At 43.0% G+C, this 72,089-nt stretch overlaps 2 protein-coding genes and 1 long non-coding RNA gene across 3 annotated transcripts; 2 read left to right on the top strand and 1 right to left on the bottom strand.

The window, feature by feature from the left end:
- The first annotated feature begins 3,635 nt into the window (after positions 1 to 3,635).
- On the top strand, positions 3,636 to 8,052 carry aqp3b (aquaporin 3b). The gene is made up of 6 exons (XM_064940968.1): positions 3,636 to 3,837; positions 5,691 to 5,817; positions 6,568 to 6,705; positions 6,931 to 7,049; positions 7,220 to 7,437; positions 7,542 to 8,052. Exons 1-6 carry the CDS (start codon positions 3,730 to 3,732, stop codon positions 7,732 to 7,734), a joined length of 903 nt encoding a protein of 300 aa, XP_064797040.1. The 5' UTR covers positions 3,636 to 3,729; the 3' UTR covers positions 7,735 to 8,052.
- A 26,194-nt stretch (positions 8,053 to 34,246) lies between these two features.
- Positions 34,247 to 38,091, bottom strand: LOC135516896 (uncharacterized protein C2orf81 homolog). The gene is made up of 4 exons (XM_064940967.1): positions 37,980 to 38,091; positions 37,302 to 37,566; positions 35,467 to 35,676; positions 34,247 to 35,351 (listed from the first exon to the last, which is right to left on the bottom strand). Exons 2-4 carry the CDS (start codon positions 37,548 to 37,550, stop codon positions 34,344 to 34,346), a joined length of 1,467 nt encoding a protein of 488 aa, XP_064797039.1. The 5' UTR covers positions 37,551 to 37,566; positions 37,980 to 38,091; the 3' UTR covers positions 34,247 to 34,343.
- A 511-nt stretch (positions 38,092 to 38,602) lies between these two features.
- LOC135516895 (uncharacterized) lies at positions 38,603 to 53,019 on the top strand. The gene is made up of 2 exons (XR_010451976.1): positions 38,603 to 38,687; positions 51,146 to 53,019. It is a non-coding gene; the product is annotated as an uncharacterized LOC135516895 (long non-coding RNA).
- The last annotated feature ends 19,070 nt before the right edge of the window (positions 53,020 to 72,089 follow it).

Raw genomic sequence — 72,089 nt, 5'->3', positions numbered from 1 at the left:
AAATGTGGAAAAAGTCAAGGGGTCTGATTACTTTCCGAATGCTCTGTATTTCTGTTTTACCATTTTGAAATTAAAGCAAATTATGTATCTATGTATCTACTCCCTCCATTTGAATAAGTCATAAGTATTTGGGCAAATTTAGTTATAGTGTATTAAAGTGGTCAAAAGTTTAGTATTTGGTCCCATATTCCTAGCATGCATATATCAAACTTGTGATTCTAGAAACTCGTTGGATGCATTTTCAGTTTTTTTTTGTTATTATTTTTGTTATTATTTTTGTTTTTTTTGCAATAGGAACTCAATGGTGAATGATGAGTGGGGTAATTTTCTTTCTATGTGAATAGATAAGATGTTTCTGAACACATTTAAATAAATCCTGATAATGCCATGATTCTGAAACAATTATGAATGAATCATAAATAAGGATAAGTGAGAAGGCAAAAAAATAAACTAACCTCTCACCATTGCAATAACAGGGGAGATAAGCATTTTTTCTGGGGGGTGTACAGGTGTAGGATGTCAATTTGATCAATCTGTTCTTTCTAAGAATTTTCCTGTGTCGCTGGAAATGCAGATGAGATTGGTGATTTACATAAATTCACTGAACCCACACTAACACACGTTATATTAATATTAATTGGCCTAATTTTGGCCAGATAATAGCCTAACCACCGATCAAGAAACATTATGGACTAAATGTCAAATTTAGTTCTTACACCTGTACGATCGTTGTGCCTCTGTACAGAGGCTCACTTATCATTCTTCACGATTCATCCCTAATAATCCATAATCATGGTAGTATCCACATTAATGGAGAAGTGTTCAGAAACATCTTCTATTCTTACTTTCGATAAAAGTGACTTCAACATGACATTTGTCAGACGTTCTTATCCATAGCAATTTACAGGAACAATTAGGGTTAAGTGACTTGCTCAAGACAACATCGACAGATTTTTTACCTATTCGTCTTGGGGCTGCTGCCCTATGTAGATAGATATGAAACACTGGTCACTTTAATAATGGAACACTGGTCACTTTCATCATAAAACAGTATTCTATTCAAGGCAATTCTATTAAACTATTGCTGTACATATACTATTCTATCCCACGTATTCTACAGATACACTACATGTTGTATCCACATACTTTCCATAATGTCTATACATCCGTCACATACACTGAACAAAAATCTAAGCTCAACATGTAAAGTGTTGGTCCCATGTTTCATGAGCTGAAATGAAAGATCCCAGAAATGTTCCATATGCACAAAACAGTTTTTTCTCTGAATTTTGTGCACAGATCTGTTTACTTCCTTGTTAGTGCGCATTTCTCCTTTGCCAAGATAATCCATCCACCTGACAGGTGTGGAATATCAGGAAGATTATTCAACTTCTTCAGGCTAGGGTCTATTTGTCTCAATTCCCGCCTGACTGACGTGCCCAAATAAACTGCCTGTTGCTCAGGCCCTGACGCCAGGATATGCATATAATTAATACCATTGGAAAGAAAACATTCTGAACTTGGTAGAAATCTTAAAATAATGTAGGAGACTATAACACAATAGATGTGGTAGGAGAAAATCTAAAGAAAAACCAAACAACATTTTTTTTTTTTGCGTGCCCATGCTTTTCCAATGGAAAAAAATACATCTAGCTCCCAGTATGCAATTCCTATGGCTTCTACTGGGTATCAGTAGTCTTTGTTCAAGGTTTCAGGCTTGTTTCTTCCAAAACGAGTAAGAAATATGAGTTTTACCACAGGGACACAGACTTGGAAATTTGTGTCACGCGCGACGAAGAGGACACGCACCTGCTAATATCATTTTCCTATTAAACATACTTCTTTCCGTATGAAATATTATAGTTTAATTACATTTTAGGGTATCTGAGGTTTATATAGAAACATTTTGACTTGTTTTAACAAAGTTTAGCAGTAGCTTTTTGGATTCCTTTCTCTGCATGTTGAACGAGTGGATTACTCAAATTGATGGTGCCAACTAAACAGACTTTTTGGGATATAAAGAAGGATTTTATCTAACAAAACGACACTACATGTTGTAGCCAGGACCCTTTGGATGACAAATCAGAGGAATATTTTTAAAAAGTAAGTGAATATTTAATCGCTATTTGTGAATTTATGAAACCTGTGCCGATGGAAAAACATTTTGAGGTGGGGAGCGGTCCTCAAACAATCGCATGGCATGCTTTCGCTGTAAAGTCTATTGTAAACCGGACAGTGCAGTTTGATAATTTTTATGATTATTTATTTTAATTGAGCGCCCTCCAGTTACATCGAAGTTGTCCCGTTAGTGGGACACCTTGCCTTTTTTAAGCAGCATGAACATTACACAGGTGCACCTTGTGCTGGGGACAATAAAAGGCCACTCTAAAATGTGCAGTTTTGTCACACAACACAATGCCACAGATGTCTGAATTTTTGAGGGAGTGTGCAATTGGCATGCCGATTGCAGGAATGTCCACCAGAGCTGTTGCCAGAGAATTGAATGTTCATTTCTCTTCCATACAATGTCGTTTTAGAGAATTTGGCAGTACGTCCAACCGGCCTCACAACCTCAGAGCACATCTATGGTGTCATGTGGGCGAGCGGTTTGCTGATGTTAACTTTGTGAACATAGTGCACCATGGTTTTGGTGAAGTTATGGTTTGGACAATGAACACAATTGCATTTTATCGATGGCAATTTGAATGCACAGAGATACCGTGACAAGATCCTGAGGCCCATTGTCGTGCCATTTATCCGCCGCCATCACCTCATGTTTGAGCATGAAAATGCACGGCTCCATGTCGCAAGGATCTGTACACAATTCCTGGAAGCTGAAAATGTTCCAGTCCTTCCACGGCCTGCATACTCACCAGACATGTCACCCATTGAGCATGTTTGAGCAGTACTGGATCGATGTGTCGTAACCATACCCCTACCTTTTTTTAAAGGTATTAATGACAACAGACGCTCATCTGTATTCTCAGTCATGTGAAATCCATAGATTAGGGCCTAATGAATTTATTTCAATTGAATGATTTCCTTCTATGAACTGTAACTCAGTAAAATCTTAGAAATTATTGCATGTTGCGTATATATTTTTGTTCATTATTTATTTATACTCCAGACTCTGACATTGCTCATCCTAATATTTATACATTTCCTAATTCCACAATTTTTTCTTTTAGATTTGTGTGTATTGTTTTGTATTGTTAGATATTACTGCACTGTTGGAACTAGGAACATTCCGCTACATTTGCAACAACATCTGCTAAATATGGGAATTTAAGTACCCTGCGTAAAACAGTTTTAGTGATTTAGGGTGAACACATGGAGTAGAGCTTGAACCAACTACCTGCTGTGCCGTGAAGGTGCAGACCTCTTTGTAGAGGCTGTAGTTTTGCTTGCATTCAAGGAGGCGACAAGTTTGACAAAGTTTCAAAACACCAAGTAGTTGTAGTATTAATCCATCTGAATTCAAGTGAGGAAAAGGTATTAACAAAACAGGGGAGGTAAATAAAAATGAAGAGGAAAAAAGATATGGGTGGAGATGTGGAGGTGGGCGTTCAGAATCAAGGAGAGACATGTTTAAAAAAAATCTCAACGAGGGAGGGATCCTTCTCTGAGTGCTTAAAGAGTCGACACACGGTCCTCCTTGACACACACTCCAAGTCAACCCCACTTCTCCGCAACTGACCCTGTTTTCACTGGACGACCCACAGCTGCATCATGGGAAAACAGAAGGCGCTTATGGACAAGCTCGCAAGGACCTTTCAGGTCCGTCACATGCTGCTACGCGAGGCTCTGGCAGAATGCCTGGGAACCCTGATACTGGTGGTGAGTAGAGACTGTTCTACATTACTACAATAGTATTACCTATGTATGTAAAACCCTATTAAAGTGAGTGGGGGAATGTGAATTGGAAACACAGTACCATACTATTATTATCTATCGCTTGTCTGTATGAAAAGAATGTCTTCAAAAATATGGATGAAGCATGTAATTAAGCAAAGTGATGGTTAATTAAGCATCTAATATTCTCTGATGACTTAATTGCTTGTTTTCTAATTAATTTCACATTGAACTTTTGTGGAATTTCATCTTAATCTAAATGTGTTTTGAGCTTGGGTGTGAATGTAAAAGGATAGCTCTTCCCACATTGTTAGCATTGGCTATACAAGCAGAACTGACACTGTGAATTATATTATTAGCTTGTTAATATTATTTTATTATTACATTTTAATTAACCTCTCAAGTCTACATGAAAAACCTACACTGTAAATAAATATCTTTTCCTTTAAATTGATACATTTAAAGAACTTCAAATTGTTTTCCATACAGCAAGGTAATTTATTCTGAGGAAAAGAGAGATTATCACATAATTGTTCATGCTTCCTTGGAGATATTACATTCCATATTTACATGAATTCACTTAATCTCTCTGTAAAATACACAAATTGATTAAACTGTTAAATTATCTATAATTCCTTCATGAACATTTTCACCTGAATACCTGCTTTAGGTAAAACTCAAAACCTAGCCTTCGAGACAAATCTACGGAATAGAATAGAACCTTGCCCACTAAGGTGAAAAGTCATCCACGTAGGTAAGGCCCTGGCATCCCTGTTGGTATTCCTCTAAATCCAAATAAAACACATGAGGTTAACACACAAACAGCTACCTGGGGTCAGCTGTTTCCAATATTTACCCCCATACAGAACAATAACAGTAGCTGGAGGGAAGATACAAACTGAGAGGGGGCGGTTTTGCCATCTGGTATTTTTCTTGCCTGCAGCGTGAGAGGTGTAACTGATGTCTGATCCACTGTTTGGCCACACTACTGAGTGAAGACTTATGCCTCCCTGGCAAACATAACTCCCTTGGCCCTGACTGCCTGAAGGCAGGTCTTCTCTGCTCTAAGGAAGGCTCCACGGGTAGATTTTATAGATAGGATACTCTATAGGCAGCATAACCCACCCACCACAACACACTGTTGATTAAATGCATATAGAAAGATGATATATTTCCAAGGAAACTCATATATGTATGTTTCTGTATGATCCACCGTGCTGCTTTGTTGAAAAAACGTCCACCACTAGAACCCCTGGGCTCCGTAGCCCACCCTTATCAATACACACATGGCCTCTCGGGTCATTGGAAGCCACACCTCAGTCAAGATCAGTAGGCAAAATGGCCACATGCATGGCACAGCAAGCGGATACTCAGGTCAAGCTGTTAAAGGCATTGATCGTCTTGGGTGACCTGAGCTAAAGTCCAAAAAACATATTTGAAATGGTACTAGACCACCGCTCGACCACAGGCATTTTTTGGATCCTGAGTGCACAAAGAACTCAGCTGATTGAAAAACTATTTTGGCCTGACAACAAGTTGACTAAAGCGGAAACAGACTGGACTGGTACAGGCTATTCTCCATCCATCCTCCATTCTCACAGATCTACACATACAGGCAGTCTACACAGATAGCTACAGACTGTCAGTCTGTATGTGATATGCATGCCATAGTAAACTTGTTGATGACCCTTATATATACTGTATTTAGGGGATTTGTATAATGTTAAAACATGTATTCGACAAGACATAACACAACAACAACACTACAATGTTCACGTGCGTTTGGTGACCCATGCACAGTGTTTCTCCTTTAACCTGTCTCGCTCCCTTCTCTGTAGATGTTTGGCTGTGGTGCGGTGGCCCAGCTGGTGCTTAGTGGTGGCTCCCATGGAATGTTCCTCACCGTCAACTTTGCCTTTGGCTTCGCTGCTACACTGGGCATCTTGGTCAGCGGACAGATCTCAGGTGAGGGGGTCATTACTGTCTGAGAGTAGCGAGTCTATTGGGAGTCATCGGTTGCCTATTGTGACATACACATTATACCTAAGGTAAACTGAAACTAATATAAAGTGCAATATTTACCCTTGTCGATGTTTTTATTTTAGGTAAAACAGTCAGAGGGAAAGAGAGAGAGAGAGAAAGAGAGAGAAAGGGTGAGAGAGCGAGCGAGAGAGAGAGCGCAGTAGAAAACAGTAGACATCAGAGAAGCTCACAGAGACAAGAAGTACGATGCTGGCTTGCCCCTTGAATTTTAAAGCCATTGGGTCCATGATTGAAAGGAAAGTGTGAAATCGCAAATTGCGTTATTACTTTATTCACTATACAAGGATTAATCTGTCTAAGCAAAGGAACATAGATTTCCACAGTTCACTTGTGCCCACGTTTTTCAATGCCTAATACACATGGCAGCCTTGAAAATAAAATTCATCTCTCCAATTTACTGTCACAGAGACCTCCCGTCCTAACAGGCATTTACTGAGTCTACCTACTATTGCGGCAGATAAAATCTTTTCTCTGAATGAAAAAAAGGACTAAGAGAATTATCTTTAGTCTTGATAGGCTCTAGTTGTTTTCCCTCACTAATTTTCTCTCACTCAGAGACTTGATTTTAAGAGAGATGGTCTTGGGTGTTTTTTACTCAGAGAAAATTAAATGGAATAGAATAAAATTGACAAATGGTGAATTCACCATTTTCCAAATTGTTCTTTGTCACAGGAGGCCACCTGAACCCAACGGTGACCTTCGCCCTCTGTCTATTGGGGAGAGAACCTTGGAGGAAATTCCCTGTGTTTTTCTTGTTCCAGACTATAGGGGCCTTCCTGGGAGCTGGGATCATATTTGGCATGTATTTTGGTTAGTAGGATTCTGATCATTTATATTTTCAGAAATGTACAAACAGCAACAACAATAGTTTTTCCAGTGGCCATATTTCACCAAAAACATTCTCAAGACTGTCAAAGTTTAGACTGTCTGAAAATAACTGTTATTTTCTCCCTAAGGGAGTTTCAAGGTTCTACAGCTACTGTAGATGATACCACACACACTGTGATCTCTTATATCTTGCCGTGGTTTCTCCAGATGCGTTGTGGGACTACGGCCAAGGAACACTGATCGTTGTGGGGGAGAATGCCACTGCTGGGATCTTTGCCACATATCCCTCCAAACATCTCACTCTGGTTAATGGATTCTTTGATCAGGTACATTCACACTATTAGTATACTATAGTATATTAGTATTCTGTATTAGGACAGCCTCAGAATCACAAGTATGGAGGGATATGGAATATTATCCTGTATAAAACTGTTGTACATAACAACATGCACATTCCTGCAACAACCATGTAAAACTGAGCTTGGCTGTGTTACAGATTATAGGCACAGCAGCTCTGATCGTGTGTATCCTGGCCATCGTGGACCCCTACAACAACCCCATCCCCAGGGGCCTGGAGGCCTTCACGGTGGGGTTTGTGGTGCTGGTCATCGGCCTGTCAATGGGCTTCAACTCGGGCTACGCTGTCAACCCTGCCAGGGACCTGGGCCCACGCATCTTTACTGCCCTGGCTGGCTGGGGTGGTGAGGTCTTCACGTGAGTTTTGGATTTTTCTCATGTTTTTCTTTTTCTGTATAATAACTCTGCTTTCCCTGTTCTCCATAAACATACAACCTTGTCTCTGTCTTGGTCTCCCACAGGGCTAATGCCTACTGGTTCTTTGTGCCAATCTTTGCCCCCTTCATTGGTGCAGTGTTGGGGGTGATGGTGTACCAGCTTATGGTGGGGTACCATGTGGAGGGAGAAGCACGAGAGAAGAAGGAAGAGGAGGAGAAGGAGGAGCAAGATGAAAGGCTCAAATTGTCCAGCCTAACTACCAAGGACAATGCATGAGTTCATGAATATTCTTACCGTGACCCATTTTAAACACTCTTTATGTAAATAATATATATGTGTGTGTAGTACACTCTTAGAAAAAATGGTTTCAAAAAAGTTATTTGACTGTCCCCATAGGATAACCCTTTTGGGTTCCATGTAGAACCCTCTGCGGAAAAGGTTCTACATGGAACCCAGAAGGGTTCTTCCAAAGGTTCTCCTATGGGGACAACAACTTTCTTTTCTAAGAGTGTATCTTTTTATAGATTTTATATCTTGGCTTGATTACAAACACATATCCTTGTGGGTATTATTAAAGTATAACTTCTCAATCAATCAATCATTCATCATTTCCCACCAGGTTCAACCTCGGGAGACAGTAAGGATCGATCAAAACAGTTTGTCAACTGTACACACACACTGTAGCTGCAGCTCCAGTATGTCTGTCACTTTCAACATCAGACACTCCTTCAAATCTAGAAAATAACAAAACAAAAACAGTCTTCCTTTATGCCACCTTGCTGACAAAACTGCTATAGTGATGCTTTGGCACAAATAAACAGGAAAACAAAAAGCTCAATGCTGAAGAAGTATCACCTCACATACATTTGAAATGTGGTGCTTTGTTGAATTTGTGTCAGGATCCAGGAGATTACATTGCATCTAGATTTTACTAAGTTTTGCCCTTACAGTAAGGATTCTGGTTCTACTGAATTTGCCATGCTATAAACATAGAACTTTAATCTAAACTATCCTTATATCTACATGTATATTTTACACATTCATTTTACACATATAGCTCAGACACTGCCACTAACCAAGCAATAGAGTCTGTTGTACACGCACTAACATTACAGGGGCGCTGCAGCATTACCAGTATGATCCTATCCATTTAAAATGTGAGTGAGATCTTTCAAAGAGCTATGCTGAACAGTTTACTGAAATGACAACAAAAAAAGATTACTGAAATCAATCTAACTTTGGACCGCTTTACGGTACACTGTGAGAAAAAGAACATGATTGACTGCTTCAGGTAAACCTTCAATAGCCAGGTAAATGTCAAACAAACAAACTAAATATTTGTTTACCTCTAAATACAGTTCCAAAATCTTGAATTGTTTGCCTCTTTACATTTGCTAGTACTAAATTCTGGGTAACCTACTTGAACACAGCAGTGATATTTCTATATTGTAACCACAGCCTATGCCATATGACACTGTCATGTCGATTGGTTTTCAATACATTTCGTCAGGCATAAGTCCGCTGTGGTCTGCTAGCATGATTTGCTGATAGAGTGTGAAAAGAGGGTAAAAGAGGATATGGTGGATAAGATGCAGGCAGGTGAACTGTAGGACTATATTTTGTGCTCGTCTTGAGGACAGGGAGGGTCAAGAGGAGTTCCTCTGATCTGTTCTTTATTAAAGAGCTCTACTGCCTAGTGCCTGCTTACTCTACTATCGTTGGCTCACATTAACAGAGTGGTTAAGGGAAGACACATGAGATCAATATATCACATTTATTCTCGTACGAAACCAAGCATTGGCCAACAGTATAACAAATACTGCTCTTAAAAACCTCTCTGGGGGAGGCGGGGCGCTTGCGTCCCACATGGCCAATAGCCAGGGAAAATGCAGGGTGCCAAATTCAAATACATTTCTATAAAAATCTAACTTTCCTTAAATTACACATCCAAGAGAGCAAATTAAAGATACACTCGTTGTGAATCCAGCCAACATATCAGATTTTATAAAGCTTTTCGGCGAAAGCATAAGATGCTATTCTTTGATGATGGCACAACAGTAAACAATGAGAGTAGCACATTTCAACTCTGCAGGCGCGACACAAAACGCAGAAATTAAATATAAATCATGCCTTACCTTTGACGAGGTTCTTTTGTTGGCACTCCTACATGTCCCATAAACATCACAAATGGTCCTTTTGTTCGATTAATTCCGTCGGTATATATCTAAAATGTCAATTTATTTGGCGTGTTTGATCCAGAAAAACATTGCTTCCAACTTACGCAACATCGCTACAAGATGTCTCAAAAGATAGCTGTAATCTTTGCCAAAACATTTCAAACTACTTTAGTAATACAGGTATTTCTAAACGTATAGGTTTTTCTAAACGTATATAATCGATCAAATGAAGACGGGATGATCTGTGTTCAATACAGGAGCAAAACAAACTGACGCTGGTTACGCGCCTCTATCAAAAGGTACACATGAAGTGACATTCTGAGCTATGGTACTTCTTCATTACACAAAGGAAAAACCTCAACCAATTTCTACAAACTGGTGACATCCAGTGGAAGCGGTCGGAACTGCAGGAAAGACAGTGACTTAAAAAAGAAAATCTGAATGGTTTGTCCTCGGGGGTGTCACCTGCTAAATATTTATGTTATTTTACCAGGTAAGTTGAATGAGAACAAGTTCTCATTTGCAGCGACAACCTGGGGAATAGTTACAGGGGACAGGACAGCGGAGTCAATCACCACCTTCAGGAGACACCTGAAACCCCACCTCTTCAAGGAATACCTAGGATAGGATAAGTAAACCTTCTCACCACCCCCCCCCCCACCACCCCCCCTTAATGATTTAGATGCACTATTGTAAAGTGGCTGTTCCACTGGATGTCAGAAGGTGAATTCACCAATTTGTAAGTCGCTCTGGATAAGAGCGTCTGCTAAATGACTTAAATGTAATGTAAATGTAAATGAGCAGGATTGATGAGCCAATTGTAAACTGGGGATTATTAGGTGATGGTTTGAGGGGCAGATTGGGAATTTAGGCAGGACACCCCCTACTCTTACAGTAAGTGCCATGGGATCTTTAATGACCTCAGAGAGTCAGGACACCCGCTTAACATCCCATCCAAATGACAGCACCCTACATAGGGCAGAGTCCTCAATCACTGCCCTGGGGCATTAGACCAGGGGAAAGAGTGCCTCCTTATGTCCCTCCAACACCACTTCCAGCAGCATCTGGTCTCCCATCCAGGAACTGACCAGGACAAACCCTGTTTAGTTTCAGAAGCAAGCCAGCAGTGGTATGCAGGGTGGTATGCTGCTGTTGTGGTAAGTTCTGTTATACACACAGACATGATTCAAACAGTTTTAGAAACTTCAGAGTTTTTTATCCAATACTAATAATAATATGCATATATCAGGATCTGGGACATAGTATGAGGCAGTTCAGTTTGGGCACGCTATTTATCCAAAAGTGAAAATGCTGCCCCCAACCCCAAACAGGTTAATATGTTACCAGGTCTGTTCAAGTTCTGTTCATTCCTTCAATATGAAACAGCAGTGGAAGCTGGCAGACAGAAAATACCTAAAGTGTTAAAATATGTGGTAATTTTCTAAGCTGAGGATATGGTGTTCTCCTAAGGTGTTGCATAAGAGAGAAAAAACAAATCAACAGACATCATGAAGGAAAAATCCAATAAATCAGAGAATAAACACTAATGCACAGCAGAGTTTTCTGAGACTGTTTGTCAACAGTACACACATACACACACATACAAACACACACATTGACAAACACTGTAGCTGCAGCTTCAGTATGTGTGTCACTTTCAACATCAGAAATCCCTTCAAATCTAGAAAATAACAAAACAAAAACACTCTTCCTTTATGCTGCCTTGTTGACAAAATGCTATAGCGGTGCTTTGGCACAGAAAAAAAGGAAAACAAAATGCTATAGCGATGCTTTGGCACAGATAAAAAGGAAAACAAAATGCTCAAAGCTGAAGAAGTATCACCTCTCACGCATTTCAAATGTGGTGCTTTGTTGAATTTGTGACAGCATCCAAGAGACGATAGGACACCAAGATAAAGCCATCAAAGGAAGTTGAGCACCAGTATACAGTTGGACTATTTTTACTATGATTTGCCCTAATAGTTAAGATTCTATACTGAACAAAAATATAAACACAACATGTAAAGTGTTCGTCCCATGTTTTATGAGCTGAAATAAAAGATCCCCGTAATTTTCCATATGCACAAAAAGCTTATTTCTCTCAAATTTTGTGCATACACGTTTTTGCATTCCTGATAGTGAGCCTTTTTCATTTGACAAGATAATTCACAAACCTGATAAGTGTGGTATATCAAGAAGCTGATTAAACAGCATGATCATTACACAGGTGCACCTTGTGCTGGGGACAATAAAATGCCCATCTAAAAGGTGCAGTTTTGTCACACAACACAATGCAACACATGTCACAAGTTTTGAGGAAGTGCAATTGGCATGCCGACTGCAGGAATGTCAACCACAGCGGTTGCCAGAGATTTGAATGCTAATTTCTCTACTATATGCCGCCTCCAACACCATTTTAGTACGTCCAACCGGCCTCACAAACGCAGACCACGTGTAACCATGTCAGCCCAGGCCCTCCACTTCCAGATTCTTCACCTGCGGGATCATCTGAGACTAGCCAACCAAACAGCTGATGAAACTGTGGGTTTGCACAACTAAATAATTTCTGCACAAACTGTCAGAAACAGTCTTAGGGAAGCTCATCTGTGTGCTCGTCATCCTCACCAGTGTCTTGACCTGACTGCAGTTCGGGGTAGGAACGGACTTCAGTGGGCAAATGCTTACCTCCGATGGCCACTGGCACGCTGGAAAGTGTACTTTTCACGGATCAATCCCAGGTTCAACTGTACCAGGCAGAGGCATGGCTTTGTGTGGACAAGCGGTTTGCTGATGTCAACTTTGTGAACAGAGTGCCCAAAGCTGATGGTGGGGTTATGGTATGGGAAAGAATAAGCTATGGACAATGAACACAATTGCATTTTATTGTTGGCAATTTGAATGCACAGAGATAACGTGACAAGATCCTGAGGCCCATTGTCATGCCATTCATCCGCCGCCAATCAACTCACGGTAGAGCATGACAATGCACAGCCCCATGTTGCAAGGATCTATACACAATTCCTGGAAGCTGAAAATGTCCCAGTTCTTCCATGGCCTGCATACTCACCAGACATGTCACCCATTGAGCATGTATGGGATGCTCTCGATCGACGTGTACGACAGTGTGTTCCAGTTCCCGCCAATATCTAGAAACTTTGCCATCGAAGAAGAGTGGGACAATATTCCACAGGCCACAATCAACAGCCTGATCAACTCTATTCGAAGGAGATGTGTTGTGCTGCATGAGGCAAATGGTGGTCACACCAGATACTAACTGGTTTTCTGATCCATACACACCCCTATCTTTTTATTACGGTATATGTGACCAACATATGCATATCTGTATTCCCAGTCACGTGAAATCCATAGATTAGGGCCTAATGAACTGTACCTCAATAAAATCTTTGAAATGGTTGCATGTTGCCTTTATATTTTTGTTCAGTGTAGTTCTACTGAATTCTATGAACAAATAACTATAATCTAAACTATCCTAATATCGACAAGTATGTTTTCCACATTCATTTCACACAAACAGTGCCTTCAGAAACTATTCAGATGTCTTGACCTTTTCCACATTTTGTTACGTTACAGCCTTATTCTAAAATTGATTTTTTTTTACTCATCAATTTACACAAAATACCCAATGTGATGAAAAAAATAATAATGGTTTTAGAAATTTTAGCAAATTTATGAAAAATAAAAAACAGAAATACCTTATTTACATAAGAATTCAGACCTTTTGCTATGAGACTCGAAATTGAGCTCAGGTGCATCCTGCTTCCACTGATCATCCTTGTGATGTATCTACAACTTGATTGATACAACTTGAGTCCATCTGTGGTAAATTCAATTGATTGGACATGATTTGGAAAGGCACACACCTGTCTATACAAGGTCCCACAGTTGACAGTGCATGTCAGAGCAAAAACCAAGCCAGGAGGTCGAAAGAATTGTCCGTAGAGCCCCGAAACATAATTGTGTCAAGGTAAAGATCTGGGGAAGGGTACCAAAAAATGTCTGCAACATTGAAGGTCCCCAAGAACACAGTGGCCTCCATTATTCTTAAATCATTATTCTTAAATGGAAGCTGATCGCAAGAACCTGGTGGTCACTCTAACAGAGCTCTAGAAATCTTCTGTGGAGATGGGAGAACCTTCCAGAAGGACAACTATCTCTGCAGCACTCCACCAATCAGGCCTTTATGGTAGAGTGGCCAGACGGAAGCCACTCCTCAGTAAACGGCACACGATAGCCCGCTTGGAGTTTGCCAAAAGGCACCTAAAGACTCTCAGACCATAAGAAACAAGATTCTCTGGTCTGATGAAACCAAGATTGATCTCTTTCGCCTGAATGCCAAGCGTCACATCTGGAGGAAACCTGGTACCATCCCTACGGTGAAGCATGGTGGTGGCAGCATGCTGTGGGGGTGTTTTTCAGCAGAAAGGACTGGGAGACTAGTCAGAATCGAGGAAAAGATGAACGGAACAAAGTACAGAGAGATCCTTGATGAAAATCTGCTACAGAGCGCTCAGGACCTCAGACTGGGGTGAATATACACCTTCCAACAGGACAACGACCCAAAGCACAAAGCCATGACAACGCAAGACTGCCTTTGGGAAAAGTCTCTGAATGTCCTTGAGTGGCCCAGCCAGAGCCGGGACTTCAAATCAAATCAAATTTTATTTGTCACATACACATGGTTAGCAGATGTTAATGCGAGTGTAGCGAAATGCTTGTGCTTCCAGTTCCGACAATGCAGTAATAACCAACAAGTAATCTAACTAACAATTCCAAAACTAATATCTTATACACAGTGTAAGGGGATAAAGAATATGTACATAAAGATATGACTGAGTGATGGTGCAGAGCAGCATAGGCAAGATACAGTAGATGGTATCGAGTACAGTATATACATATGAGATGAGTATGTAAACAAAGTGGCATAGTTAAAGTGGCTAGTGATACATGTATTACATAAGGATGCAGTAGATGATAGAGTACAGTATATACGTGTACATATGAGATGAATAATGTAGGGTATGTAAACATTATATTAGGTAGCATTGTTTAAAGTGACTAGTGATATATTTTACATCCTTTCCCATCAATTCCCATTATTGAAGTGGCTGGAATTGAGTCAGTGTGTTGGCAGCAGCCACTCAATGTTAGTGGTTGCTGTTTAACAGTCTGATGGCCTTGAGATAAAAGCTGTTTTTCAGTCTCTCGGTCCCAGCTTTGATGCACCTGTACTGACCTCGCCTTCTGGATGATAGCGGGGTGAACAGGCAGTGGCTCGGGTGGGTGTTGTCCTTGATGATCTTTATGGCCTTCCTGTAACATCGGGTGGTGTAGGTGTCCTGGAGGGCAGGTAGTTTGCCCCCGGTGATACGTTGTGCAGACCTCACTACCCTCTGGAGAGCCTTACAGTTGTGGGCGGAGCAGTTGCCATACCAGGCGGTGATACAGCCCGCCAGAATGCTCTCGATTGTGCATCTGTAGAAGTTTGTGAGTGTTTTTGGTGACAAGACGAATTTCTTCAGCCTCCTGAGGTTGAAGAGGTGCTGCTGCGCCTTCTTCACGATGCTGTCTGTGTGAGTGGACCAATTTAGTTTGTCTGTGATGTGTATGCCGAGGAACTTAAAACTTACTACCCTCTCCACTACTGTTCCATCGATGTGGATAGGGGGGTGTTCCCTCTGCTGTTTCCTGAAGTCCACAATCATCTCCTTAGTTTTGTTGACGTTGAGTGTGAGGTTATTTTCCCGACACCACACTCCGAGGGCCCTCACCTCCTCCCTGTAGGCTGTCTCGTCGTTGTTGGTAATCAAACCTACCACTGTTGTGTCGTCCGCAAACTTGATGATTGAGTTGGAGTCATGCGTTGCCGCGCAGTCGTGGGTGAACAGGGAGTACAGGAGAGGGCTCAGAACGCACCCTTGTGGGGCCCCAGTGTTGAGGATCAGCGGGGTGGAGATGTTGTTGCCTACCCTCACCACCTGGGGGCGGCCCGTCAGGAAGTCCAGTACCCAGTTGCACAGGGCGGGGCCGAGACCCAGGGTCTCGAGCTTGATGACGAGCTTGGAGGGTACTATGGTGTTAAATGCCGAGCTGTAGTCGATGAACAGCATTCTCACATAGGTATTCCTCTTGTCCAGATGGGTTAGGGCAGTGTGCAGTGTGGTTGAGATTGCGTCGTCTGTGGACCTACGGGGCGGTAGTCGTTTAGCTCAGTTACCTTAGCTTTCTTGGGAACAGGAACAATGGTGGCCCTCTTGAAGCATGTGGGAACAGCAGACTGGTAAAGGGATTTATTGAATATGTCCGTAAACACACCAGCTGGCCTGCGCATGCTCTGAGGGCGCGGCTGGGGATGCCGTCTGGGCCTGCAGCCTTGCGAGGGTTAACACGTTTAAATGTTTTACTCACCTCGGCTGCAGTGAAGGAGAGACCGCATGTTTCCGTTGCAGGCCGTGTCAGTGGCACTGTATTGTCCTCAAAGCGGGCAAAAAAGTTATTTAGTCTGCCTGGGAGCAAGACATCCTGGTCCATGACTGAGCTGGATTTCATCTTGTAGTCCGTGATTGACTGTAGACCCTGCCACATACCTCTTGTGTCTGAGCCGTTGAATTGAGATTCTACTTTGTCTCTATACTGACGCTTAGCTTGTTTGATAGCCTTACGGAGGGAATAGCTGCACTGTTTGTATTCAGTCATGTTACCAGTCACCTTGCCCTGATTAAAAGCAGTGGTTCGCGCTTTCAGTTTCACGCGAATGCTGCCATCAATCCACGGTTTCTGGTTAGGGAATGTTTTAATTGTTGCTATGGGAACGACATCTTCAACGCACGTTCTAATGAACTCGCACACCGAATCAGCGTATTCGTCAATGTTGTTGCCTGAGGCAATACGAAACATGTCCCAGTCCACGTGATGGAAGCAGTCTTGGAGTGTGGAATCAGCTTGGTCGGACCAGCGTTGGACAGACCTCAGCGTGGGAGCTTCTTGTTTTAGTTTCTGTCTGTAGGCAGGGATCAGCAAAGTGGAGTCGTGGTCAGCTTTTCCGAAAGGGGGGCGGGGCAGGGCCTTATATGCGTCGCGGAAGTTAGAATAACAGTGATCCAAGGTTTTGCCAGCCCTGGTGGCGCAATCGATATGCTGATACATTTTAGGGAGTCTTGTTTTCAGATTAGCCTTGTTAAAATCCCCAGCAACAATGAATGCAGCCTCAGGATGTATGGATTCCAGTTTGCAAAGAGTCAAATAAAGTTAGTTCAGAGCCATCGATGTGTCTGCTTGGGGGGGAATATATACGGCTGTGATTATAATCGAAGAGAATTCTCTTGGTAGATAATGCGGTCTACATTTGATTGTGAGGAATTCTAAATCAGGTGAATAGAAGGATTTGAGTTCCTGTATGTTTCTGTGATCACACCACGTCTCGTTAGCCATAAGGCATACGCCCCCGCCCCTCTTCTTACCAGAAAGGTGTTTGTTTCTGTCGGCGCGATGTGTGGAGAAACCCGCTGGCTGCACCGCATCCGAGAGCGTCTCTCCAGTGAGCCATGTTTCCGTGAAGCAAAGAACGTTACAGTCTCTGATGTCCCTCTGGAATGCTACCCTTGCTCGGATTTCATCAACCTTGTTGTCAAGAGACTGGACATTGGTGAGAAGAATGCCAGGAAGTGGGGCACGATGTGCCCGTCTCCGTAGTCTGACCAGAAGACCGCCTCGTTTCCCTCTTTTACGAAGTCGTTTTTTTGGGTCGCCGGCTGGGATCCATTCCGTTGTCCTGGTTGAAAGGCAGAACACAGGATCCGCTTCGCGAAAGTCATTCTTGGTCGTACTGATGGTGAGTTGACGCTGATCTTAGTAGTTCTTCTCGACTGTATGTAATGAAACCTAAGATGACCTGGGGTACTAATGTAAGAAATAACACGTAAAAAAAACAAAAAACTGCATAGTTTCCTAGGAACGCGAAGCGAGGCGGCCATCTCTGTCGGCGCCGGAAGTTCCACTTGAACCCGATCTAACATCTCTGGAAAGACCTGAAAAATAGCAGTGCAGCGACACTCCCCATCCAACCTGACAGAGCTTGAGAGGATCTGCAGAGAATGGGAGAAACTCCCCAAATACAGGTGTGCCAAGCTTGTTGTGTCATACCCAGGAAGACTCCAGGCTGTAATCGCTGCAAAAGATGCTTCAACAAAGTACTGGGTAAAGAGTCTTATGAGAATGTGATATTTCAGTAGTTTGTTTTATATAAAATTTGTTAATTGGTCAACAGTATAACAAATACTGCTCTTCATCTGTTACCAGATCGGTTCAAAAACCTGTTTTTGCTTTGTCATTATTGGTTATTGTGTGTAGATTGAGGATGGGGATTTAATACATTTTTGAATAAGGCTGTAACGTAACAAAATGTGGAAAAAGTCAAGGGGTCTGAATACTTTCCGAAGTATTGCTCAGACATTGACACTAACAAAGCCATACAGTCTTTAGTACACACACTAATATTACAGGGGCGCTGCAGCATTGCCAGTATGATTCTATCATTATAAAATGTGAGTGAGATCTTTCAAAGAGCTATGCTGAACATTTACTAAAATCTTCACCACCATTTTCATGGTCTTTCTCTCAGCTCCGCAGACTCACAGGTAGTGTGCTAGGTTTTTCCACATGTTATCTTCTACCAGATGTGTATCATACTGTATGTGCCTTTGTTTCTGGGACCTGAGCCAAACCTAACTTTGGACAGCTTTACGGTACACTGTGAGAAAAAGAACCAATATGATTGACTGCTTCAGGTAAACCTTCAATAGCCTGATTTAAAAAGGTCAACGTGTTCGTGGTAAATGTCCAACAAACAAACTAAAAATAGTTGACTTACTATTTGTTTCCCACTAAATACAGATACAAAACCTTGAATTGTTTGCCTCTTTACATTTGCTAGTACCAACTTCTGGAGTATCCTTCTTGAACAAAGCAGAAATGATTCTATATCGTAACCACAGCCTATATCATATGGCACTGACATGTCGATTGGTTTTCAATACATTTCGTCAGGCATACAGTGGGGAGAACAAGTATTTGATACACTGCCGATTTTGCAGGTTTTCCTACTTACAAAGCATGTAGAGGTCTGTAATTTTCTATCATAGGTACACTTCAACCGTGAGACACGGAATCTAAAACTAAAATCCAAAAGATCACATTGTATGATTTTTAAGTAATTCATTTGCATTTTATTGCATGACATAAGTATTTGATACATCAGAAAAGCAGAACTTAATATTTGGTACAGAAACCTTTGTTTGCAATTACAGAGATCATACGTTTCCTGTAGTTCTTGACCACTGTAAGTCCGCTGTGGTCTGCTTGCATGATTTGCTGATAGTGTGAAAAGAGGGTAAAAGAGGATATGGTGGATAAGATGTAGGCAGGTGAACTGTAGGGCGACATTTCACTCTCATCTTGAGGACAGGGAGGGTAAGCAGGAATTCCTGTGATCTGTTCTTTACTAAAAAAGCTGCTTACTCTACTACCATTGGCTCATGTTAACAGAGTGGTTAAAGGAAAACACATGAGATCAATACACACACAGCTATTTTCATAAGAAACCAAGCATTGGTCAACAGTATAACAAGTTCTGTTCATTCCTTCAATATGAAACAGCAGTGGAAGCTGGCAGACAGAAAATATCAGAAGTGTGAAGATATGTGGTAATTTTCTAAACTGAGGATATGGTGTTCTCCTACGGTGTTGCGTAAGAGAGTAAAGTGAAAACAACAGACATCATGGAGGCGAAATCCCATAAATTGAAGAATGGACACTAATGTACAGCAGAGTTTGCAGAGACAGTTTGTCAACGTTGTACACACACACACACACACACATATATACACACACAGTGTATCTGCAGCTTCAGTATGTGTGTCACTTTCAACATCAGAAATTCCTTAAAATCTAGAAAATAACAAAACAAAAACAGTCTCCCTTTATGCCACCTTGCTGACAAAACCGCTATAGTGATGCTTTGGCACAGATAAACAGGAAAACAAAAGGCTCAAAGCTGAAGAAGTATCACCTCTCACTCATTTGAAATGGGGTGCTTTGTTGAAATTGTGTCAGGATCCAAGAGACGATAGGACACCTAGATAAAACAATCAAAGGAAGTTGAGCACCAGTATACAGTTTGACTGTTTTTACCATGTTTTGCCGTTAAAGTTAGAATTCTAGTTCTACTGAATTCTATTAACATACAACTATAATCTAAACTATCCTTATATCTACATGTATATTTTACACATATAGCTCAGACCCAGACTATCCAAGCCAACCAGTCTGTAGTACACACATTAACATTACAGGGGCTCTGCAGCATTATCTGTATAATCCTACCATTTTAAAATATGAGTGAGATCTTTCAAAGAGCTATGCTGAACATATTACTACAATCTTCACTACCACTTTCATGTTATTTCCCTCAGCTCCACAGACTCACAGGTGGTGTGCTAGGTTTTTCTACCTGTTAACTTCTATCAGATGTGTATCACATGTGCTTGTGTTTCTGGGACCTAAGCCAAATCTAACTTTGGACCGCTTTACGGTACACTGTGAGAAAAAGAACCAAGATGGTTGACTGCTTCAGGTAAACTTTCAATAGCCTGATTAAAAAGGTCAACGTGTTCGTGGTAAATGTTCAACAAACAAACTAAATATAGGTGACTGACTATTTGTTTACCTCCAAATACAGATCCAAAACCTTGTTTGCTTCTTTACATATGTTAGTCGCATATTTTGGGGTATCCTAATGGTTCTATATCGTAACCACAGCCTCTATACCATATCACACAGTCATGTCTATTGGTTTTCAATACATTTCGTCAGGCATAAGTCTGCTGTGGTCTGCTTGCCTGATTTGCTGATAGAGTGTGAAAAGAGGGTAAAAGAGGATATGGTGGATAAGATGCAGGCAGGTGAACTGTAGGACTATATTTTGTGCTCGTCTTGAGGACATGGAGGGTCAAGAGGAGTTCCTCTGATCTGTTCTTTATTAAAGAGCTCTACTGCCTAGTGCCTGCTTACTCTACTATCGTTGGCTCACATTAACAGAGTGGTTAAGGGAAGACACATGAGATCAATATATCACGTCTATTCTCGTACGAAACCAAGCATTGGCCAACAGTATAACAAATACTGCTCTTAATCTGTTACCAGATCTGTTCAAGTTCTGTTCATTCCTTCAATATGAAACAGCAGTGGAAGCTGGCAGATAGAAAATACCAGAAGTGTGAAGATATGTGGTAATTTTCTAAGCTGAGGATATGGTGTTCTCGTAAGGTGTTGCGTAAGAGAGAGAAAACAGAAAACAAGACATCATAAGTGCAAAATCCCATAAATCAGAAAATGGCCACTAATGCATCACAGAGTTGAATGAAACTCACGTCAACTACTGTATTTCATTTCAAATAGGGGGTGCTTATATTTGTCTTGTTTCACACATGTGGAAATGGAGATGTATTTTTTGCATATCCCACTAGCCAAGACACCCTCAGAGATTGGGGTCACAGCCAGGGATCAGCCATTATGGAAGGTGTCCCAGAGCAATTAGGTGCAAGCACCTTGCTCAAGGGCAGATCGACAGATTTTTCACCTAGTCGGCATGGGGATTTGAACTAGCAACCTTTTAGACTCTGAAATGTGGTCACTGGATTTCCTCCAAGTTTGTTAGCTGATCTTGAATGATAATTATGTGGTCAGGGCTTACTTTTCAGAGCAATCTACGTGCCTCTACACACCACATACTGCAACTTTTTGTTGAGTGTCCTCACAGTAACTTGAGTTCAGGAAACCACTGATGGTGACAACTATCCAAGACCATTATCCACCACAAAATGATTTTTTTTTTAAATTGTAAAATTCTTCCACTCTCACATTTTCAGAGGGAGACTAAATGTCATCAGTGAAATTCTCTCAGGTCTAGGGAGGCAATATCAATGAGTGATATGGCCAAACCCAGTCAAACTCATTCTGCTGCTTAAACTTCAGAGGTGTGTGTGACATTTGAAATTCCTGTATGGCGTGACCTTTGAGGCAGGAGAACAGGAGGAATCACCAAATACATCTGGTGTCACTCATTCTCCATGCAACTAAAATTACCTGATTTATCTACGGTGAGCTCCAAAAGTATTGGGACAGTGACAAATGTTTTGTTGTTTTGGCTCTGTAATCCAGCACTTTAGTTTTGAAATGGTACAATGACTATAAGGTTAAAATGCAAACTGTAAGCTTAAATTTGATGGTATTTTCATCAAATCAAATCGTATTGGTCACATACACATGGTTAGCAGATATTAATGCAAGTGTAGCGAAATGCTTGTGCTTCTAGTGCCGACAGTGCAGTAATATCTAACAAGTAATCTAACAATTCCCCAACAAGTACCTAATACACACAAATCTACAGGTGTCACACCATGACCATAGTTTGCTTTGTATGTTTCTATGTTTTGTTTGGTCAGGGTGTGATATGAGTGGGCATTCTATGTTTCATGTCTAGTTTGTCTAGTTCTATGTTTGGCCTGATATGGTTCTCAATCAGAGGCAGGTGTGAGTCATTGTCTCTGATTGGGAACCATATTTAGGTAGCCTGTTTGGTGTTGGGTTTTGTGGGTGATTGTTCCTGTTCCTGTGTTAGTTTGCACCAGTTTAGGCTGGTTTGGTTTTCACGTTACGTTTATTGATTTGTATTTCCTTTGTTTTATTAAACATGAATCTAAATAGCCATGCTGCATTTTGGTCCGACTCTCCTTCACATAAAGAAAGCCGTGACAGAATCACCCACCAACACACATTGAAACCCAGGCAACCTAAGTATGATTCTCAATCAGAGACAACTAATGACACCTGCCTCTGACTGAGAACCATACTAGGCCGAAACATAGAAATACCCAAATCATAGAAAAACAAACATAGACTGCCCACCCCAACTCACGCCCTGACCATACTAAATAATGACAAAACAAAGGAAATAAAGGTCAGAACGTGACAACAGGGGTGAATGAGAATATGTACTTGTAAGTATTTGGATAAGCGATGGCCGAGCGGCATAGGCAAGCTGTAGTAGATGGTATATAATACAGTATATACATGTGATATGAGTAATGTAAGATATGTAAACAATATTAAAAGTGGCATTATTTAAAGTGTCATTGTTTAAAGTGACTAGTGATCCATTAATTAAAGTGTCCAGTGATTGGGGCTCAATGTAGGCAGCAGCCGCTCTGAGTCAGTGATTGCTGTTTAGCAGTCTGATGGCCTTGAGATAGAAGATGTTTTTCAATCTCTCGGTCACAGCTTTGATGCACCTGTACTGACCTCGCCATCTGGATGATAGCGGGGTGAACAGGCAGTGGCTCGGGTGGTTATTGTCCTTGATGATCTTTTTGGCATTCTTGTGGAATCAGGTGCTGTAGGTGTCATGTAGGGCAGGCAGGTAGTTTTCCAACGGTGAGGCTTTGTGCAGACTGCACCACTCTCTGAGTCATTGTATAGGTCAATGTTGTTGTCTGAGGCTGACCGGAACATATTCCAGTCTGCGTGATCAAAACAATCTTGAAGCGTGGCTTCCGACTGGTCAGTCCAGTGTTGAAAGGTTCTCGTCACTGGTACATCCTGTTTGAATTTCTGCCTATAAGACAGAATGAGCAAGATGCTGTCATGGTCAGATTTTCCGAAGGGAGGGCGGAGGAGGGCTATGTATGCATCATGGAAGTTAGAGTAGCTGTGATCGAGAGTATTAGCCCTGCGTGCAATCAATATGCTGAGATAATTTAGGTAGCCTTGTTCTCAAATCTGCTTTGTTAAAATGCAGCCCTCAAATATATGGTTTCCAGTTTACATCGAGTCCAGTGAAATTCCTTGAGGGCCGTCTTGGTGTTCGATCGCGGGGGAATGTACACCACTGTGACTATAACTGATGAGAATTCTCTTGGTAGTTAAAATGGCAGGCATTTGATTGTGAGGAATTCTAGGTCGGGTGAGCAGAAGGACTTGACTTCCTGTATGTTGTAGTGATTACACCATGAGTTGTTATTCATAAAGCTTACACCCCGCCCTTCCTCTTCCCAGAGAGGTGTTTTATCTCTGTCGGCGCAATGCATAGAGAAGCCTGGTGGCTGAACCGATTCCGGCAACATACCAGAAAGAGCCATGTTTCCGTGAAACAGAGAATGTTACAATGGATGGCAACCCTCAAATTCTGTTTACCTTGTTGTCAAGAGACTGGACATTGGCGAGTAGTATACTCGGGAGCGGTGTGCGATGTGCACGTCTACGGAGCCTGACCAGAAGGCGGCTCCATCTGCCCCTTCTGCGGCACCGTTGTTTTGGGTCGCCTACTGGGATGAGATCCATTGTCCTGGGTGGTGGTCGGAATAGAGGATCCGCTTCTGGAAAGTCATATTCCTGGTCGTAATGTTGGTAAATTGACATTGCTCTTATATCCAATAAATCTTCCCGGCTATACGTAATAAGACTTAAGATTTCCTGGGGTAACAATGTAAGAAATAATACATAAAAAAAAAATACTGCAAAGTTTCCTAAGAACGCAAAGCGAGGTGACCATCTCTGTCTGCAACATTTTCAGAGTATCCACATCGAGTTATCCGTTTAGAAATGACAGAACTTTCTGTACATAGTCCCCCCATTTTTATGAGTGAGAAAGTTAGATGCACAAATATCATACCCCCAAGACATGCTAACAATAAAAGGGAAACCAGTACAATAACAGAGGAGGTTAGTATTTTGGGGGAGGAGGGGTATGATATTTCGGCTTGTGTAACTCTTTCACTCATCATTATTCACAATTCTTTCATTATTATCCTTAATCATGGTAGCACCCACATTAATGTAGAAGTGTTTAGAAATACTGTCACGACTCCGACCGAAGGTGGCTCCCCTTCACGTTCGGGTGGCGCTCGGCGGTCGTCGTCGCCGGCCTACTAGCTACCACTGATTCTTTCCTCCCCCTCCTTATGTGTTTATTGAGTACACCTGTTTTGTGTTGGGTATAATTAGGGAGGCTTTATTAGTCAGCCGGTTCTTTGTGCGGGATTAATTATTGTGACCTTCTGTTTGGTAGTAGAGGAATGTGTTTGTTCCTGGTCGTGTATTTCTGGTTATGAGCACACTGTGTTGCGTTTTGGTGCATTAAAGAGCACAGCATCGCACTCTCTGTTTCCGGCGTCTGACTCCACACCCACGACACCCGGAGCGTTACAAATACAGTTGAAGTCGGAAGTTTACATTCATTTAGCTTTTCCAACCACTCCACAAATTTCCTGTTAACAAACTATAGTTTTGGCAAGTCGTTTAGGACATCTACTTTGTGCATGACACAAGTAATTTTCCCAACAATTGTTTACAGACAGATTATTTTACTGTATCACAATTCCAGTGGATCAGAAGTTTACATACACTAAGTTGACTGTGCCTTTAAACAGCTTGGACAATTCCAGAAAATTATGTCAGGGCTTTAGAAGATTCTGATTTATATCATTTGAGTCAATTGGAGGTGTACCTGTGGCTGTATTTCAAGGCCTACAAACTCAGTGCCTCTTTGCTTGACATCATGGGAAAATCAAAAGAAATCAGCCAAGACCTCAGAAATAACATTGTAGACCTCAGCTCCTCCTTATTGAGTCTCCCCACATACCTGTTGTTTAGGGTTTTTCTTGGCTTCAAAAACAAAACCCAGATATTGACTGGACTACGGGTTCCATTCTGGGTTGGAGCCCATTTTGCCATTCACACTGCCTCAAGGCGGCACAGCCATCTCCGAATCATGACCTCCTGGAGGTTTTAAGCAAGGCTCATGCTGAGGGGGAAAAGGAAAAGACCATGCGTCCATGTATTGATTATCGAGATCTCATTGATATTACGATTAAAACTCAATACCCTCTACCACTCCTCTCCTCAGCTTTCGAACCTCTCCCGTGGGCTACTATCTTCTCCAAACTGGACCTTCGGAATGCCTACAATCCTGTGCGGATACACAAAGGAGACGAGTGGAAGACCACTTTCAACACTGCCAGTGGACATTCTGAGTACCTGGTTATTTTGGACTCACCAATGCGCCTGCTGTTTTCCAGACTCTGGTCAACGATGTGCTCCGGGATATGTTGAATCGTTCTGTTTTTGTATTCCTCGACGATATATATCCTGGTTTTCTCTAGTTCAGCCCAGGAACACATTTTCCATGTTCGACAGGTTCTTCAGCTCCTTTCTTCAGCTCCTCCTGGATAATCAGTTGTTTGTAAAGGCTGAGAAGTGCGTGATGCACAGCCTGACATGATGCAAACAATATTCTGACCACTGGTCATCGTGACCAGTGGGGAAGTGGCATGTCGTGGCTTGAGGCTTGTCTGCTCATCTTCGTTCAGGGAGAGAAGACTGATGATGTGGGTGGTGACCAATACCTGGACTCTGCGTAGCACTGAGACATCTTGGCTGTGGTAATGCTGATATCCGGCTCAAAGGACCATGAAAAATATGAAGGCGCTGATCCGAGAGGACCATGTAGAACGGGAACTAGTAGAAAGCTATTAGGTGCCAATAGACAGGATTCAGCCACCAGAGGTCTGTCTGGCAAGATGTCCAAGATATCTTTAGACAGGTTTATTCAAGATAAAGGTTCACCACACCACACTCCTCTGTAATGATGGCTCACAGTAAGAATGTGTATAAAAGTGGTTCTATGGAACAATACAAGAAAATAATAACCATAAGTGTCACGTTCTGACCTTTATTTCCTTTGTTTTGTCTTTATTTAGTATGGTCAGGGCGTGAGTTGGGGTGGGCAGTCTATGTTTCTGTTTCGGCTTAGTATGGTTCTCAATCAGAGGCAGGTGTCGTTAGTTGTCTCTGACTGAGAATCATCCTTAGGTAGACTGGGTTTCACTGTTGGTTTGTGGGTCTTTGTTTCCTGTGTCAGTGTTTGTGCCACACAGACTGTTTCGGTTTGGTTTATATCACGTTATCGTTTATTGTTTTGTATTTCATAGTGTTCAGGCTCTTCTTATTAAAATCGTCATGGACACTTACCACGCTGCGTATTGGTCCGATCAATCTTCAGACGAAGAGGAGGAAATCTGCCGTTACAATAAGTAAAGGTTTACATACAATATACGGGCCCAGTAGACTGTCAAGGTATGCATGCTAGTATCTACAATACAAATAATAAAATGCATATATACCCAGAGGTAAAGGCTTCATAAAGCATTCATATAGGCTTCATAAGCCCTGCATAAATGTGTCACCAATCACCTATAACCGTATTTCATTCTTTATAAAATATTAATACATGTGGTCAAATAAATTGATGGTTATGTCCCAGTTAAGCCACATTATGAATCTTTAAAGAGCATGATATACAGTTATAGATGATTTTTTAAGCACCTATGTAGTGCTTATGAAGCCTATATGAAGCCTTCATAAGACGCACTTCAAATAATGTGGGACCCACAATCTCTATACGGCTTAAGCCAAGATATAATGTATGGGGCAAAACCAAATACACAGGCTATATTATTAACCACTTACAGGATAAAGACCCAAATACTGCTAACCATAATAACTGAAAACATACTGGAATGTAACCGACGTCTGTGCATGTGCACAAGACCACGACCAACGTGGAATAGTAACTGTCCCACAAGGAAGGCACGGGCTATATTAGGCTACATGCTACATAAGGCTAAACACAGTACACGGTAGCATGAGGATAAATAAAGGTTGTAAATGTCCACGGGGCGGCAGTGTAGCCTAGTGGTTAGAGCGCTGGACTAGTAACCGGAAGGTTGCAAAATAAAGCTAAAATTAAAATAAACATGGCTATTAATGAGAATATGTTTATAAGCGAACAGTATTAACAGAAAAAAAAACTAAATGAGGCATGTGGCACACAGCATAAATGAGCTAGCATGACTGGCTAAAGTCGTGGCTAGCAGGCTGGAAATAGCATGACACATGGAAAAGGAAAATAACGTATTAACATGGTAAATAATAACCCGACTGACTGCCTTAGCAACACCTAACTAAAGTTTTGACATGTCGGACAGTACTTACAATTCGATGCAGGCACTACACACTGGTCAAATACAATAAACATTAGGAATAGTCCAGCGAGTCCATTCTCTTCTGACCTTGATCTCACTCTGATGACAGGAGCGGGGTTTAGTGACGTGCTCAGGGAATGGTGTATAGAGCCAACTACCTGCCAAAAGGTTCAACATACATATCGTTAAGATCATTAGAAAATACATACGTAAATTGTTAGGATCGTAAGAAAGGCCATGCATGAAACGTTAAAATAAATCTGTACACATACAAACCCTACGTTACGACTATGAATGACCATTTACACAATCAATTCTTACTTTACTCGGTTACAGATTTTTTTATGCGTACAAACTTTTGTCAGTATTGTGTCATCTGCAAAGGACATGAACCGAACGTAGGTAGTCGAAGTTAGCTAGTCAATCAAGCAACTCTAGCCCAGGCGTTAGAGTTGCATTGCATCTTCCGGATTCATTTCCTAAAATAAATGTCTAGAGCTTGTTTTAGAAATGCATTCAATAATGACATTATACCAACAGATGAAGTAGTATCGGCTTGGGCCTTCAGAAAATGACTTGTGTGAGAATGATAGATACAGATGAGCCTTGTCTTGAATAACGACCTATGCTACAAAATAAATATGATTTAGGCCTATTCCGCTATCTAAATATGCCATGCTGTTCTGTGTTATTTAATGGCCATATAATTGCATAAATAATTTATAAATAAAACAAAACAAAATATTGATTAAGTCTTGGCAATAACCTGTCCTGAGCGAAATAGCCAAGGGGTCACAAATGGTCAAGACTATCTAACCTATTCTTATTGCCAGATCTGTTTTCCCTATCAGCCGCTGCACGTGCTTCTTCAACTATTTTGTTTAAAATGTATTTAGACGCTATATTTAGAGTTCTGTGAGCTAGGGTCTCTTTTTAAAGGGAGTCCTATAATAAAAACAGATATAAAACACATATAGAGTTCTAAAATTATTCCACAAGACAACAGTGCCCAAAATGATAGCCTAAATTGCAATGCCTGAAAGTTGGTGGCCTATTTGTTATTTGGATAGACCTAAATTAACCTCTACGGCCTAAATGTGTCACCCTGCGGGACAGTTGAGCTAACGTAGTGTCACGCCCTGGTCTATATTTATTATGTTTATCTTCATTTATTGGGTCAGGCCAGGGTGTGACATGGGTTTATTTTATTTGTGGTGTGTTTCGTCTTGGGGTTGTGTGGGGTGTATATATCTTTTTCGTTCTTCATTAAACATGTCTAAAAAATACCACGCTGCATTTTGGTCCGCTCCTCCTTCAACAGAAGAAAGCCGTTACAGAATCACCCACCACAACAGGACCAAGCGGCGTGGTAACAGGCAGGTGCAGCAAAGAGAGGAATGGACATGGTGTCACGCCCTGGTCGAAATATATTATGTTTATTCCTTATTTAATCGGTCAGGCCAGGGTGTGACGGGTTATTGTGGTGTGTTTTTGTCTTGGGGTTTTGTGGGATGTCTAGAGTTAGTCTATGGCTGCCTGAGGCGGTTCTCAATCAGAGTCAGGTGATTATCGTTGTCTCTGATTGGGAACGATATTTAGGCAGCCATATTCTTTGTGTGTTTCGTGGGTGATTGTCCTTAGGGTCCTTGTTCCTGTATCTGTGTTAGTTTACACTAGTATAGGCTGTTTCGGTTTTCGTTACGTTCTTTGTTTGTTGTGTTACGTTTTTGTTCATTAAACATGGATCGCAATCTACACGCTGCATTTTGGTCCGACTCTCTTTCACCGCATGAAAGCCGTTACAGAATCACCCACCACAAACGGACCAAGCAGCGTGTCAACAGGCAGGAGCCACAGGAGAAACAGCAAAGGCAGCAGCAGGAGCAGCGTAAAAAGGACTTTTGGACTTGGAAGAAAATCCTCGACGGGAGAGGACCCTGGGAGGAACAAAAGGAGGTATCGTCATGGGAGGACGAATTGTTTGGAGAAGGACCCTGGGGAATATTGCCGCCCCAAAGAAGAACTGGAGGCGGCGAGAGCTGAGAGGCTTTGGTATAGAGGAGAAGCAACAGCAGCAGCAGGAGCAACAATATCGGGACTACACTACTTGGGAGGAAATAGACAGGTGGGCGGTCGACCCAGGGAGAGTGCCGGAGCCCGCCTGGGATTCACTGGAGCAGTGCGAAGAAGGTTATAGGAGAATGGAGATGGCGAAGCAAGCACGGCGGCGCGGAAGGAAGCCCGAGAGTCAGCCCCAAAAATGTCTTGGGGGGTGGCTCACAGGGAGTATGGCTACGCCAGGTAGGAGACCTGCACAAACTTCCTGTGCTTACCGGGGGGCTAAAGAGACCGGGCAGGCACCGTGTTATGCTGTGGAGCGCACGGTGTCTCCAGTGCAGGTGCATAGCCCGGTGCGGTATATACCTGCTCCTCGTATTGGCCGGGCTAGAGTGGGCTTCGAGCCATGTAATGTTGGGCAGGCTCGGTGCTCAAGAGCTCCAGTGCGCCTGCACGGTCCGGTCTACCCAGTACCACCTCCACACCCCAGCCCTCCGGTGGCAGCTCCCCGCACCAGGCTTCCTGTGCGTGTCCTCGGCCCAGTACCACCAGTGCCAGCACCACGCATCAGGCCTACAGTGCGTCCCGCCTGTTCAGCGCTATCGGAGCCTTTCTCCTCTCCAGCGCTGACAGAGTCTCCCGCCTGTTTAGCGCAGCCAGAGCCTTCCTCCTCTCCTGCGCAGCCGGAGCCTCCCGCCTGTTCAGCGCTGTCGGAGCCTTTCTCCTCTCCTGCGCTGCTGGAGTCTCCCGCCTGTTTAGCGCAGCCAGAGCCTTCCTCCTCTCCTGCGCTGCTGGAGTCTCCCGCCTGTTTAGCGCAGCCAGAGCCTTCCTCCTCTACAGCGCTGCTGGAGTCTCCTGCCTGTTTAGCGCAGCCGGAGCTGTCAGTCTGCAAGGAGCTGTCAGTCTGCAAGGAGCTGTCAGTCTGCAAGGAGCTGTCAGTCTGCATGGAGCTGCCAGTCTGCATGGAGCAGCCAGAGCTGTCAGTCTGCAAGAAGCCGCCAGAGCTGTCAGTCTACATGGAGCAGCCAGAGCCGCCAGTCAGCATGGAGCAGCCAGATCTGCCAGTCAGCCAGACTCTTCCAGATCTGCCAGTCAGCCAGACTCTTCCAGATCCGCCAGTCAGCCAGACTCTTCCAAATCCGCCAGTCAACCAGATTCTTCCAGATCTGCCAGTCAACCAGACTCTTCCAGATCTGCCAGTCAGCCAGGATCTGCCAGAACCGTCAACCAGCCAGGATCTGCCGGATCCAAATACCTGGCTGGGCTTCCTCTCAGTGCTGGGCTTCCTCTCAGTGCCGGGCTTCCTCTCAGTCCCGAGCTTCCTCTCAGTGCCGAGCTTCCCCTCAGTCCCGAGCTGCCCCTCAGTCCCGAGCTGCCCCTCAGTCCCGAGCTGCCCCTCAGTTCCGAGCTGCCCCTCAGTCCAGTGGGGTTCTGGGTGAGGACTACTAGGCCATGGTCGGCGGCGAAGGTGGATTATCCTAGGACGCGAGGAGGGGGGACTAAGACATTTATAGAGTGGGTTCCAAGTCCCGCGCCGGAGCCGGAGCCGCCACCATGGACAGACGCCCACCCGGACCCTCCCTATTGTTTTGATGTGCGTCCGGGAGTCCGCACCTTAGGGGGGGGGGTTCTGTCATGCCCTGGTCAATATTTATGATGTTAATCTTCATTTATTGGGTCAGGCCAGGGTGTGACATGGGTTTATTTGTGGTGTGTTTCGTCTTGGGGTTGTGTGGGGTGTATAGCATAGTCTATGGCTGCCTGAGGCGGTTCTCAATCAGAGTCAGGTGATTATCGTTGTCTCTGATTGGGAAACATATTTAGGTGGCCATATTCTTTGAGTGTTTTCGTGGGTGATTGTTCCTGTCTCTTTGTCTTCACCAGATAGGACTGTTTAGGTTTTCACATTCCGTTTGTTGTTTTTGTATTGTTCGTGTTTTTTCGTTCTTCATTAAACATGTCTAAAAAATACCACGCTGCATTTTGGTCCGCTCCTCCTTCAACAGAAGAAAGCCGTTACACGTAGACTAATGTGATTAGCATGAGGTAACCTTTTGGCAGGTATCTGGCTCCATAATGGTGAACTATGACTGGCTGGTAAAAGTGGAGTGACTTGGAGGTACCACTACAATGAGAAATAAGGGGTGTTACAATAAACAAATACAATAAACTACTAGAAAAGGGGTGCTGAAACTGCATAACCAGAGCTGGCCACTGTGGTTAGGGGGTAATGCAATGTTACAGAAGAGAGAATTCTGAAAGGATAATAAAACATTATAAGGCAAGTTTGACCATGCATTATAGATGCATTATACCTGCAATCTGTAAGTAAAGTGTAACCAAACTTTCATCTCATCTTATTGTTGGCGTGGTGTTACATGAAACTGAATCAATATAGTCAAGTACATTAATATTTTTTTTCCACAATGAGCTGAAAATATATTTAAGATGGATGACTGCTACTATAGTTAAACTAAGAACCCAGCAGAAGAACTGAAGCTGTAATCATCACCATGGCTTTCATGCTATGTGGAGCACTGTGAGAGCCAGGATATGCAGTAAATCATCACACATGGTATTTAACATTTTACATGTTGATGATACATTGGATATAAACCAGGCATATTAAATCCTCTTACTGGATGGGGATTGTGTAATTTAAAAGAAAATATCTACTGCTCGTATAAAATATAGAAAAATTGCTGAGACACAAAACCCTGACCAATGCATCGCCCACAACCTTGCCTGTTTGGGATAATATTATAATGATCAGTTTATCTTAGCCAAACTAGTCATGATATAGTATGTTACTCTGCTATGCATGCATAAGGCTCATCCACAAACAGGCTATTTTCCAATGGGTTATAAAGTATCTGCATGAAAAGCTCCACATCTATGAATCTATGAGCTATTTTCTCAATATGTGTCAGCTGGCAAGAGTGCTTTTAGAGAATGACAAACAGCCCTCTATAAAACTCTGTGGAGTCCACAATGAAACTGATTACACAACGTATAAAAACTTTGTAACAACTGCTGATGTAAAAAGGGCTTCATAAAAAAATACATTTGATTAGATTTTGATTTGATGGCACATGTCAATCAACAGTGGGGCCCCTTAGCTTGGGCCCTCTGATGCCTATGTCTAACTCTTATTATGCTTGAAATGTTAGCCAGAATGTACAGAACCATATACATAATACATGAATATCATACATAAATGATCCAAAATATATGTAATATATAGTAAAAGTAAGATCTTTATGTTGAGGTGCCACATGCGGTACCTGGTGTGCTGGTCTGTAAACAATTCATGCATACAGTGCAAAATTAGCTGGGGGATATTTTGGTATTTCTTGCAGTAAAAACAGAAAAACAGTGCCCTTATCGCTATGCAGGAACTCAACACAGAATAATTGCCAAAATGGGATACTAGTCATAGATGTTTTTTAAAATACTCTTCTCAATGGTTGATAAGACTCCGTTTTTGGGCCTCCCGGGTAGCACAGTGGTTAAGGGCGCTGTACTGCAGCGCCAGCTGTGCCACCAGAGACAATTGGCCTCGCGTCGTCCGGGTTTGGGAGGGCTTGGCCGGTAGGGATATCCTTGTCTCATCGCGCACCAACAACTCCTGTGGCGGGCCGGGCGCAGTGCGCGCTAACCAAGGTTGCCAGGTGCACAGTGTTTCCTCCGACACATTGGTGCACGCTGTGTTAAGAAGCAGTGCGGCTTGGTTGGGTTGTGTATCGGAGGACGCATGACTCTCAACCTTCGTCTCTCCTGAGCCCGTACGGGATTTGTAGCGATGAGACAAGATAGTAGCTACTAAAAAACAATTGGATACCATGAAAAAGGGGTATACAAATTTTAAAATAAAAATAAAGACTCAGTTTTCAGTGGTGAGAATGAATGTCATTTCAAAAGATAATATATGTCTAAAATAAAGTATGTTTATGTATGAAGCGTTGAGCCAGACCTGAACAATGGTGTTCCTTGGTCATCTGTTGTCGTCGCATATTCTTGGTGCACCCTGGCAAATAACTCCTGAATTTGCTCAGAAGCATTATGATGACAAATGTTACAATATGATCCGCACTGCCATCATGGGGTCAAGTATTGAACTGCATTAACATCAAACCTCAGGACATCTATGAACAAGGCAAAGTTGAAAACAGTAATCAGTAACAATCATGTAACAATATCAATATCAATATGTTGTTATGTAACTATGTAACAATACATGGGGGGTAGAGGTTCAAGTTCATCTGACAAAACATGGGAGCACTATCTCACAGAAGAAAAGCATCAAAATATGTACACATACTCAAACTCAAGTGCAGTCCCTGATTTAAATAGGTTTAGACGCTAGGTGGAATTCCTTAAACAAACACAACATTTGGAATAGCTTAAATTAAACTTAGAATAGAAAATGGAATTCACATCTTCTCTTTATTAAATAAAAGCAAATCAGCACCTAGTCATCAAATGACAGTCCATTAGGCTGCAGTGTGATTGAGACTGCAGTGGTTCCTATTGCTCCTCATGCCCAGTGTTTCCCAGTGGGGGCACTGACTCGAGGGCTATGCCCTCCCACCACCTGATTCAAGGACCACAACATGGCCGGGAGGCTGCTTCTGATGGGCCTCAGCTCAGGGAGACGGGAAACCCAGAACGGCTTGTTTTCCCCAGTCCCACATACTGGGGCCCCAATGGCCACTCCTGGCACCAGCTCAATGGTATCCAGATCGAGGCCAGTGGAGAGCGGAGTGTAGCCCACAGTTGAGCCACTTGGCTGGGTACCGCCTCGGAGCACATGCCTCTGTAGCTGGACACCATGGTGGAGACTCTTCTTCCGAGTCTTGCTGGGTAAAGCCTGGTGGGTGTGGGCAGTCAGGGGGGTGATGGTGCCTCGGCGTGCCATGCTGTGATGGTCCTGATTGGGCCGGTGGGGGGCCCTGTTTTTGGGCCCTATTCTCTCCTTTGAGCGGTGTGAGGGCCCAGGCTCCAGGACCTCCACCTCGGGCCAGACATGGTGTTGTGGTAGTCTAGCGGGGTCCAGTCTCCTAGGGACTGGGACCTCTCGTGGTCTATGCCCCTGAAGTTGGGGTACAGAGAGGCTCTGGTACTGCTGGGCTGGTTCACTAGGGGTGAATAAGGGTTTGTAGGTCTTCAGAGGTGGTGGTAGGGCCTTGTGTGCGCCTGCTTGGGTCTGAGACTTTCTCCTCCTCTGGGCTTTATAGGTGGCTACAGTGAGGTAAGGTGAGGGTTGGACTTCCTCTGGTCCTATCTTCTCTGCCTTGTCTGGCTTCTTAGGTTCAGTTGAATCCACTATTATTTTTTTTGCTAGGACCGTTCTCTCTCTGTCTGGAGGCTCTGCCTTTGTAGGTGACTGGAGCTTGCTGTCCTGTCTACTGGGAGACTGGGGCTTGCCGTCCTGTCCACTGGGAGACTGGGGCTTGCTGTCCTGTCTACTGGGAGACTGGGGCTTGCTCTGTGTATCTGAGTCCCATGGATCAGCAGACTCTGCCAGGTGCAAATCCAGCAACTTCTGCAGACACAAAACCACATCAGGTATCAGTGTGTATCATCAGATATCATGCATGTGACGGTGCAGTCATGCTTGTGACATACATAAGTGTGTTTATGCATGTGTGTATTGTTACCTGCAAAAGAGGTGTGTGTGAGCTCACACTGGTGTACCGGACAGGAACACAGCCCTCGGCCCATGAGTCGCTCTTACAGGGTTCAGGCTCTGTGTCCTCCCCCCACAAAGTGGCACTCTCTCGCCCCTCACCCTCATCCCTCGCCAGGAACAGCCAGTCAGACATCTGCACCAGGCTTTCATAGGCCCGGGTCACTGTGAACGGCACCAGCTGGACAGAAGGAGAGAGAGAGATAATAATTTGTTTGAGATGTCAGGCACATGTGTGGGTGTTTCGACTGGTTAGGGGTTAGGTGCATAGAAAGGTCCTTCCAAATGACACCCTATTCCCTAAAAAATGATAAAGAAAAAATACTGTTAAATCACCAGGAATTTAGCAAAAAATGTGTTCAGCAAATCTGTTCCTGAGTATTTACATAAATAAAAACATACAGGTTACTGCAAAGAAAATGGAAACACTTGAAGAAATAAGGGATACAAAGTATATTGAAAGTGGGTGCTTCCACACAGGTGTGGTTCCTGAGTTAATTAAGCAGTTAACATCCCATCATGCTTAGGGTCATGTATAAAAATTGGTTTGATGATCATGAAAACTAAATAAACCATATGCCATGGCTGTCTCCATCATCAGATCTCAACCCAATTGAACACTTGGGTTGACACATTCTGGGACAGTGCCTGAGACAGTGTTTTATTAAAAAAACACCAAATTATGGAAGAATGGTGTCGCACCCCTGCCAATAGAGTTCCAGCCACTTGTAGAATCCATGCCAAGGTATAATTCTTTATTTAACCTTTATTTAATTAGGCAAGTCAGTTAAAAACAAATCCTTATTTACAATGACTGCCTAGGAACAGTGAGTTAACTGCCTTGTTCAGCGGCAGAATGACAGAGGTTTAGCTTGTCAGCTCAGGGATTTGATCAACCAACCTTTTGGTTACTAGCCCAACACTCTAACCACTAGGATACCTGCCACCCTTTCAAGCTATTGAAGCTGTTCTGGCTCATTGTTGCCAAACACCCTATTAATACACCTTATGTTGGTGTTTCCTTTATTTAGCAGTTACCTTTACATGATCGTGTCTCAATGTAATCAAGGTATGAAATTATTGATATTTTCAAATACTGTACGATCTCTTTGGGGCTTAGTTCTGGTCAATATGCAGTGTACAAATTGTTACAATTATGTTCTGGCTCCCCGACCATTTGCTCCGACAAAAATCATCCTGCGGCTGAATCTCGTTGCCTACATCTGAATCTCGTTGCCTACACCTGAATCTCGTTGCCTACATCTGAATCTCGTTGCCTACACCTGAATCTCGTTGCCTACACCTGAATCTCGTTGCCTACACCTGAATCTCGTTGCCTACACCTGAATCTCGTTGCCTACACCTGAATCTCGTTGCCTACACCTGAATCTCGTTGCCTACACCTGAATCTCGTTGCCTACACCTGAATCTCGTTGCCTACACCTGAATCTCGTTGCCTACACCTGAATCTCGTTGCCTACACCTGAATCTCGTTGCCTACACCTGAATCTCGTTGCCTACACCTGAATCTCGTTGCCCACACCTGAATCTCGTTGCCTACACCTGAATCTCGTTGCCCACACCTGAATCTCGTTGCCTACACCTGAATCTCGTTGCCTACACCTGAATCTCGTTGCCTACACCTGAATCTCGTTGCCTACACCTGAATCTCGTTGCCCACACCTGAATCTCGTTGCCTACACCTGAATCTCGTTGCCTACACCTGAATCTCGTTGCCTACACCTGAATCTCGTTGCCTACATCTGAATCTCGTTGCCCACACCACTGTCTGTGACAGCTACACACCTGTTTTTGCAGGTACACCTGATAGCACCTGTCCATCACTGCAGCCTCCAGCTCTCCCATGATCTCCGCCACCACCTCCTCCCCGTTGTCCTGTGTTGTCATGGTGACCCAGGCGGCTTCCGTGAGGCGACCTGGGACAATGTCCACTGTCTCCACATTCTGGACCGAGGCAGGGCGAGGAAGAGCAGGTGCCAGAACCAAGCTGGCAGCACGACTCTTGTCGCGAGATTTGGCCGCTGAGCGTGACATGATTCCGAGATGTTTTCTGCAGATGAACATTGATATTTATCAATTTGATACATACCGGTAGGTAATTGACTGAGGTTACTGAATTCTTTATCATGAATTTGATCGTGGCACAATGACCTAGATTTGTAATAATGTTTAACATATCCACCCTGGGAGGAAACGATTTGAGATTCTTTGATTCTTTGATTCTATATACGTTGAATGAAATAGAATTACAATAATAATAATAACGATTATTATTATTGATTACATTGAGATTGTTTATGTTGTGAGTAGTATCCTCCTATGGGCATTGAAGCATTCACAATGCTTGCCGACACAGCTTGCCGACACAACTGTGCCAATGGTGAATGTCTTCTTGAGAAATAGTCAAAACAATTAAACGTGCATGATGTGCCAGTGTCACAAAATAATTTGAACAACGCTCACCTCAAGAAAGTTCCATAAATGCTTAGTTCTAGAACCCCATACCCGATGATTTTCTGTCTTGCCTCGTCAACATTGTTTCCTTCATGTCCCTGGCGTGTGCGGTTGCTGGGCAACAGGCGTCTCTGCAATTGACGTTTCACAGGCTCCAAAAGTATTTTTCTCAGAGCAATAATAATGATAATTTATTCAACTTTTATAACGCTATTCATCACATAAATAATTTGAATGCGCTTTAAACATAACCCAAAAAAACAAGCAAATTTTAAAACAACATTCATCAGATGGAAGGTCATGAGAGGGTCAGGAAAGTTCATGGCTTGAGTGGTCATCGGAGGAAGGAGGTCAAAGTAGGAGAGCAAGCAAATATGTTCTCTGAAACAAGCCAGGGGTAGGCAAGCAGCAAGGTGTCATCAAGGTCTCAAGCTGTTATTGCCATCTGTGTGGCTTATCCATAGTAGGACTCAGACGGAGTTAGAGCTCAGCAGGTTTTGAGGGATGATAAAGACCAAATATAAGCCTTAGGCAACAGTACCACCGTGTGGCTGTCGCCTACCATTGAACGTCTGACTGACGTGATTCTTACATCAGCCCGACTCCTGTGCGTTAATAAGATGATGCTGTCTCCTACCACTGACCGTGTAACTAAAATGTTGTCATACCAACGCCTTACTAAAGACTGTGTGACGCCTCCATGATAAAAGTCATAAGGTGAATAGTTTATATTTATATCAATTACATCTAAACCATAAATGCTAGAACATTTTGTTTTCCCGTGCAAGCCAACATTCCGATGTAGCCACATCGCGCTGTTGGGGTATTTCCAGTTATGGCCTAGAAACGATTAGGTGCAATCTATAGGTAATCTGTTTTTCCCCCAACACCTCATGGGATGGTACGTTATCTTATCTCGCTGTATACATATCTAAACATTGTTGGCTACTTACAGACAGACTGTTGTTGCGAGTTCCCAGTACATCAGACAACCAATAGGAGCAGTCTAACAGACAAGTTCATATGATTTCCCAGAGTGTTCGTGCTGTCCGGGATCCTTGGATGTCCGTACTTCAATGTAATGTAAAATGATTATGGGTTAAGTTTAGTTTAAGGTAAGGTTGTGGTTAGAGTTTAGGGTTAAGGGTAGGGATGTTTCGAGGTATTCGAAAAGCAGTGACCATTCATAGAGTGAGAGACGGGAACGGTATTTTAGAGCTCCGCAGCAACACAGACATTAATTTAATTGTATTTTTAACAGAAAAGACTATGGTAAAGAAATGGTACAACAAGTGGCAGTTGAGGAGTAAGTATATTTAATTTGTGATCTTGTTAGGAAATATTTAGGCCTACTGTGTTGATAAGGCAAGTTGGGTTTGATAACGTATTGTCGAAGTCACATAGGCAAAATCATTTACTGTGTGGAGTAGGCCAGTTTACTATAATGACGCCATTTTGATGTGCTAATATTTATTTAATGGTTTAATTCAGTTGTAAAAGAAAATATACACACGTGGTGCGATAGGAATAATATACAGTTCCTTCTGAAAGTATTCTGACCCATGGACGTTTTACACATGTTGTTATGTTACAGCCTTATTCTAAAATGGAGTAAATACAAAGACATTCTCAGCAATCTACACAAAACACCCGATAATGACATAGCGAAACAGGTTTTTAGAAATGTTAGCAAATGTATTAAAAATAAAAAAGATACCTTATTTATTACATAAGTATTCAGACCCTTTGCTATGAGACTCGAAATTCAGATCAGGTACAGTTGAAGTCAGAATTTTACATACACCTTAGCCAAATACATTTAAACTCCGTTTTTCACAATTCCTGACATTTAATCCTAGTAAAAATGCCCAGTCTTAGGTCAGTTAGGATCACCAGTTGATTTTAAGAATGTGAAATGTCAGAATAATAGTAGAGAGAATTATTTATTTCATCACATTCCCAGTGGGTCAGAAGTTTACATACACTCAGTATTTGGTAGCATTGGCTTTAAATTGTTTAACTTGGATCAAACCTTTTGTGTAGCCTTCCACAAGCTTCCCCATTCCTCCTGACAGAGCTGGTGTAACTGAGTCAGGCTTGTAGGCCTCCTTGCTCGCACACACTTTTTCAGTTCTGCCCACAAGTTTTCTATAGGATTGAGATCAGGGCTTTGTGATGGCCACTCCAATACCTTGACTTTGTTGTCCTTAAGCCATTTTGCCACAACTTTGGAAGTATGCTTGGGGTCATTGTCCATTTGGAAGACCCATTTGCGACCAAGCTTTTTTCCTGCCTCATGATGCCATCTATTTCTATTAAACAAGTTTTAATGACTCTAATCTATTTATATGTGTATGTACAGTTGAAGTCAGAAGTTTACATACACTTAGGTTGGAGTCTTCCAAATGGACAACGACCCCAAGCATACTTCCAAAGTTGTGGCAAAATGGCTTAAGGACGACCAAGTCAAGGTATTGGAGTGGCCATCACAAATCTCTGACCTCAATCCTATAGAAAATGTGTGGGCAGAACTGAAAAAGCATGTGCAAGGAGGCCTACATACCCGACTCAGTTACACCAGCTTTTTCTATGTCAAATATTATAAAACAAAAACACTTTTGTAAATACTACAGTAATGGCTGTACAAACACTACATTAAATACTGCAGTATACTAGTCTGCAAAAACACTACAGTATACTCCTCTTTTTTACTACAGTATTTATACTAGAATAAACTGTAAATACTACAGTAAATTCAGCAAAAACACTACAGTGAATACTATAGTATTTCTAACATAGTATACACTACAGTATTTCTTTCATGTGGGTCTCCACCATGTGCTGGAGCAGAAGCGGAGGGAGCATGAACACATTGATTCTGTACAGAGAATAGCTGTGAGTACTGCTTCCCTATTTCGTAACTTCAACTACGCAACCCAAACTCTGGCTTTTATTCTACCCATCATTATACTCTTATTATTAGATGAAAGGATGTTTATTATCACTAGACATCTTTTGGATTCACTATCAAATTAATGTAGCCAGTCATCACTCACTGGGGACACATTCTGAAATGTCATTTTTGTCGTCGTCGTCACCCCCCCCCCGTTTATATTTAGAATGTGATACGAAACAAGGCAGGTGTGCTTAGGACCATGTGGATGCCTCCAAGCAGTCGGGTAGGCTGTTTATCCTACTGGATAAAATAAATACTAATAATTATGTCCCCCCCACTTCTAAAACCAATGTTGCACCCCTGGTTTAACGAATGGATGGAATGACAGACTGTAGCTATAACCATGGAAATGCACTGATATATAGCATATGGTGTATAATTAAGCAATAAGGTACGAGGTGGTGTGGTATATGGCTCATATACCATGGCTAAGGTATGCTCTGCGGAGTGCCTGGATACAGCCCTAAGCCGTGGCATATTGGCCATATACCTCAAACCCTCAGGGTGCCTTATTGCTATTATAAACTGGTTACCAACGTAATTAGAGCAGTTGTCATACCCATGGTATTCAGTCTGATATAACACGGCTGTCAGCCAATCAGCATTCAGGGCTCGAACCACTCTTTATAATACTCTATTTCCCCTGCAGAAGGCAGCAGCGCTCATGTCTTAACACTGGAAACCCTAGGGAGTTTAAGCACTTGACTACATTGGTTCTGCCTTACCCACCCCAGGATCCCCACTCACAGGTGTGTGGGTGTGTGTATGCGCGTGCGTGCGTGTTTAACTATACTTCTGGGAACCAGAACTCCCCACAGGAATAGTAGACAAACAAAAATTGGACCAACTGGGGACATTTTGTTTGTCCCCACAAGGTTAAGTGCTATTTCTGGGGGTGGGTCACGGTTTTCTGTAGGCGAAAGAGAGTCGGACCAAAATGCGGCGTGTCTATTGCGATCCATGTTTAATAAAACTGAAGTGAACACAAATCAATATGAAAAAACAATACACGAAAACCGAAACAGCCTAATACTGGTGCAAACTAACACACTACAGACATAAGGACAATCACCCAGGAGGGAGCATGAGGGAGGAGGGAGCAAACCCAACACCAAACAGGCTACCTAAATAGATAAACTAGACACACAACATAGAATGCCCACTCAGATCACACCCTGACCAAAGAAAACATACAAAGCAAACTATGGTCAGGATGTGACAGTACACCCCCCCCCCAAGGTCTGGACGGGCATCTGTCTGCGGTGGCAGCTCTGGTGCTGGACGTGGCCCCCACTTCACCATAGTCTTTGTCCGCCACCTTGTCCGCTTCCTTGTCCTCCTAACTACGGCGACCCTACTATATAACCCCACTGGACAGAGGGGCAGCTCGGGACAGAGGGGCAGCTCGGGACAGAGGGGCAGCTCGGGACAGAGGGGCTCTTCAGACTCCGGCAGCGCCGGACAGGCGGGAGACTCCGGCAGCACAGGAAGGCTCTGGCAGATCCTGGCTGGCTGGCGGTTCTGGCAGATCCTGGCTGACTCCGTATCTCCTGCTGCCGCTGCCTGTTGTCACGCCGCTTGGTCCTGTTGTGGTGGGTGATTCTGTCACGGCTTTCTGTAGGCGAAAGAGAGTCGGACCAAAATGCGGCGTGTCTATTGCGATCCATGTTTAATAAAACTGAAGTAAACACGAATCAATATGAAAAAACAATAAACAATACACGAAAACCGAAACAGCCTAATACTGGTGCAAACTAACACACTACAGACATAAGGACAATCACCCACCAAACCCAACACCAAACAGGCTACCTAAATATGGTTCCCAATCAGAGACAATGACTAACACCTGCCTCTGATTGAGAACCATATCAGGCCAAACACAGAAACAGACAAACTAGACACACAATATAGAATGCCCACTCAGATCACACCCTGATCAAACAAAACATATAAACATACAAAGCAAACTATGGTCAGGGTGTGACAGGGGGGTTTAAGGTTAGAATTAGGGTTAGGTGCTAGGGTTCGTTTTAGGATAAGGGTTAGGAGCTAGGGTTAGGTTTGGGGGTTAATGTTAGGGTTAAGGTTTAGTGTTAGGGAATATAGGATTTTGAAAAGGACTGTAGTTAGTTATACAATATTGTGAGAGAGAAATATTTTATTGATATCAACATGCTATATGCTATCATGCAATATGCAAACTAGGCTGTATTGTTATTTCCAGACATATTCCTTCTTTGTTGCATCTTCTTTGTTTGTATCTCCGATTAGGTGTTATTTTCATGCAAATGTCTTCTACCTGACTTGTACATTTCTGTATTCTCCATTCTTTACATAGCAAGTCCTACATTTAGACTAGAGGTCGACCGATTATGATTTTTCAATGCCGATACCGATTATTGGAGGACCCCAAAAAAAGCATATGCCGATTAATCTGCCGATTTTTTTTTACATTTTATTTGTAATAATGACAATTACAACAATACTGAATGAACACTTATTTTAACTTAATATGATACATCAATAAAAATCCATTTAGCCTCAAATAAATAATGAAACATGTTCAATTTGGTTTAAATAATGCAAAAACAAAGTGTTGGAGAAGTAAAAGTGCAATATGTGCCACGTAAAAAAGCTAACGTTTGAGTTCCTTGCTCAGAACATGAGAACATATGAAAGTTGGCTGGTTTCTTTTAACATGAGACTTCAATATTCCAAGGTAAGAGGTTTTAGGTTGTAGTTAATATAGTATTTATAGGACTATTTCTCTCGATACCATTTGTATTTCATATACCATTGACTATTTGATGTTCTTATAGGCACTTTAGTATTGCCAGTGTAACAGTATAGCTTCCGTCCCTCTCCTCGCCCCTACCTGGGCTTGAACCAGGAACACATCGACAACAGCCACACTCGAAGCAGCGTTACCCATCACTTCACAAAAGCTGCGGCCCTTGCAGAGCAAGGGGAATAACTACTCCAAGTCTCAGAGCGAGTGACGTTTGAAACACTATTAGTGCGCGCCCCGCTAACTAGCTAGCCATTTCACATCGGTTACACCAGCCATTAGGCTGATACGCTTGAAGTCATAAACAGCGCTGTGCTTGCAAAGAGCTGCTGGCAAAACGCACTAAAGTGCTGTTTGAATGAATGCTTACGAGCCTGCGGCTGCCTTCCATCGCTCAGTCAGACTGCTCTATCAAATATCAAATCATAGACTTAATTATAACATAATAACACACAGAAATACGAGCCTTTGGTCATGAATATGGTCGAATCCGGAAACTATCATTTCGAAAACAAAACGTTTATTATTTCAGTGAAATACGTAACCGTTCTGTATTTTTTCTAACAGGTGGCATCCCTACGTCTAAATATTCTTGTTACATTGTACAACCTTCAATGTTATGTCATAATTACATAAAGTTCTGGCAAATTAGTTTGCAATGAGCCAGGCTGCCAAACTGTTGCATATACCCTGACTCTGCGTGCAATGAACACAAGAGAAGTGACACAATTTCACCTGGTTAATATTGCCTGCTAACCTGGATTTCTTTTAGCTAAATATGCAGGTTTAAAAATATATACTTCTGTTGTATTGATTTTAAGGCATTGGTGTTTATGGTTGGGTACAGTCATGCAACGATTGTGCTTTTTTCGCAAATGCGCTTTTGTTAAATCATCCCCCAGCATTGCATCGATTATATGAAACGCAGGACACGCTAGATAAACTAGTAATATCATCAACCATGTGTAGTTAACTCGTGATTATGATTGATTGACTTGTTTTTATAAGATAAGTTTAATGCTAGCTAGCAACTTACCTTGGCTTCTACTGCATTTGCGTAACAGGCAGGCTCCTCGTGGAGTGCAATGAGAGACAGTTAGTTAGAGCGTTGGACTAGTTAACCGTAAGGTTGCAAGATTGAATCCCAGAGCTGACAAGGTAAAAATCTGTCGTTCTGCCCCTGAACAAGGCAGTTAACCCACCGTTCCTAGGCCGTCATTGAAAATAAGAATGTATTCTTAACTGACTTGCCTAGTTAAATAAAGATGAAATAAAGGTGTTAAAGGTGTTATGAAAACTTGAAATCAGCTGTCACGAACCGGCTCAAAGCCCGTGACAAAAGGGAGACAACGTGGAGATAAGGAGTAACAAAATATACATTTATTAAATAAGTAACTAAGTACAATATACAATGGTGTGTGTAATCAGTAATCAGTAGTGTAAGTGAGTGTTTTGCATGCATGAATGTGATAATGCAGGGTGTTGAAAGGTGCCAAAGCAAACAACCAAAAGGCCACCAAGATACACAACAAAATCTGTAAAGGTGTCTGCATGGAGAGAGTCTCTTCCATGAATGTGGAAGAGGTCTATTTATCCCGGGACACACCGGGCCCAGGTGTTTCCCATGTAGCTGATGACCCTCCCAACTCCGCCCACCGGCATCCTAATAAGGAAACAAGAACAAAGAGAGAATACGGCAGACAGAGTGGGGGGGGGGGGGTCGTCACACAGCCCTAATTAATCGTCCTACCTCTAATTTAGACAATACCAATGGAGTCTAACAGACAACGCTTTCATATTTGGGAAGTCAGAACCCTCCACTCGCACCTTCCCCCCACAGACCAACAATGGTCTCTACCTTCACCCAGACACCCACTCACCGCTGTTGTCCAATAACTGGATAAGAGCGTCTGCCAAATGACTTAAATGTAAATGTAATGGTCAGCTCTCCTTCCAAATCATCTGATTCTATACATCCCTGTTAGCAATTTATGTTACACTTCAATAACACTAACCCCAATGCAAATCAGGGGGAGGAAAATAGGACAGGGAGGTAGATGGTCATACACCCCTGTCCTTAGTGATGCTCTCTCAGTGATTCTGTCCCCACAGAACAAAGGAACAGCATGTAGTTTTATAAGCCTAGCCTGTGTTGTTTTTTTAACCTTTATTTAACTAGGCAAGTCAGTTAAGAACAAATTCTTATTTTCAATGACAGCCTAGGAACAGTGGGTTAACTGCCTGTTCAGGGGCAGAAGAACAGCTTCGTACCTTGTCAGCTTGGGGATTTGAACTTGCAACCTTCCAGTTACTAATCCAACGCTCTTACCACTAGGCTACCCTGCCGCCCCAATTGGAATTCCTTGCAATAAAACTAGCCAATGGCCAAATAACAAGTATCCTATTTCAGAAGACATTCCTCCCCTGTCTCTGAACCATTGATCAATAATTCCCTATTACAGAAAAAACACTATTTCCCTTAATCGTTAGTTCCAGTCCTCTAGACTGCTCGTACTCTATCTCAGCGTTGTGTATTTATCTTCGACATGTTCTTACATCCCCAACAACCATCGTGTCGAGTCTAATACTCCCTTCTCCATGTCCACTCAGGGCCCTTCCCCTCCCACAACCCCCTTCTTCACCCCTCCATGGACCCCCTCGGTCACACCCCAGACTCTCTCTCTCCCAGGCCAGCCTGCCCCACTCCAGGCCACTGCCTGCACTGTCTGAGACCCCATGCAGGCAGAGAGACCTGGAGACAGAGCTTGCAGAGGAGGAGGAGAGGGGAGGAATTAACCTCTTGAAACTCTGGGGGCGCAATTTCATTTTTGGATGAAAACGTTCCCGTTTTAAACAAGATATTTTGTCACAAAAAGATGCTCGACTATGCATATAATTGATAGCTTTGGAAAGAAAACACTCTGAATTTTCCAGAACTGCAAAGATATTGTCTGTGGGTGCTCTAGAACGGGAGCTACAGGCAAAACCAAGATGAAACGGCAACCAGGAAATCAGCAGGATTTTTGAGGCTCCGTTTTCCATTGTCTCCTTATATGGCTGTGAATGCGAGAGGAATGAGCCTGCCCTTTCTGTCGTTTCCCCAAGGAGTCTGCAGCATTGTGACGTATTTGTAGGCATATCATTTGGAAGATTGACCATAAGAGACTACATTTTCCAGGTGTCCGCCCGGTGTCCTCCGTCGAAATTGGTGCGTCATTTTCAGCTGCTGGTATTTTTCCATGCGATTCTGAGGGGAAAGCAGGCTTCCACGAACTGCATATAATGAAGAGATATGTGAAAAAACACCTTGAGGATTGATTCTAAACAACGTTTGCCATGTTTCGGTCGATATTATGGAGTTAATTCGGAAAAAGTTTGACGTTTTGGTGACTGAATTTTCGGTTTGTTTCGGTAGCCAAATGTGATGTACAAAACGGAGCGATTTCTCCTACACAAAGATGCTTTCAGGAAAAACTGAACATTTGCTATGTAACTGAGAGTCTCCTCATTGAAAACATCCGAAGCTCTTCAAAGGTAAATGATTTTATTTATTTGGTTATCTGGTTTTTGTGAAAATGTTGCGTGCTAAATGCTACGCAAAATGCTAAGCTAGCTTGCAATACTCTTACACAAATGATTGATTTGCTATGGTTCAAAAGCATATTTTGAAAATCTGAGATGACAGTGTTGTTAAGAAAAGGCTAAGCTTGAGAGCAGGCGCATTATTTTCATTTTATTTGCGATTTTCAGAAATCGTTAACGTTGCATTATGTTAATGAGCCTGAGGCTTTATTCACGATCCCGGATCCGGGATGGGGAGTATCAAGAGGTTTTAAAGTGGTAGTTGAGGAAATAGAAGAAGAGGAGGATACAGAGGCTACCGCCTCTGCTTGGGAAGACAGAGAGGAGGAGGAAGAGGTACTAGAGGAGAGGGGAGGGATGTGTGTGGTGGAAGAGGAGAAAGGTGAGGATGAGGGGATGGAAGGAGTAGAAGAGGACGAGGAGGTTGTGATTGAAGAGGAAGAGAAGGATAGTAAGACTACTGAGGGAGAGGAGGAGGAGAGTGTTAGCAAAGCAGAGGATATATCCCACTGCTACGCCTTTTTCCTCCAAGATGGCGTAGCAGTGGGATGTTTTGATTGTCTTATCCTGTCCCTTGTATATGTCGTTTTTTTCTTCCTATATATTTCGTATATATTTTTTAATTACAATTTTCCATCTACGGACTTAACGTACTCTCCTGCAACCCGCCTCACCCAATGCGGCATGGATCTGCTATTTTTTTTTGCTATTTTTTACTTTAGAACCGTAACCCCCTTTGAAGCCAAGCAGCTAACTAGCTACTAGCTAGTAGTGAGTTAGCCACTGCTAGTTAGCCATCACCATTAACTGGGACATCTGCCACCTTAAGCCCGGTCAATTCCTGCCACCCTGCACAGCGCGATATCAACCCAGAACATATCGGACTGCTTTTCTCCACCATATCTTCGGATTCCTACCCTCCGCAAGCTCTGAACCTTTACTCGGGATCATCGCAGTTAGCTAGCTGCTATCCGAGTGGCTACCACTGCCTAACGTCTCTGTCCCGAAGCAAGCACCAGTTAGCTTCAATTACCTCTTTTGCCAATTGGCCTGGACCAACACGGAGCCCCGCCGATCCATCACGACTGGTCTACCGACGTAACCTACCGGTACATTGAAACAAATTAACTTTATACAGCCTTTAAACGAAACACGGCTTGTAACAGAAATAAATAGGCTTTAACGAAACACGGCTTGTAACAAAAATAAATAGGCTTTAACAAAACACGGCTTGTAACAAAAATGAAACAGTAGCCTACCAAGAAAGTCATTGGTTACTATCTTCCTCCTCCTGTGCACTGAAACCACTGAAGTCATCTCCTTTGGTGTCGGAGTTGAATAGCCTCAGAATTACTTCATCCAATGTTGGATCGCTGCCCTCTTCAACACGCAGCAGTCCAGCCTTTCGAAACCCGTTAATGATAGTGGATTTTTTGACAATGCTCCACGCTGTCAGCAGCTCTATTTCCTTTTCCAACAGCCAGATCAATCGCCTTCAACTTGAAAGCTGCATCATATGCATTTCTTCGTGTCTTTGCCATGATGAAGGTGACTAAATGACTACCGTAATCAGAATGATGGGAAGTTTGAGCGAGCTCGATTTACGTCACATTATGTGACGGTGCTCAGTTTTTTGGCGGCATGAATCTTGTGAAAGCGGGAAAAATCCATAAATTAGCCGCGTCATTGTATAAACCGTGAGGTTCAAAGCGTGGGAAAAAAGTAGCGGCTTATAGTCCGGAAATTACGGTACATATCAATGATGTCGCTCTTGCTGCTTGTTCTCTGGTCCACCTCTACGCAGACGACACCATTCTGTATACATCTGGCCCTTCTTTGGAAACTGTGCTAACAAACCTCCAAATGAGCTTCAACGCCATACAACACTCCTTCTGTGGGCCTCCAACTGCTTTTAAATGCTAGTAAAACTAAGTGCATGCTCTTCAACCGATTGCTGCCCACACCCTCCCGCCCGACTAGCATCACTACTCTGGACGGTTCTCACCTAGAATATGTGGACAACTACAAATACCTAGGTGTCTGGTTAGACTGTAAACTTTCCTTCCAGACTCATATTAAGCATCTCCAATCCAAAATGAAATCCAGAATTGGCTACCTATTTCACAACAAAGCCTCCTTCACTCATGCTGCCAAACATACCCTCGTAAAACTGACTAAACTACAGATCCTTGACTTCGGCGATGTCATTTACAAAATAGCTCCCAACACTCTACTCAGCAAACTGGATGTAGTCTGTCACAGGTGCCATCCGTTTTATCACCAAAGCCCCATATACTACCCACCTCGACCTCTATGCTCTCGTTGGCTGGCTCTCACTACATATCCGTCGCCAAACCCACTGGCTCCAGGTCATCTATAAGTCTTTGCTAGGTGAAGCCCCGCCTTATTTCAGCTCACCGGTCAGCATAGCAAAACACCCACCCTTAGCACGCACTCCAGCAGGTATATTGCACTGGTCATCCCCAAAGCCAACACCTCCTTTGGCTGCCTTTCTTTCCAGTTCTCTGCTGCCAATGACTGGAACGAATTGCAAAATTCTCTGAAGCTGGAGTCTTATATCTTCCTCTCTATCTTTAAGCATCAGCTATCAGAGCAGCTTACCGATCAATGTACCTGTACACAGCCATATTATTACTTACCCTCTTTCTCTTTTGCACCCCAGTATCTCTACTTGCACATCATAATCTGCACATATATCACTCCAGTATTAATGCTAAATTGTAATTATTTTCACCTCTAGGGCCTATTTATTGCCTACCTCCCTACCCCTCTACATTTGCACACACTGTACATAGATCTTTCTATTTTTATTTTATTTTGTGTTATTCACTGTACGTTGTTTATGTGTAAATCTGTTGTTGTTTTTGACATTCATTTTCATATTCCATCTATCGTCATTACCACAGTTGTGGCTGACAAAACCTATTGTCCCAATGTCAATTTATTGCATGTTAATGTTCAGAGGCCGGTTCTCCATAGTGAGAGGACAAATTAATTTTGTCTGCTGCCTTAAGATTCACAATGGGTATGAGGTGTCATAACCCCCCCCCCATCTCCATACCTCTCGATCTCTTTCCCTCTGGTGGGTGTGAGAGATCTCTATGTAAGATTGTGGTCCACGGTAACCTGACCCAAGCAGGCCAGTCATGACAACATAAATGATTCTAGTATATAATTGGTTGAAGTATATAATTGGATCTAGCAGGAGTAAAGTTGTTGGAATCAGTTTTTTTCGCTTCAGATATGCAGTATCATGCAATGTGCTGCCTGTGTGGTGCAGTTACAACCCTCAACATAGAGAGTGGAGCAGATTGGGGCATGACAGCACAGTACATGCTTTACTGCCATAGTTCATCTGTTGGCATCGGCCCCGGTTGATTTACCTGAACATACTGTAGGATCAGCTTTGGACATCTGATTTTGGCTTGGGTGCCAGTTCTTGTACAACTGGTATCAACCCTTTATGAATAAAGATACCATGAGCCCACAGGTGTAGTGACACGGTACACCTGAGGCAGTCAGTGACAGTGTATAGTAGAAGATAAACAAACTGGTTTAGCACTATATCTGATGTTCTGAGTGATTTATTAGATATTTTGTCAGTGTTGCATTGAAAACGATGGCACTATAAGCTCTTACCTCTGATTTACAATCTGTCTGCCCTTAAGAACAAGCAACAAGTGGTTTAATTTACTCAGAATAATATGATCTCTTCTCCTCCCGTCCTCCTTTTCTTTTTTCTGTCCTTACCACTCTTTTCATCCCTGTCTCAACTCATGAAACCGTCACTCTCTCCTTTCCCGTTGTACTCTCTTTCATACACAGGAAAAGATGAAGCAGAGCAGTCTCTAAATAACAGTGACATCACACTGTAGAGCTGTAGAACACCTTGACAAGGGGTGCTGAAGAAAATGACTGCTGACATCTCCATCCCTCCAGATGGTCATATGGCATCTTGGAAGCCGTAGCGACAATGCACTGTCTAATCTCGTCATCCAATCAGTATTAATCTGTATGGTTTTAAATCACACTATATTAGATAGGTAATTTGAATGTACTATATTCGTTTTGCTATTCAAGTCCCTATCCTAATTTTGTGGTCTGCCTTGCCTCTGCCCTGTGAGTACTACTGGCCAGCCTGCTACTGTATGTGAGGCTAGTGGTGCAGACTAGAGCACCCAAGTTTTGTTTATCTCTTGTATTTTCTTGTTTGTCGGCCGGTGCAATGTATTCACTATAATTCAGGTATTCCTTTTCTTATTTGATTCTAAATACTGCAAAACTATGTTTGAAACAAAGCTGAAGTTATACATATTGAAATTATGCATAATATGGTAAACAATAGGAATATTATAGTATCCGATTTCAATAAATAAAGTTTATTGAAATGCTAAAATTATGTCCTTTCCTTTCGAAATGTCATGTTATTGTCTTCTTCTGAGCTCTTCTGCAAGCATGTCCCAAGCTCAAACTTGAGTTTTAGAATGATTAGAAGTCTATCTCTCTTTCAAATAAACATCTGATTTCAAGCTAACACATAATGTTAGAACCATATGTTTCTCAGAGCGTGGTGAGAGCGTGGTTGTCCTATAGTTATTTTGCATACAACCTTTCCACTACATTCTGGGAATGGTGCAGTATTTAAACTCAGACAAAAAAGAAATGCCCCTTTTTCAGAACCCTAACTTCACCAAAAGAAAGATGCCCAGGAACCCTGCTCATCTGTGTGAACGTGCCTTAGGCATGCTACAAGGAGGCATGAGGACTGCAGATGTGAACAGGGCAATAAGTTGCAATGTCCGTACTGTGAGACGTCTAAGACAGTGCTACAGGGAGACAGGACAGGCAGCTGGTCATCCTCGCAGTGGCAGACCACGTGTTACAACACCTGCATAGGATCGGTACATCCGAACATCACACCTGCTGGACAGTTACAGGATGGCAACAACAACTGCCCGAGTTACACCAGGAACGCACAATCCCTCCATCAGTGCTCAGAATAGGCTGAGAGAGGCTGGACTGAGGGCTTATAGGCCTGTTGTAAGGTAGGTCCTCACCAGACATCACCGGCAACAACGTCGCCTATGGGCACAAACCCACCGTCGCTGGACCAGATAGGACTGGCAAAAAGTGCTATTCACTGACGAGTCGTGGGTTTGTCTCACCAGGGGTGATGGTCGGATTCACGTTTATCGTCGAAGGAATGAGCGTTACACCGAGGCCTGTACTCTGGAGCCACCACCCATACTGCTCGTTCTGTGCATGATTTCCTGCAAGACAGGAATGTCAGTGTTCTGCCATGGCCAGTGAAGAGCCCGGATCTCAATCCCATTGAGCACGTCTGGGACCTGTTGGATTGGAGGTTGAGGGCTGAGGCCATTCACCCCAGAAATGTCTGGGAACTTGCAGGTGCCTTGGTGGAAGAGTGGGGTAACATCTCACAGCAAGAACTGTCAAATCTGGTGCAGTCCATGAGGAGGAGATGCACTGCAGTACTTAATGCAGCTGGTGGCCACACCAGATACTGACTATTACTTTTGATGTTGACCCCCCCCCTTTGTTCAGGGCCAAATTATTTAATTTATGTTAGTCACGTCTGTGGAACTTGTTCAGTTTTATGTCTCAGTTGTTGAATCTAGTTATGCTTATACAAATTTTCATACATGTTAATTTTCTGAAAATAAACGCAGTTGACAATTTGAGGACATTTCTTTTTTTGCCGAGTTTAGTTGCTTGACTTTGGAACATTCTCAGCACATTTAAGGAACATGACAAAATAATTTTATTTTCTTGGTATTTTATGACTTTAACAGAATATTTCCTAAAAGTTCAAACATGGTTACATTTAATTACATTTTTGGTAATGTTTCCTGGAATGATCTCCAACTGGTTTGACATTAGAAATGTCCTAAAATAGTTCAGAGAACATTAAGAAACAATGTTAATCTGTGGGAATTTTAGTACTTTAGCGTAACAGTTCCTGCAGGTTTCCTTATGGTTCTATTTAAAGTCATGTTCTCTGAACATTAAGAAAACTTTCCATAAAAACCACAAGAAAACATTCATGTTCAAAGAACATTCCAAGAATGTTATTTAAAAACATATACATTGCATCAACAAAACTCTATCTTCTATCTTGTTAAGTGTGTTCAGGGTTGCATTCAGTACATTTTTACGTTCTGGAATGTTCAATTGAACGGAACGGTGCTGTACTGAACAACCAGTTTAAAAACTGGGAGGCGTTGTGGGTTCGACTATTTACTCTCAGATTTTGAAAATGATAATTAGCATCAAAGTAGACATCATGCAAGACTAAAAAATCCCTGCACGTTATCTCTAGCTGACACCTTTGTTAACAGGTATTGTGTCAATTTAAAACTTGTACAAGACAGTTCACAGAATTGTCTGTTTAAAGTAATGTAGGCAATTTATTCATTACTAAATTTAGCTACCATTAGATAGTTAATCCAGAGATGCTTACCTTTGTCTTGATTCGGCAATCTCGTCTAGATCATCATGAAATTTTCAGTTCTTTATGATAGCTACATTAACAGCTAATTAGCATTTCATTTGGGGGGTAAATACAGGCGAATATATAGATAATATATAGATAAAAGTCACCATGACCTAGAGAGATGTACACGGTTATCAAAACTTCACGTCAGGGTAAGCCTACACGAAACCCAGCCCTTATTTTAATTTTTTCTAAAATACCCCATGGGAGAAATGAATGATGGAAATGGTTCCCATAGTTTTTCCTAGTATTATAGTATTATGCCTCATACTGGTACTCTATGGCAGGGTTGCGAATCTAGTTGATGAACCGTGCTCTATGGGGTCTGTTTTGAATAGAGTAACATGGCATGCTACCTCCGTCCCAGTGGCGCAGTGGACTAATTTCCTGGCCAGAAAACAGAAAAACATAGGTTTAAATCTCAATGATTCCATGCCACAAAAAAAAGTATTTGCAGGATTAATGTCACGACTCCCGCCGAAGTTGGCTCGCCCACCTGTCCGGGCGGTGCTCGGCGGTCGTCGTCACCGGCGTACTAGCCGCCACCGATCCCTTTTCCCTTTTCTGTTAGTTTTGTAGGAAGTTGTAATCTATAACACACCTCGTTTATCCTCCTCAGGACTTTAAATGACTCCACACACTGCGGACCCAGCTTCCGGCAGGGCAGGCGGAGGGACAGGTTTCGGGTCGAGAGCCAGACCCGGTCCCCCAGTGCGAACATGGGGGCCTCACTGGGGGGGTACTGTCACGACTCCTGCCGAAGTTGGCTCCCCCGCCTGTTCGGTTGGTGCTCGGCGGTCGTTGTCACCGGCCTACTAGCCTCCACCGATCCCTTTTCCCTTTTCTGTTAGTTTTGTCTTATGCGTTGCACCTGTTTCCGATTTGTGTTTCTTGACTTGTTTCCCTATTTACGATTGAGGAACCCGCCCTATGTTGTGCTGGATTATTTTTGTGTTTACATTTGTGTCATAGGTGTTGTTGTGCTCCGGACTGTGTTTACCCTGTGTTTGGGTTGAACAGCGTTTGCGCCCTGAGTTTTGGGCATTCCCGGTTTCGGTGCCGGAATAAAGTGCACTTTTCCCCTGGAACTCTCTGCTCTCTGCACCTGATTCCTACCTACACACCTCGTCAGCCGTGACAATTAATGCATCACCAAATTAATTTCCATGTGTCCTATTGTGGTTGGAGTTTAAAACAGTTAACCCAAACTAGGTTAGAAGTGTTATTTAAAGTCTTGAGACATTCGGTGAAGGTTAAGGAAATAACCTATCATTTCTGTTATCACTACGTTAATAAAACCTCCCAAGAAACTTTCAGAGAACCATAGTAAAACGTTTTCAGAAACTCCCTACAACCTAACAATGACCATTCCCAGAATAGGTCAAATGTTCACTTCTGTTCTTAGAACATTTGAAAAACATTATGTTTCATCAGTCAGGAAACTGTTCCCAGAACCAATGGGAAACTATTATTATTATTGATTTATTTTTCACCTTTAAGTTCTCATTTACAACCGCGACCTGACCAAGATAAAGCAAAGCAGTGCGACAAAAACAACAACACAGAGTTACACATGGGATAAACAAACGTACAGTCAATAACACAATAGAAAATCTCTATACAGTGTGTGCAAATGAAGTAAGGAGGTAAGGCAATGAATAGGCCATAGTGGCAAAGTAATTACAATTCAGCAATTAACACTGGAGTGATAGATGTGCAGATGAGGATGTGCAAGTAGAAATACTGGTGTGCAAAAGAGCAGACAAAAACAAAAAACAAATATGGGGATGAGGTAGGTAGTTTATTGGATGGGCTATTTACAGATGGGATGTGTACAGCTGCAGCGATCGGTAAGCTGCTCTGACAGCCGATGCTTGAAGTTAGTGAGGGAGATATAAGTCTCCAACTTTAGTTATTTTTGCAATTCGTTCCAGTCATTGACAGCAGAGAACTGGAAGTAAAGGCTGCCAAAGGAAGTGTTGGCATTGGGGATGACCAGTGAAATATACCTGCTGGAGCGTGTGCTATGGGTGGGTTTTGCTATGGTGACCAGTGAGCTGAGATAAGGTGAAGCTTACCTAGCAAAGACTTATAGATGACCTGGAGCCAGTGGGTTTGGCGACGAATATGTAGCGAGGACAAGCCAACGAGAGCATACAGGTCACAATGGTGTGTAGTATATGGGGCTTTGGTGACAAAACGGATGGCACTGTGATAGACTGCATCCAATTTGCTGAGTAGAGTGTTGGAGGTTATTTTGTAAATGACATTGCCGAAATCAAGGATCGGCAGGATAGTCAGTTTTACTAGGGTATGTTTGGCAGCATGACTGAGTGAGGCTTTGTTGCAAAATAGGAAGCTGTTTCTTGATTTAATATTGGATTGGAGATGCTTAATAATGAGTCTGGAAGGAGAGTTTACAGTCTAACCAGACACCTAGGTATTTATAGTTGTCTACATATTCTAAGTCAGAACCGTCCAGAGTTGTGATGCTAGGCCTGCGGGCGAATGCGGGCAGCGACTCGATTGAAGAGCATGCATTTAGTTTTACTTGCATTTAAGAGCAGTTGGAGGCCACGGAAGGAGTGTTGTATGGCGTTGAAGCTCGTTTGGAGGTTTGTTAACTTCTTGCGTCGAGTAGGATCCGGGATCCTATTTATAGCCTCAAGCTCATTAGCATAACTCAACGTTAACTATTCATGAAAATCTCAAATGAAATGAAATAAATATATTTGCTCTCATGCTTTTCAACCATAGCTAAACAAGCATTTGTGTAAGAGTATCGATAGCTAGCATAGCTATAAGCCTAGAATTCAGTCAGCAACATTTTCACAAAAACAAGAAAAGCATTCAAATAAAATCATTTACCTTTGAAGAACTTCAGATGTTTTCAATGAGGAGACTCTCAGTTAGATAGCAAATGTTCAGTTTTTCAAAAAATATTATTTGTGTAGGACAAATCGCTCCGTTTTGTTCACGTTTGGCTATGAAAAAAAACCTGTATCCAGTTATAGCCTCAAGCTCATTAGCATAACGTAACGTTAACTATTTATGAAAATCGCAAATGAAATGAAATAAATATGCTATCTCTCAAGCTTAGCCTTTTCTTAACAACACTGTCATCTCAGATTTTCAAAATATGCTTTTCAACCATAGCAAAACAAGCATTTGTGTAAGAGTATTGATAGCTAGCGTAGCATTTAGCATAGCATTTAGCGGGCAACATTTTCACAAAAACCAGAAAAGCATTCAAATAAAATAATTTACCTTTGAAGAACTTCGGATGTTTTCAATGAGGAGACTCTCAGTTAGATAGCAAATGTTCAGTTTTTCCTGAAAGATTCTTTGTGTAGGAGAAAAATGCTCCGTTTTGTATATCACTTTTGGCTACCAAAACAAACCGAAAATTCAGTCACCAAAACGCCAAACTTTTTTCCAAATTAACTCCATAATATCGACTGAAACATGGCAAACGTTGTTTAGAATCAGTCCTCAAGGTGTTTTTCACATATCTCTTCATTGATATATTGTTTGTGGAAGCCTGCTTTATTCTCTGAATCACATGGAAAAATACTTGCAGCTTAAGTTTGCGCACCAATTTCGGCGCAGGACACCGGGCGGACACCTGGTAAATGTGGTCTCTTATGGTCAATCTTCCAATGATATGCCTACAAATACGTAACAATGCTGCAGACACCTTGCAGATGACAGTGATATATGTGCATGCAAAGAGCAAACAACAAGCTGCACAAGAACTCACTACTGTAATGGTCCAGGTTACAAAGTGGCTCAGTGACTCTTGTTTGCATCTCAATGTGAAAAAAACTGTTTGCATGTTCTTCACAAAGAGGGCCACAGATGCTACTGAACCAGATGTCTATGTGCCAGAGGAGAAGCTCCAGGTGGTATCTGATTTTAAGTACCTTGGCATCATACTTGATTCCAACCTCCCTTTTAAAAAGCATGTGAAAAAGGTCATTCAGCTCATTTTCAATTTATACGAAATTGTTTGACGACAGAGGTAGCAAAACTGTACTTCAAATTTATGATACTTCCCCACTTAACATACTGCTTGACTAGTTGGGCCCAAGCTTGCTGTACAACATTAAAACCTATTCAGTCTGTCTACAAACAGGCTTTCAAAGTGCTTGATAGGAAGCTCAATAGCCATCATCACTGTTACATCCTCAGAAAGCATGAGCTCCTGAGTTGGGAAAATCTTGTGCAATACACCGACGCATGTCTTGTATTCAAGATCCTAAATGGCCTAGCTCCCCCTCCACTCAGTATTTTTGTTAAACAGAAAACCCAAACATATGGCAGCAGATCCACAAGGTCTGCCATGAGAGGTGACTGTATAGTTCTCTTATTAAGGAAAAGCACCTTTAGTAAATCCGCTTTCTCTGTGAGTGCTTCCCATGTCTGGAATACACTGCCATCAGACACACATAACTTTCACAAAATGTATGAAGACATGGCTAAAGGTCAATCAGATTTGTGAAAATAATCCCTAGCTGTGTATTGCCGCTTTCCATGTTGTCTGTTGTCTGAGGCTTGTGGGGTGTGGAAACACTTTGTTGCTTTTATGAATTTTGTCTTGCTGCTTTTTGTTCTATGTTGCTCTGTCTGTATGCTACATCTTGCTTGTCCTATGTAGCTCTGCGTGTGCTCACTGCTCAATGATTGTCTATATTGTAATTGTTTTTTAATAACCTGCCCAGGGACTGCAGTTGAAAATTAGCCGGCTGGCTTAAACCGGCACTTTTACTGAAACGTTGATAAATGTGCACTGTCCCTGTAAAAAATAAAATCAACTCAACCAAAATAGAACTGATTGGCCATAATGACCATCATTGTGTTTGGAGGAAAAAGCGGGAGGCTTGCAAGCCGAAGAACACCATCCCAACCGTGAAGCACGGGGCTGGCAGCATCATGTTGTGGGGATGCTTTCAATTTCAAAATTTCAATTTACAAAAAAAACCTGACGTTTTCATATTTTGAGCTTCTAGTCATGACATCTATGCAGCCTACTCAATCACTTTTTATAGCTACTGTTTACAGGCCTCCTGGGCCATATACAGCGTTCCTCACTGAGTTCCCTGAATTCCTATTGGACCTTGTAGTCACAGCAGATAATATTCACATTTTTGGTGACTTTAATATTCAGATGGAAAAGTCCACAGACCCACTCCAAAAGGGTTTCGGAGCCATCACCGACTCAGTGGGTTTTGTCCAACATGTCTCCGGACCTGCTCACTGTCGGACCTAGTTTTGTCCCGTGGAATAAATATTGTGGATCTTAATGTTTTTCCTCATAATCCTGGACTATCGGAACATAATTTTATTACGTTTGCAATTGCAACAAATAATCTGCTCAGACCCCAACCAAGGAACATCAAAAGTTGTGATATAAATTCTTAGACAACCCAAAGATTCCTTGATGCCCTACCAGGCTCCCTCTGCCTACCCAAGGATGTCAGGTTTAACCCAAAATAAATCAGTTAACCACCTAACTGAGGAACTCAATTTAACCTTGCGCAATACCCTAGATGCAGTTGCACCCCTAAAAACTAAAAACATTTGTTATAAGAAACTAGCTCCCTGGTATACAGAAAATACCGAAGCTCTGAAGCAAGCTTCCAGAAAATTGGAATGGAAATGGTGCCACACCAAACTGAAAGTGTTCCAACTAACTTGGAAAGACAGTACCATGCAGTATCGAAGAGCCCTCAATGCTGCTCGATCATCCTATTTTTCCAACCTAATTGAGGAAAATAAGGACAATCCGAAATGTATTTTTGATACTGTTGCAAAGCTAACTAAAAAGCAGCATTCCCCAAGAGAGGATGGCTTTCACTTCAGCAGTAATAAATTCATTAACTTCTTTGAGGAAAAGATCATGATCATTAGAAAGCAAAATCTGGACTCCTCTTTAAACTGCGTATTCCTCCAAAGCTCAGTTGTCCTGAGTCTGCACAACTCTGCCAGGACCTAGGATCAAGGGATACACTCAAGTGTTTTAGTACTATATCTCTTGACACAACGATGAAAATAATCATGGCCTCGAAACATTCAAGCTGCATACTGGACCCTATTCCAACTAAACTACTGAAAGAGCTGCTTCCTGTGCTTGGCCCTCCATTGTTGAACATAATAAACGTCTCTCTATCCACTGGATGTGTACCAAACTCACTAAAACTGGCAGTAATAAAGCCTCTCTTGAAAAAGCCAAACCTTGACCCAGAAAATATAAAAAACTATCGGCCTATAACGGATCTTCCATTCCTCTCTAAATGTTTTGAAAAAGCTGTTGCGCAGCAACTCACTGCCTTCCTGAAAACAAACAATGTATATGAAATGCTTGAGTCTGGTTTGAGACCCCATCATAGCACTGAGACTGTACTTGTGAAGGTGGTAAATTACCTTTTAATGGTGTCAGACCAAGGCTCTGCATCTGTCCTCGTGCTCCTAGACCTTTGTGCTGCTTTTGATACCATCGATCACCACATTCTTTTGGAGAGATTGGAAACGCAAATTGTCTACACGGACAAGTTCTGGCCTGGTGTAGATCTTATCTGTCGGAAAGATATCAGTTTGTCTCTGTGAATGGTTTGTCCTCTGACAAATCAGCTGTAAATTTCGGTTTTCCTCAAGGTTACCTTTTAGGACCACTATTGTTTTCACTATATATTTTACCTCTTGGGGGTGTCATTTGAAAACATAATGTTAACTTTCACTGCTATGCGGATGACACACAGCTGTACATTTAAATGAAACATGGTGAAGCCCCAAAATTGCCCTCGTTGGAAGCCTGTGTTTCAGACATAAAGAAGTGGATGGCTGCATATTTTCTACTTTTAAACTTGGACAAAACAGAGATACTTGTTCTAGGTCCCAAGAAACTGACAATGAATCTGACAATTAATCTTGATGGTTGTACAGTCGTCTCAAATAAAACTGTGAAGGACCTCGGCGTTACTCTGGACTCAGATCTCTCTTTTGACGAACATTTCAAGGGCAACTTTTTTCCATCTGCGTAACATTGCAAAGATAAGAAATTTTCTGTCCAAAATTAATGCAGAAAAATTAATCTATTCTTTTTTTACTTCTAGGTTAGACTACTGCAATGCTCTACTTTTTCGGCTACCCGGATAAAGCACTAAATAAACATCAGTTAGTGCTAAATACGGCTGATAGAATCCTGGCTAGAACCAGAAAATGTGATCATATTACTCCAGTGCAAGCCTCCCTACACTGGCTTCCTGTTAAGGCAAGGGCTGATTTCAAGATTTTACTGTAAACCTACAATACATTACATGGGCTTGTTCCTACCTATCTTTCCGATTTGGTCCTGCCATACATACCTACACGTACGCTACGGTCACAAGACGCAGGCCTCCTAATTGTCCCTTGAATTTCTAAGAAAACAGCTGGAGGGAGGGCTTTCTCCAATCCATTCCATTTTTATGGAATGGTCTGCCGACCCATGTAAGAGACGCAGACTCGGTCTCAACCTTTAAGTATTTATTGAAGACTCATCTCTTCAGTAGGTCATATGATTGAGTGTAGTCTGGCCCAGGAGTGGGAAGGTGAACGGAAAGGCACTGGAGCAATGAACCGCCCTTGCTGTCTCTGCCTGGCCGGTTTCCCTCTCTCCACTGGGATTCTCTGCCTCTAACCCTATTACAGGGGCAGAGTCACTGGCTTACTGGTTCTCTTCCATGCCGTCCCTAGGAGGGGTGCGTCACTTGAGTGGGTTGAGTCACTGACGTGGTCTTCCTGTCTGGGTTGGTGCCCCCCTTGGGTTGTGCCGTGGCGGAGATCTTTGTGGGCTATACTCAGCCTTGTCTCAGGATGGTAAGTTGGTGGTTGAAGATATCCCTCTAGTGGTGTGGGGGCTGTGCTTTGGCAATGTGGGTGGGTTTATATCCTGCCTATTGGGCCCTTTCAGGGGGTATCATCGGATGGGGCCACAGTGTCTCCTGACCCCTCCTGTCTCAGCCTCCAGTATCTATGCTGCAGTAGTTTGTTGTCGGGGGGCTAGGGTCAGTCTGTTATATCTGGAGTATATCAAATCAAATGTATTTGTCACATACACATGGTTACCAGATGTTAATGCGAGTGGAGCAAAATGCTTGTGCTTCTAGTTCCGACAATGCAGTAATAACCAACGAGTAATCTAACCTAACGATTCCAAAACTACTACCTTATACACACAAGTGTAAAGGGATAAAGAATATGTCCATAAAGATATATGAATGAGTGATGGTACAGAACGGAGTAGGCAAGATGCAGTAGATGGTATCGAGTGCAGTATATACATATGAGATGAGTGATGTAGGGTATGTAAACAAGTGGCATAGTTTAAAGTGGCTAGTGAAACATGTATTACATAAAGATGCAGTGAGATTATATAGAGTACAGTATATACATATACATATTAGATTAATAACGTAGGGTATGTAAACATTATATTAAGTAGCATTGTTTAAAGTGGCTAGTGATATATTTTACATCATTTCCCATCAATTCCTATTATTAAAGTGGCTGGAGTTGAGTCAGCGTGTTGGCAGCAGCCACTCAATGTTAGTGGTGGCTGTTTAACAGTCTGATGGCTTTGAGATAGAAGCTGTTTTTCAGTCTCTCGGTCCCAGCTTTGATGCACCTGTACTGACCTCGCCTTCTGGATGATAGCGGGGTGAACAGGCAGTGGCTCGGGTGGTTGTTGTCCTTGATCTTTATGGCCTTCCTGTGACATCGGGTGGTGTAGGTGTCCTGGAGGGCAGGTAGTTTGCCCCCAGTGATGCGTTGTGCAGACCTCACTACCCTCTGGAGAGCCTTACGGTTGTGGGCGGAGCAGTTGCCATACCAGGCGGTGATACAGCCCGACAGGATGCTCTCGATTGTGCATCTGTAGAAGTTTGTGAGTGTTTTTGGTGACAAGCCAAATTTCTTCAGCCTCCTGAGGTTGAAGAGGCGCTGCTGCGCCTTCTTCACAATGCTGTCTGTGTGGGTGGACAAATTCAGTTTGTCTGTGATGTGTACGCCGAGGAACTTAAAACTTACTACCCTCTCCACTACTGTCCCATCGATGTGGATAGGGGGGTGCTCCCTCTGCTGTTTCCTGAAGTCCACAATCATCTCCTTAGTTTTGTTGACGTTGAGTGTGAGGTTATTTCCCTGACACCACACTCCGAGGGCCCTCACCTCCTCCCTGTGGGCCGTCTCGTCGTTGTTGTTAAACAAGCCTACCACTGTAGTGTCGTCCGCAAACTTGATGATTGAGTTGGAGGTGTGCGTGGCCACGCAGTCGTGGGTGAACAGGGAGTACAGGAGAGGGCTCAGAACGCACCCTTGTGGGGCCCCAGTGTTGAGGATCAGCGGGGTGGAGATGTTTTTACCTACCCTCACAACCTGGGGGCGGCCCGTCAGGAAGTCCAGTACCCAGTTGCACAGCGCGGGGTCGAGACCCAAGGTCTCGAGCTTGATGACGAGTTTGGAGGGTACTATGGTGTTAAATGCTGAGCTGTAGTCGATGTGCAGCATTCTCACATAGGTATTCCTCTTGTCCAGATGGGTTAGGGCAGTGTGCAGTGTGGTTGAGATTGCATCGTCTGTGGACCTATTTGGGCGGTAAGCAAATTGGAGTGGGTCTAGGGTGTCAGGTAGGGTGGAGGTGATATGGTCCTTGACTAGTCTCTCAAAGCACTTCAATATGACGGAAGTGAGTGCTACGGGGCAGTAGTCGTTTAGCTCAGTTACCTTAGCTTTCTTGGGAACAGGAACAATGGTGGCCCTCTTGAAGCATGTGGGAACAGCAGACTGGGATAAGGATTGATTGAATATGTCCGTAAACACACCAGCCAGCTGGTCTGCGCATGCTCTGAGAGCTCGGCTGGGGATGCCGTCTGGGCCTGCAGCCTTGCGAGGGTTAACACGTTTAAATGTTTTACTCACCTCGGCTGCAGTGAAGGAGAGTCCGCATGTTTTCGTTGCAGGCCGTGTCAGTGGCACTGTATTGTCTTCAAAGCGGGCTAAACAGTTATTTAGTCTGCCTGAGAGCAAGACATCCTGGTCTGTGACGGGGCTGGTTTTCTTTTTGTAATCCGTGATTGACTGTAGACCCTGCCACATACCTCTTGTGTCTGAGCCGTTGAATTGCGACTCTTTGTCTCTATACTGACGCTTAGCTTGTGTGATTGCCTTGCAGAGGGAATAGTTACACTGTTTGTACTCGGTCATGTTTCCGGTCACATTGCCCTGATTAAAAGCAGTGGTTCGCGCTTTCAGTTTCACTCGAATGCTGCCATCAATCCACGGTTTCTGGTTTGGGAATGTTTTAATCGTTGCTATGGGAACGACATCTTCAATGCACGTTATATCCCAATCCATGTGATCAAAGCAGTCTTGGAGCGTGGAATCAGATTGGTCGGAACAGACCTCAGCGCGGGAGCTTCTTGTTTTAGCTTCTGTCTGTAGGCAGGGAGCAACAAAATGGAGCTGTGGTCAGCTTTTCCGAAAGGAGGGCGGGGGAGGGCCTTAAATGTGTTGCGGAAGTTAGAATAGCAATGATCCAAGGTTTTACCAGCCCTGGTTGCGCAATCAATATGCTGATACAATTTAGGGAGTCTTGTTTTCAGATTAGCCTTGTTAAAATCCCCAGCTACAATGAATGTAGCCTCAGGATATGTGGTTTCCAGTTTGCAAAGAGTCAAATAAAGTTCGTTCAGAGCCATCGATGTTTCTGCTTGGGGGGGAATATATACGGCTGTGATTATAATCGAAGAGAATTCCCTTGGTAGATAATGCGGTTTTGATTGTGAGGAATTCTAAATCAGGTGAACAGAAGGACTTGAATTCCTGTATGTTGTTGTGACCACACCACGTCTCGTTAACCATAAGGCATACGCCCCCGCCCCTCTTCTTACCAGAAAGATGTTTGTTTCTGTCGGCGCGTTGAGAAACCAGCTGGCGGCCCCTGATTCCGTTAGCGTCTCTCGAGTGAGCCATGTTTCTGTGAAGCAAAGAACGTTACAGTCTCTGATGTCCCTCTGGAATGCTACCCTTGCTCGGATTTCATCAACCTTGTTGTCAAGAGACTGGACATTGGCGAGAAGTATGCTAGGGAGTGGTGCGCGATGTGCCCGTCTCCGGAACCTGACCAGAAGACCGCTTCGTTTCCCTATTTTATGACGTCTTTGTTTTGGGTCGCAGGCTGGGATCCAATCCGTGGTCCTGGGTGAAAGGCAGAACACAGGATCCGCTCTGGGAAAGTCATATTCCTGGTCATACTGATGGTGAGTTGACGTTGCTCTTATATTCAGTAGTTCTTCCCGACTGTAATTAATGAAACCTAAGATGACCTGGGGTACCAATGTAAGAAATAACACGTAAAAAAACAAAAAACTGCATAGTTTCCTAGGAACGCGAAGCGAGGCGGCCATCTCTCTCGGCGCCAGAAGTCCTGTGTGAACAGTGGTTAAGGGCGCTGTACTGCAGCACCAGCTGTGCCATCAGAGACTCTGGGTTCGCGCCCAGGCTCTGTTGTAACCGGCTGCGACCGGGAGGTCTGTGGGGCGACGCACAATTGGCCTAGCGTCGTCCAGGTTCGGGAGGGCTTGGTTGGTAGGGATGTCCTTGTCTCATTGCGCACCAGTGACTCCTGTGGCGGAACGGGCGCAGTGCGCGCTAACCAAGGTTGCCAGGTACACACTGCGCTGTGTTAAGAAGCAGTGCGGCTGGTTGGGTTGTGTATCGGAGGACGCATTACTTTCAACCTTCGTCTCTCCCGAGCCCGTACGGGAGTTGTAGACAAGATAGTAGCAACTACAGCAATTGGATACCATGAAATTGGGGAGAAAAAGGGGTGAAAAAAAGTATGCGCTCTCTAATTCTTTCTTTCTTTCTCTCGGGGGACCTGAGCCCTAGGACCATTCCTCAGCACTACCTGGCATGATGGCTCCTTGCTGTCCCCAGTCCACCTGGCCGTGCTGCTGCTTCAGTTTCAACTGTTCTGCCTGCGGCTATGGAACCCTGACCTGTTCACTGGACGTTCTACCTGTCACAAACCTGCTGTTTTCAACTCTCTGGAGACAACAGGAGCGGTAGAGATACTCTCAATGATCGGCTATGAAAAGCCAACTGCAATTTACTCCTGAGGTGCTGACCTGTTGCACCCTCGACAACTACTGTGATTATTATTATTTGACCATGCTGGTCATTTATGAACATTTGAACATCTTGGCCATGTTCTGTTATAGTCTCCACCCGGCACAGCCAGAAGAGGAATGGCCACCCCTCATAGCCTGGTTCCTCTCTAGGTTTCTTCCTAGGTTTTTGCCTTTCTAGGGAGTTTTTCCTAGCCACCGTGCTTCTACACCTGCATAGCATGCTGTTAGGGGTTTAGGCTGGGTTTCTGTACAGCATTTTGAGATATCAGCTGATGTAAGAAGGGCTATATAAATACATTTGATTTGATTTGATTTGCTTCCAAAAGGATGCAGTTGCCTCCCGTTTGACGACAGCCATGGTCGGCTTGTTGTCAAATGGGAGGCAACTGCATCCTTTTGGTTGACGGCTGTTTATATATCACTCATACCTACTGTATATAGACTAGTAGAAACAGATACATCAAATACATTGGTTTATTGACATTGAGTTTAAGTAACTAGGTGTTAAATAAATACCAGCTAAAATATGAACAAGGAAGTCTTGGCCGGAAAAGCAATCATAGGGAAATACTGTACAGTACATTTTTTATTTCTCAGCCATCATACCACATGCTGCCTTTAGACTGCAATATTAGGGTAACCAGAGGTCATTAAAATTGAAGTGATTTCCAGTAAGATAGATGATAGAACATCAAATCAAATCAAACACATTTACCCATGAGAAGTTTAAAGCAAATTCATTATGTAGATCAGGGGTGAGAAAACTAAGCCAAATTCAATCTGGGTGGCAGGAGGTTGGGAGTAAAAAATATATTATTATGGAATGATTGTTATGGAGAAAAAAACAGTCCAGGCCACTATTGAACGTCTAAAACTAGATAGAAGGGATGTAGACATTATAAAGGATAATTTTCATCCTATGGCGCAGAGGTCTAAGGCACTACATCTCAGTGCTAGGCACGTGACTACAGACCCTGGTTTGATTCCAGGCTCTATTTCATCCGGCCGGGATTGGGAGTCCCATAGGGCGGCACACAGTTGGCCCAGCGTCGTCTGGGTAAGGCCGTCATTTTAAATTAGAATAAGTTCCTAACTGACTTGCCTAGAAAAAATAAAGGTTAAAAAAATCCATGGTAGCCAAAATAATGGCCTGCCAAGTATTTTGGGATGCTAGTTGCTTAATTAACTCCGGAACCACACCTGTGTGGAAGTACCTGCTTTATACTTGTAATATGCTTTACAGTGAATTCAGAAAGTATTCAGTCCCCTTTACTTTTCCCACATTTTGTTACGTTACAGCCTTATTATAAAATTGGTTAAATGTTGTTTTTCCCCCTCAACAATATACACACAATAACCCATAATGACAAAGCAAAGAAAGGTTTTAGAACATTTTTGCAAATGTATTCAAATTTAAAAAATTATAGCACATTTACCTACGTTTTCAGACCCTTTACTCAGTACTTTGTTGAACCACCTTTGGCAACGATTATAGCCTTGAGTCTTCTTGAGTGTGGCACATCTGTATTTGGGGGTTTCTCCCATTCTTCTCTGTAGATCCTCTCAAGCTCTGTCAGGTTGGATGGGGAGCGTAGCTGCACAGCTATTTTCAGATCTCTCCAGAGATGTTTGATCGGGTTCAGGTCGGGGCTCTGTCTGGGCCACTCAAGGAAATTCAGAGACTTGGTCCAAAGCCACACCTGCGTTGTTATGGCAGTGTCCTTCCTGTTGGAAGGTGAACCTTTGACCCCAGTCTGAGGTCCTAAGCGCTCTGGAGCAGGTTTTCATCAAGAATCTCGCTGTACTTTGCTCTGTTAATCTGTCCCTCGATCCTGACTAGTCTCCCAGTCCCTACCACTGAAAAACATCCCACAGCATGATGCTGCCACCACCATGCTTCACCGTAGGTATGGTATTGGCCAGGTGATGAGCAGTGCCTGGTTTCCTCCAGATGGGAAGCTTGGCATTCAGGCCAAGTTCAATCTAGATTTCATCAGACCAGAGAATCCTGTTTCTCATGGTCTGAAAATGCTTTAGGTGCCTTTTGGCAAACTCCAAGTGGACTGTCATGTACCTTTTATTGAGGAGTGGCTTCTGTCTGGCCACTACCATAAAAGGCCTGATTGATGGAGTGCTGCAGAGATGGTTGTCCTTTTGGATGGTTCTTCCATCTCCACAGAGCAACTCTGGAGCTCTGTCAGAGTGACCATCGGGTTCTTGATCACCTCGCTGACCAAGGCCCTTCTCCCCGATTTCTCAGTTTGGCCGGGCGGCCAGCTCTACAAAGAGGTGGTCTCAAACTTGGTGGTTTCAAACTTCTTCCATTTGAGACTGACAGAGGCCACTGTGTTCTTAGGGACCTTCAATGCTGCATACATTTTTGGGCACCCTTCCCCAGATCTGTGCCTCGACACAATCCTGTCTCAGAGCTCTATGGACAATTCCTTTGACCTCATGGCTTGGTTTTTGCTCTGACATGCACTGTCAACTGTGGGACCTTATGTGGGACCTTATATCGACAAGTCTGTAACTACAAATTGGATACCACGAAATTGGGAGAAAAAGGGGTAAAACATTTTTTTATAAAAAGATAGACAGCTCTGTGCCTTTCCAAATCATGTCCAATCAATTGATTTTAGCACAGGTGGACTCCAAACAAGTTGTAGAAACATCTCAAGGATGATCAATGGAAACAGGATGCACCTGAGCTCAATTTCAAGTCTCATATCAAAGGGTCTGAATACTTATGTAAATAAGGTTTTTATGTTTTTTATTTTTTATAAATTTGAAAACATTTCTTAAAACCTGTTTTTGCTTTGTCATTTTTGGGTATTGTGTGTAAATTGATGAGGACCCAGTCTAAGGTCCTGGGTGCTCTAGAGCTGGTTTTCATCATGGATCTCTGTGGCGCCGGAGAAGATGGCAGATGTTTTACGTGCCCCCAACCGATTGTGTTTTTTTGTTCACTTATTTGAGTTCTTTGTAACTTATTTTTTACTTATTTTGTACATGATGTTGCCGTTACCGTCTCTTGTGACCGAAAATAACTTCTGGACATCAGGACTGCGATTACTCACCACGGGCTAGCAGAATCCTCTTTTTCCTTTCACGACTCTGACGATCCCGACGCGAGGGATACGCTTGCTTCCTCGGCAAGCTGCCTTCTGAGAATCCATAGGTGATCGAATAAACCCCCACTTCCCTCCATTCTACTAGCAAACGTGCAATCTTTGGACAATAAAATTGACGAGTCTGGACCACCTATACTACACACAAAAGCTCTCTCTCGCCGTCCATTTGGCAAATCTGACCATAATTATTATCTTCTGATTCCTGCTTACAAGCAAAAATTAAAGCCATGGAGCCATGAAGTGCTTTGAAAGGCTGGTCATTGCTTACATCAACACCATTATCCCAGAAACCCTAGACTCACTCCAATTTGCATACCATCCCAACAGATCCACAGATGATGCAATCTCCATTGCACTCCACACTGCCCTTTCCCACATGGACAAAAGGAACACCTATGTGAGAATGGTATTCACTGACTACAGCTCAGCGTTTAACACCATAGTGCCCTCCAAGCTCATCAATAAGCTAAGGAGCCTGGGACTAAACACCTCCCTCTACAACTGGATGGTCTTCCCCCAGGTGGTAAAGGTAGGTAACAATACATCCTCTACGCTGATCCTCAACACAGGGGGTGTGTGCTCAGTCCCTTCCTGTACTCCCTCTTCACTCATGACTGCACGGCCAGACACCAACATTCAATTTGCCGATGACACAACAGTGGTAGGCCTGATCACCGACAACGACGAGACAGCCTGTAAGGAGGAGGTCAGAGACCTGTCCGTGTGGTGCCAGGACAACAACCTCTCCCTCAACGTGATCAAGACAAAGGAAATTAATGTGGACTACAGGAAAAAGAGGACCGAGCACACCCCCAATCTCATCGACGGGGCTGCAGTGGAGCAGGTTGAGAGCTTCAAGTTCCTTGGTGTCCACATCACAAACAAACTAACATGGTCCAAGCACACCAAGACAGTCGTGAAGAGGGCACGACAAAACCTATTCCCTCTCAGGAGACTGAAAAGATTTGTCATGGGTCCTCAGATCCTTAAAAGGTCCTACAGCTGCATCATCGAGAGAATGGTGCAGCTGGTTGCATCACTACCTGGTATGGCGACTGCAAGGCAGGGTAGTGCGTACGGCCCAGTACATCACTGGGGCCAAGCTTCCTGCCATCCAAGACCTCTATACCAGGCGGTGTCAGAGGAAGGCCCTAAACATTGTCAACGACTCCAGCCACCTTAGTCATAGACTGTTCTCTCTGCTACCACACGGCAAGCGGTACCGGAGCACCAAGTCTAGGTCCAAAAGGTTTATTAACAGCTTCTACCTCAAGCCATAAGACTCCTGAATATCTAGTGAAATGGCTACCCAGACTTTTTCCAGCCCCCCCCTCACACCACTGCTTCTTTCTGTTGTCATTTATGCATAGTCACTTTAATAACTCTACCTACATGTTCATACTGCCTCAAATAACCGGTGCCCCCGCACATTGACTCTGTATCGGTACCCCCCCTGTATAAATTCTTGCTATTGTTATTTCACTTCTGCTCTTTAATTACTTGTTACATTTATCTCTTATTCTTATCTGCATTTTTTGAAACTGCATTGTTGGTTAGGGGCTCGTAAGTAAGCATTTCACTGTTGTATTCGGTGCATGTGACTAATACAATTTTATTTGATTGCTCATCTTTCCCTCGAGCCTGACTAGTATCCAAGTTCCTGCCACTGATAAACATTCCTGTTTTGTATTTAATACATTTTAGAATAAGGCTGTTACGTAACAAAATGTGGAAGGGTTCTGAACGATTTCTGAATGCGCCGTATTTAGTTATTAAGAGATCTCTTAATAATCATTCTCAGGATAGCACATTAGTATAGCACATAGGATAGCACATAGTAGTCAGTGACAAATATAAAAGCTGGGCTTCTTTAAAACCCTTGAAGAGATACCAAATGAATAGTTTCAGATCAACTCTCCAGCCTATTGTTTTATTCTTATAGTGTATATAACGTTCAAGATTGTTTCAAAGTTACAAATTCAACTATTTTCCACAAGGTTTTTCTTTGTTGAAAACTGGTTACAATGATGACTTAATCTTGTGGTGGAAATTTCACCCTCAAAACAACAGTTTCTGTTGATGACTTTTTTCAAATCCAGTGTATTTTCCATGTAGATTCCACATCAAAATACTTTGACAAATTACGTTGAAACAATGTTTATTCAACCAGTTTGTGCCCAGTGGGTTGCTTCTATGGGCGTTAGGGCACACACACTGTATATACAAAAGAATGCGGACACCACTTCAAATTAGTGAATTCGGCTATTTCAGCCACACACAGCCATACAATCTCCATAGACAAACATTTGCAGTAAAACGGCCTTACTGAGGAGCTCAGTGACTTTCAACGTGGCACCGTCATAGGTTGCCACCTTTCCAACAAGTCAGTTCGTCAAATTTCTGCCCTGCTAGATCTGCCCCAGTCAACTGTAAGTTCAGTTATTGAAAGTGGAAATGTCTAGGAGCAACAACGGCTCAGCCACAAAGTGGTAGGCCACACAAGCTCACAGAACAGGACCGCTGAGTGTCTGTCCTTGGTTGCAACACTCACTATCAAGTTCCAAACTGCCTCTGGAAGCAACATCAGCACAAGAATTGTTTGTCAGATGGAGTGGTGTAAAGCTCGCCGCCATTGGACTCTGGAGCAGTGGTAACGCGTACTCTGGAGTGATGAATCACCCTTCACCATCTAGCAGTTCAATGGATGAATCTGGGTTTGGCAGATGCCAGGAGAACGCTACCTGCCCCAATGCATAGTGCCAACTGTAAAATTTGGTGGAGGAGGAACAATGGTCTGGAGCTGGTTTACATGGTTCGGGCTCGGCCCCTTAGTACCAATGAAGGGAAATCTTAATTCTAGAGCATACAATGAAGTTCTAGACGATTCTGTGCTTCCAACTTTGTGGCAACTGTTTGGGGAAGGCCCTTTTCTCTTTCAGCATGCCAATGCCCCC

The sequence above is a fragment of the Oncorhynchus masou genome, chromosome 28, assembly GCF_036934945.1.
Source record: "Oncorhynchus masou masou isolate Uvic2021 chromosome 28, UVic_Omas_1.1, whole genome shotgun sequence".
NCBI lineage: Eukaryota > Metazoa > Chordata > Actinopteri > Salmoniformes > Salmonidae > Oncorhynchus > Oncorhynchus masou.
This window is presented reverse-complemented; position numbering and strand designations above follow the sequence as displayed.

Bases quoted from the DNA above. Each gene is read 5' to 3' on its own strand.
- aqp3b (XM_064940968.1), top strand. From the start codon at position 3,730: ATGGGAAAACAGAAGGCGCTTATGGACAAGCTCGCAAGGACCTTTCAG. The intron at 3,838-5,690 runs GTGAGTAGAGAC...CCTTCTCTGTAG, and splicing joins TGGGAACCCTGATACTGGTG to ATGTTTGGCTGTGGTGCGGT. The intron at 7,438-7,541 runs GTGAGTTTTGGA...GGTCTCCCACAG, and splicing joins TGGGGTGGTGAGGTCTTCAC to GGCTAATGCCTACTGGTTCT.
- LOC135516896 (XM_064940967.1), bottom strand. From the start codon at position 37,550: ATGTCACGCTCAGCGGCCAAATCTCGCGACAAGAGTCGTGCTGCCAGC. The intron at 35,677-37,301 runs GTGTGTAGCTGT...CCTTCTGTCCAG, and splicing joins AGGTGTACCTGCAAAAACAG to CTGGTGCCGTTCACAGTGAC. The intron at 35,352-35,466 runs GTAACAATACAC...TTGTGTCTGCAG, and splicing joins CACACACACCTCTTTTGCAG to AAGTTGCTGGATTTGCACCT.